This window comes from Coregonus lavaretus, assembly GCF_964263955.1.
Source record: "Coregonus lavaretus genome assembly, chromosome: 15".
Lineage (NCBI taxonomy): Eukaryota > Metazoa > Chordata > Actinopteri > Salmoniformes > Salmonidae > Coregonus > Coregonus lavaretus.
In genome coordinates, this window is record NC_140002.1 from 15021298 (window position 1) to 15093386 (window position 72089).

Below are 72089 nucleotides of genomic sequence, written 5' to 3' on the forward strand. Positions count from 1 at the left end.
CAGCAGGGGATCAAATACTTTTTTTCCCTCACTGTATATATATATATATATATATATATATATATATATATATATATATATATATATATATATTTAAAAATAAATAAAAATAATGATTTACTCAAAATTGAGCTCAGGTGCATCCTGTTTCCATTGATCATCCTCGAGATGTTTCTCCAACTTGATTGGAGTCCACCTGTTGTAAATTCAATTGATTTAACATGATTTGGAAAGGCACACATCTGTTTAAATAAGGTCCCACACTTGACATTGCATGTCAGAGCAAAGACCAAGCCATGGTCCGTAGAGCTCCGAGACAGGATTGTGTCGAGGCACAGATCTGGGGAAGGGTACCAAAGAATGTATGCAGCATTGAAGGTCCCAAAGAACACAGTGGCCTCCAACATTCTTAAATGGAAGAAGTTTGGAACCAACAAGACTCTTCCTAGAGCTGGCCGCCCAACCAAACTGAGCAATCGGGGGAGAAGGGCCTTGGTCAGCGAGGTGACCAAGAACCCGATGGTCACTCTGACAGAGCTCCAGAGTTCTTCTTTGGAGATGGGAGAACCTTCCAGAAGGACAACCATCTCTGCAGCACTCCACCAATCAGGCCTTTATGGTAGAGTGGCCAGATGGAAGCCACTCCTCAATAAAAGGCACATGACAGCCTGCTTGGAGTTTGCCAAAAGGCACCTAAAGGACTCTCAGACCATGAGAAACAAGATTCTCTGGTCTGATGAAACCAAGATGGAACTCTTTGGCCTGAATGCCAAGCGTCATGGCTGGAGGAAACCTGGCACCATCCCTACAGTGAAGCATGATGGTGGCAGCATCATGCTGTGGGGATGTTTTTCAGTGGCAGGGACTGGGAGACTAGTTAGGATCGAGGGAAAGATGAACAGAGCGAAGTACAGAGAGATCCTTGATGAAAACTGAGTAAAGGGTCTGAATACTTATGTAAATGTGACACGTTTTTTATTTTTAATACATTTGCAAACATTTCTAAAAACCTGTTTTTGCTTTGTCATTATGGGGTATTGTGTGTAGATTGATGAGGGGAAAAAACAATTTGATCCATTTTAGAATAAGGCTGTAATGTAACAATGTGGAAAAAGTCATGGGGTCTGAATACATTCCGAATGCACTGTACTTTAAGAAATTAAACTAATTTCCTAGATTAGCATCTCTTTTCTTTAGAGTTCTCTGCTGTTAATGAAGCTCGCAAGCATGTAGTCATAACTGGAACTGAGTTACCGCTGGTTCATTCAGCAATTCCTATGGGAAAATAATAGGGTTTTGGGATAAACACTGAAAATAAAATCTGAGGTTAACACAGGTTTAGGAGATCTTATACGTTTTGTTTTATGAGAATCATTATTAGCTCATTGAATTGTTGTTATCTCAATTATCTCATCAGTCAGTTAACATGTGTGATTTTTGTTATTACATAAATTCTTAAATTCACAAAAAGTGACATGAGCTGATGATTATCTCATAGAACAAAACGTATACGATCTCCTAAGCCTGTGCTAACCATAGACCTTATTCTGAGCGTTTATTCAAAAACCCTACAGAAACGCCGTTAATTTCCCCATATGCCTTGTCCAACGATCCATGCTATAGATAGTGCCTACAAAAAGACGCCATTACTATTTCTCTCTATAGGAATTGGAGGAAGTTTATATGAGGGTCTTTCGCTATATCCTCTGTGATTCTACCCCTAGTGGACTGATGCAGTCAGTGCAATGGCCTCCATAACATGCTACCCAGACCGCCATCGCGCGCAAACTGATTTTGTCCCCCCACACCAGACAGGATCCCCCACCAACTGGACTGGAGTGTGTCTTTCAATTGCCCACATGGGTAGATGCTCCTAAAAACCAATGAGGAGATGGGAGAGGCAGGACTTGCAGCACTTTGAGCGTCACAAATAGAACCAAGTTCTATTTTAGCGCATGGCCACGCAGACGCTCGTTGACGCGCGCGAGCAGTGTTGGTGCAATGATTGAATAACATGTATGTGTACATTTATTTTGCAACGCTTGCGCACGTGACGCGTGCGGTGTGGTCAGCATGTAAGTCTAAAGGGAATTCTTGGGACGCCAACTCTGATGTCACCCCATTGAGGGGACGTCCCAAGGATTCTGGATTGCACTCACCATTCCTAAAGTGACCACTGTGCTGTTCTGTTGTGAAATTTGCTTATTCATAAATAAAATAAAATAATAATATATGTGTGCATATACAGGTAACTGCCAAAATAAAGGAAACACCAATATAAAGTGTCTTAATAAGGCGTTGGGCCACCATGAGCCAGAACTGCTTCAATGCACCTTGGCATAGATTCTACAAGTGTCTGGAACTCAATTGGAGGGATGCAACACCATTCTTCCATGAGAAATCCATAATTTTGTGTTTTGTTGATGGTGATGGAAAATGCTGTCTCAGGCGCCACTGAAGAATCTCCCATAATTGGGTTGATATTTGGTAACAGAGATGGCCATGGCATATGGTTTACATAGTTTTCATCCTCATCAAACCATTCAGTGACCACTCATGCCCTGTGGATGGGGGCATTGTCATCCTATGGGGGCATAGCCAAAACGTGACCCTAAGCATGATGGGTTCTCAATTGCTTAATTAACTCAGGAACCATGCCTGTGTGGAAGCACCTGCTTTCAATATACTTTGTATCCCTCATTTAACTCAAGTGTTTCCATTATTTTGGCAGTTAGCTATAGGTTCAACTGTATACTGCTTTTGTCATAACCATAACAAAGTGAATGAAAATGGTACAGTTTTTGCCAAAGACAACTTGGGCCCTGCTCTTTACCTAGGCATACATGTATATCTGTACCAAACCTCCATGCCAACACTCCACTTACTTCTGGCAGGCCTCAGACAAGAATATAGCCGATGGTCTACTCACTGCATCTTTATTAGCTAATTTAATGGAAATTGTTCATTTGGTAAACTAAACAAAGCAGTTATTTTGTGAGAATTTGGCCTCAAATTGTTGTCAGTGGGTCATTTGATTGTTAGCCATGATCTACCACTTAGATGCGTCACCAGATTCCATCATCAAATCACTAGTAAGAGTGTGCTTAGCATAAATTTGACTTTTGATGTACACCAGTGGAGGCTGCTGAGGGGAGGACGGCTCATAATAATGGCTGGAATGGAGTGAATGGAATGGCATCAAACACATGGAAACCATGTGTTTGTATTTGATACCATTCCACTAACTCCACTCCAGCCATTACCATGAGCCCGTTCTCCCCAATTAAGGTGCCACCAACCTCCTGTGATGTACACCCTTTTATTTAGATAATTCCCCCACAAAAATGAGCAAATAACTGTCCTTCTCCATCTTTGTAAAAGGTAGGCCTACTTAATTTCCATTCATTGAATTAGGAAGGAAAAACACTCAAACTGTCTAGGCAAATAGCTAGGTTTCCATCCAATTGGTGAGAGATTTTCATGCCAATATTCTAAAATCTGCATAAAGAAAATATGCGCATTTTCCCACCAGTGGTGCGTTTCCGGATAAAAATCAGTGCGTGATGACTTAATGCACACAAAATGTACTTTTCTGCTAAAGTTTTAATATACCGAATAAGAATTTAAAGTTCAATGTGTTTCCTTCGCATTTTCAACTCTACTGATAGTTTTGTCACAAACTGTTGTGTGGAATAGCTAATGTGCCTACTCTGGTCTTGGAAGTGCGCTCTAGCCAACAGCTGGCAGATACAGTGTGGGTAGGCTGTGCTAGTAGGCTAGTCTACATTAGATTATTATGGATAAGAGTGAGAATACTTTTATTTGTCAAACGTCAGTCAAGCATCGATGATCGTCACCAGAATAAGACCCTCGATATTTATTGGAAACGAGCATCAAGATCACTGTGCACTTTCACCACCCTGTGAAGTTCATAAGTTATTTCATTTGTAGCCTCATAAACTGCATGGTTTCGAGTCGTAGTGGGAGGACCACACCCATATCATCATGTGACTCCAAGTTTACTTAGATCCTTATTAAATCAATATTTGCTCATAAAGGCATTTCCACCACCATTTCTCACATAATTAATTTTACAGACACAAAAAGATCCCACCATGTCGAACAAACAAATTATCTGTCGGCATTTATAAAATTGTACCGAAACTACCCATTTCCATCACAGCTGTCTTGATTTTTTTTGGGACGTTATGACTTTACTCCATAAAAACTGTGGATGGAAACGTTGCTAGTGACATAAATAACAATTTATTCTCCAGGACTCAAAATGTATAGACAGGCAAACTCTTCTTCCTTAAAATCCCACTGTCTTTGACAGTGTACATCTTCAAGTATTCAAAACATACATAGCAGCTTTTATCAGTTTAAATTACTCAGCCAATGACCAGCCTTGGCTTTACAGATTGGGCCTCTGGGGTTATGGGCTTTGTGTTTACAGAGTGGTGAGATGGGACATTGGGTTTAATCGACTTCCTCGATGGTGGGGCCTGAGGATCCACCACCTCCAGGAGCAGCACCACCAGCGCCTGAGAAGCCTCCAGGCATTCCACCAGGCATACCGCCTGGCATACCACCAGCACTCTGGTACAGCTTGGTGATGATGGGGTTGCAAACCTTCTCCAGCTCCTGTTGCTGATGCTCATACTCTTCCTTCTCTGCAGTCTGTGAAACAAAAATATACAGGTTAAGATTGATTGATTTATTTCCCTTCTTGACACGTTATGGGTAATAACTTGGTTTAAATTAATGGGCACATCAATATACTGTACCTGGTTCTTATCCAGCCAGGCAATGATCTCATTGCACTTGTCCAGAATCTTGGTCTTGTCCTCGTCACTGATCTTGCCCTGTAGTTTCTCATCCTCCACGGTGGATTTCATGTTGAAAGAGTAAGACTCCAGTGAGTTCTTGGAGGAAACCTTGTCACGCTGCACATCATCCTCACACTTGTACTTCTCAGCCTCCTGGACCATGCGCTCAATGTCCTCCTTGCTCAGACGACCTGGTCAGACAAAAAAAACATTGTTGAGTTAAGGATACGCTCACTATCCTAGTAGGCATATTGTAATACAATTTCACTTTGGTCACATTTTATTCTGTCTACCTTTGTCGTTGGTGATGGTGATCTTGTTCTCCTTGCCAGTGCTCTTATCAACGGCAGAGACATTGAGGATGCCGTTTGCGTCAATGTCGAAGGTGACCTCAATCTGAGGAACACCGCGAGGTGCAGGGGGGATTCCAGTCAGCTCAAACTTTCCCAACAGGTTGTTGTCCTTGGTCATAGCCCTCTCACCCTCGTACACCTGGGGGATACAGTCTATATTAGCAAAACATACATGGTCTTCAAATGAGAAGTACATTTCACTAAATAGTCACTCAGACAGCCAAGGAAGGTATAGGGACATCTTTTGTCTTTCAACCTCTGGTGGAAACTACGAATGGCAAGAGTAAACTTCATCACAGCGAGTGGCCAAAGGAATGAGGAAACACTGCCCTGAAATTGAAATGTTATGCAGGGTCTTTTTTACCTGAATGAGCACACCAGGCTGGTTGTCTGAGTAGGTGGTGAAGGTCTGGGTCTGCTTGGTTGGGATGGTGGTGTTCCGTTTGATCAGGACGGTCATGACACCTCCAGCGGTCTCAATACCCAGGGAGAGGGGGGTGACGTCCAGCAGAAGCAGGTCCTGGACATTCTCAGACTTGTCACCTGAGAGGATGGCTGCCTGGACAGCTGCAAATGAGAATGGAGAGGTTAGACTCATGTAAAAACATCACTGTAGAGCCACAGTAACATTGTTGCTCAGACATTAAAAAAGGAAGGTGTTGGGCCATCTTTGGTATTTTGACCTGCTGGAAACTACGAATGGCAGGAATAAACTTAATCACAGCTAAACTATTTGGTTAGGGCTTGTTAAAGCAGCCCAATGACCACAGAGTGAACACAAGATCAGTGACCCACCTGCGCCATAGGCCACAGCCTCGTCGGGGTTGATGCTCTTGTTGAGCTCTTTGCCGTTGAAGAAATCTTGGAGCAGTTTCTGGATCTTGGGGATACGAGTGGAGCCTCCGACCAGGACGATGTCGTGGACCTGGGCCTTGTCCATCTTGGCGTCGCGGAGGGATTTCTCCACTGGGTCCAGGGTGCCACGGAAAAGGTCTGCATTGAGTTCCTCAAAGCGAGCTCTGGTGATGGAGGTGTAGAAGTCGATTCCCTCGTACAGAGAGTCAATCTCGATGCTGGCCTGGGTGCTGGAGGACAGGGTGCGCTTTGCCCTCTCACAGGCGGTGCGGAGACGGCGAACAGCCCTCTTGTTGTCACTGATATCTTTCTTGTACTTCCTTTTGAACTCTGCAATGAAGTGGTTGACCATGCGGTTGTCAAAGTCTTCTCCACCCAGATGGGTGTCTCCAGCAGTGGACTTGACCTCAAAGATGCCATCCTCGATGGTCAGAATGGACACGTCAAAGGTGCCGCCACCCAGATCAAAGATAAGGACGTTCCGTTCAGCACCAACCTGAAACAGAAGAGAATCTTCAGTATTTGCACTTATAAAAAAAAGGAACTAGAAACCCTATGACACATGGCTATGTATTCCAGGGAAGGTTGTTGGGCATCCTTTGGTTTTTCAACCTCTGGTGGAAACTACAAATGGCAGGAGTAAACTTCATCATAGCGAATTAAATCTAGTTTGTCCAAATCAAATTATTATTTCAATAAACCATAACTAGACCTTCCTGACCTCTAAAATATATGGGTCTCACCTTCTTGTCCAAGCCATAAGCAATAGCGGCAGCGGTTGGCTCATTGATGATTCGCAGAACATTCAGACCAGAGATTGTTCCAGCGTCTTTGGTTGCTTGGCGCTGAGAGTCGTTAAAGTAAGCTGGTACTGTTACAACAGCGTTTGATACAGTCTGCAAAAATGAGGGTAAAAAAATAAACAAATTGGGAATGAATAGACTTACTGTCAATACAACTCTGAAATAGACTGCAATGCATTTCAAACTCACCTTCCCGAGGTAGGCCTCTGCAATCTCCTTCATCTTGACCAATACCATGGAGGAGATTTCCTCAGGGTAGAAGCTCTTGGTCTCGCCTTTGTATTCGACCTCCACTTTGGGGCGTCCGCTGTCGCTGATGACGTTGAAGGGCCAGTGCTTCATGTCGGACTGAACCACGGTGTCCTCAAACCTTCTGCCAATCAAACGCTTAGCATCTGGAATACGCAAGTAAAAAGTATGTTAAAACGATTGCATTATAGACATACTCCGATCATAGCAGTTGACCTTTGGTTTCTCACTCTGACATCCAAGGAAGATACTAGAACCATCTTTGGTTATAAAACTTCTGGTGGAAACTACAAATGACAGGAATAAACTGCATCACACCTTTACAAACTTTATTGACATCTACCAATAATCACCTTTGCAATACATAAACTTACCGAACACTGTGTTGCAGGGGTTCATGGCAACCTGATTCTTGGCAGCATCACCGATGAGCCTCTCAGAGTCAGTGAAGGCAACGTAGCTTGGAGTGGTCCTGTTACCCTGGTCGTTGGCTATGATTTCAACCTTGCCATGCTGGAACACACCCACGCAGGAGTAGGTGGTCCCGAGATCAATGCCGACTGCTGTTCCCTTAGACATGGTTTCTGTGAAAACAGATAAATATTTAATGATGAGCAAACTCTTTCCAATAGGTGGCAGTCATGATCACTCAAGGTAAAGTGACCCATAGAGACTTTGGACTGTAGTTTGAGTCACTGTGGCTGTGTTTATACAGGCAGCCCAATTCTGATCTTTTTTTCACTAATTGGTATTTTGACCAATCAGATCAGCTCAGATCAGCTCTGATGTGAAAATATATTTTTCAGAGCTTATCTGATTGGTCAAAAAAAACAGAGTGAAAAAAAGATCAGAATTGGGCTGCCTGGGTAAATGTAGCCAACATAGATTACATGAGCAACTTCCTTTATGGAGAAATATGCCAACTCGCTGTGTTGAAATTCAATTCCTAAGAACGGTGACTTATCCTGTTCCAGGAAACTCATAGGCCTTCAGTTTCAATTAAAGGGCGACTGCACTTCCTGATTTGGCCTTGTGTTAGATTTGGTTCATTAAGAAACGCTACTGGCCATGACTGAATTCAAACGTGAGTGTGGTTTGATGTGGGTGTCTCCTGTGTGTTCGCAGGTGGAAAGAGTTAGCCAAATTATTCAGCCAATTAGCTTCAGCCGGCTGGTGTGCCACCATGGCAAAGTTGGTTTTACTTTGGATAGCCTATCGCTGGGGATAGTTAGGGGCCGTCAATAAATTACACAATGTACATGGGACAATATTTTCATGTTGCACATCTTTTAGTTGTCTCATCGAATGCTTTCAATATTTGTAAATGAATTTCTACAATTTATAGTTGGTTTAAGGTTAAGTCATTGACATTTGGAGCTATTGACCTTTTAAAATAATTTACTGATGGTCCCTAACTAGCCCCATAGGGATATCGAATGTCAACCAAATTGACCATTGGCATTGCGATCTGTGCTCCGAATTGATGATTACTTGGGTTCTGCCAGCTGTGGGCAGGATTAAAATAAACCCAACCCATGGAAAACTGTTACGGTACTCTTCATTCCATTACATATTTTTTGGGAATGTAGGCCTACATTGAAAAACACACATTTGCAGCTACTGTAGGCTGAACGATAGAACAGCTATTTCCATGTTAAAATGTTATGGAATGCATTTTTCTCCATTGTTTTTGATGGTAGGCCACTCTGGTAGACTTACATCATGATCAAATAGCCACAGTAGCCTACTTGGCCACTGTTAAAACTGTAACTTTTTACAACCTTCAAGTTTGTGCTCAGCAGATCTGACATTTTCTCAGTGCCGGAAGAAAATAGAGGGAACATTGGATATGACATCATTGTTTTTATCACTTCCCACAGAGTTCTTAAACTATGGCGCGTGACATGGTTCAATGTGCCAGTAAATCAGCACAATCTACTTTTTCGTTTTTTCAAATTGCTGCCATCTTGGAGCTAGAATTTGGATAATGCAGATAAAATTAAAATAAATTACGGAGAGCGATGTACAATATGGCAAACAAGGCATTTGTGGTAAGTACATGGGGGCCGCCATCTTTATGCACCTTCGCCATTCATGCATGAGCTGGCATTGGATGGGCCAGGCAGCCATCTTAGGCAAGAGGCATACATGGTGCACTACCTTACTACTGTAAAGACTATGCTGCTGCAGCCCCATGGGAAATTCGCCATGTAGCAGAGGTTGACACATTGAGACAGCAGGGAATTTCCAAGGGCATAAAACCCATAGGGCTGTGGGTAATGGCACGCTCAAGCTATTAGGCCTACACACAAAATAAGTTATGCCACTTTTTTCATCTATGAACCTATAAATTATACTACAGTGAACACCATCAACACTATTTGAACTACTATTATTATTTAGTTACACAATCGAATGTCTTGCCTTGGCAATTGCATCATTGCGCTTTCACCTAGTTTGGCATGGTTCGTAAATGCGATGTATCTTTATCTGGGATGATCCCTGACCATCTGGGGAGGGGGAGGCCGGGCTTTACAAGGTTGTGACTAGATGGAATACAGCGACAGACGAGATTTACAATTGAACTACCGCGAGAGTTGGAGCCAGAGGATGAGTGAGTCGTATTTAACCGTTAGCTTTACACCAAGTAGTTGTACATTTTCAGTTAATAAAATGAACGATTGTTTATTTTCGATGAAAGCCCTGATGGGTGTACTGTTGCATGCGTGTGCTCAGGCCCAGTCCTAGTCCTGCCGCCCTATCCTAGGCTGGCCAAAGAAATTGTGCCCTCCTAGACAGGCTGGTTGTTTAGCAACAAAACCGAGGCATACGCAACTATGGGCAAAACAGACAGAGTTGGCTTAGATTATTGACAACATCTAAACTATATTTCGTCTCCAATGTTTATTGAAAACGTAAATAGATTTGCACAATGAGCACTTGTCTCTCAAATGCATTGTTACAGTTGTTAGCTAGCGAATTTTAGCCATATTAGCATTGACATGAAATCAGTCAAAACAAGACATGGAATCAATAACAAGCTGAAATTAGCCACTTATGATTCTCCCAACTTGGCAGTTTCTGGTCATTCGTGCTAGCAATCTGACCATCCAGAATCACAACAACAGGCTGACTTCTGCGCGCACATCGTTTTCCTTACTGTTGTCAGCTAACCGATCTATACCCAGCAAATCTAGAATAGTCCCAGTAAGCAAAATGACGTTGAAAAGACATCTAAAATAAGTATTTTCCAGACGTTAAAGTTAGGTTCATTTTATGTTCTGAATGAAAGGTGAAAATAGGTATTTTCCAGATGTTGAAATCCGATTCATTTTTAGTTCTGAATGAAAGTTGAAAAGGCGTCATTTATAGACGTCTACTTTTGGACCAAATCAAGGCCAGTTCAGACTTGACCAAATCGGAACCAAACATTGACGTCTATGTTTGGGCCAAATCAAGGCTGGTCCAGACCGGACCAAATCTGAACCACACGTCTAGACGTCAATAATTGGTTCAGATTTGGTCTGCAACAGACCAAAAATCTACTTCGTCTGACCGCACCAAATCTGAACCAAACATAGACGTCTATGATTGGTTCAAGGCCGGTCCGGACCGCACCAGATAAAGACATCCAAAAGAAGTCGGCCCTTTCTTACTCGGGTGTAGCCTACAGTGTCAGCCCAGAATGGAATTTTATGAATGCCCATCCATATGGTAGGCCTACAGTTTGTAAAACAGGCAGTTGCATTGTCTTTATTAGTCCTGATTCATGTGACTAATCAAATTTGGCAATTTAAGCTCTGAATATCAGAACTTCTGATAAATGTGGGTATCCTGAGCCTATAGAGCCCCACAATGGAGGTGTCATAATACCCATAAAACCTAGCGGTCAAACAGGGAAATGGTTCCAATTGTTTTTCCACCATAAAAAATATGGAATTTTAGAAACACTTAAAATAAGGACAGTGTTTCGTGTAGGCTTACCCTGGCATAATGTTTTGATAATCATGTAAATCTCTCTCGGACAAGGTGACTTTTATCAATATATTCGGCCCTATTTACTCTCAGATTCGAAAATGCTAATTAGGATCAAAGTAGACATCATGCAAGACTACAAATCCCTGCAAGCTCCTGCACGTCATCGCTAGCTGACACCTTTGCTAACAGGTATTGTGTCAATTTAAAACTTGCACAAGACAGTTAACAGAATTGTCAATTTAAAGAAATGTAAACAAATTTATTCAGTTCCGTGTAGCTCAGTTGGTAGAGCATGACGCTTGCAGCACCAGCGTTGTGGTTTCGATTCCCACGGGGGACTAGTACGAAAAAAGTATTAAAAAGGTATGCACTCACTAATGTAAGTCGCTCTAGATGAGAGCGTCTGCTAAATGACTAAAATGTAAATGTAAAAAATTACTACATTTAGCTAACATTAGTTCATCCAGAGATTCTTACCTTTGCCTCAATTCGACTGTCTCGTCCAGATCATCATGGCATTTGTAGTTCTTTATTATAGCACATTTGCATTTCATTTATTTATTTATTTATTTTTTTTTTTTATTTTTTTTTATTTTTTGGGGGGGGGTAAATACAGGCGAATATATTGATAAGTCACCTTGTCCTAGAGAGATTGACACGATTATCAAAACGTCATGCCAGGGTAAGCCTAAACAAAACACAGCCTTTATTTTAAGTGTTTCTAAAATCCCCTATTGGAAAAATGAATGGTGGAAAAATGATTGGAACCATTTCCTTGTTTGACCACTAGGTTTTATGGGTATTATGATTCATAATGTGGTACTCTATTTGCAATGTGTTTAACCTACAGTAGGAAATGCAGAAGTGTTTTCTTTTTCGCTATGATCAGCTCGTAAAAAATTGACGGATACAAACTTGAAACCACTGATCATAACAAATTTAGCACATGTGGTGAAACTCCTGGACAGCAGTTGTGAGTAGCCTGAATGTCCATTCCATTATTATTATATTATTATATTGTCCATTTTACTTTGACCTGTCTTGTTTTTATGATATGGTGTTTGTTAGCTTCGATGCAACCAAGAGTTTTTTGAGTCCAGCACAATGTAAAAACTATCTTGGTTGCATCGAAGCTAGGTGTGTTAACATGTCAGTGTATTTTTTATTTGATTAGGCGCCATTTAGGTTAGGAAATTTGATCGGAGAAACGTGCATGATGTAAAAAGTGTCCATCTCATTACATTGTCATACATATTGTTTTATACCATAGGCTATTTCTGCTATATGATTTAAGTTGGAATGTTGGTGGAGCGCTGCAGCGATGCGTCTCTCCAACAGCACTGTGTATTCCGCTCCAGCCATTACCACGAGCCTGTTCTCCCCAATTAAGTTGCCACCAACCTCCTGTGATTTTCTAGGGGGGGGGGGGACTAAAGCCCCAAATCGCTGGCTGGTTTCAAAATGTCCAGTCCAAACTCTCGCGCTATTTCAGTGATAAATGTCGTCCGTAGCTAGTCATGACCTCTTTACACCCTCCCCCAACCGGGATTCTGAAGGACAACGCTGTGAGTACTGCAGTACTGCTAGCTCCGCATCCAAGCGCATTACAATTAATTGCGGCCATTTCACCGGTAGCCTATGACATTTCTAGAGACTGCTCTGGCATCTCTTAACGGCTGTTGTCTCGGAGAATGGTTGAATAGACCTACAGTGAATACAACAATATTGACGTCAAATTATCTTAAAATCAACAAATAGGTATATACATGTGGATTATAATTATAAGGACACACTGATTCCAAAGCGAATATGGATAGCCAAGAAACAATTGTAGGAAACGTCACATTACATATGCCTATAACTGACAATGACGTAGAATATAACAGATGAACATTTTGTTGCTTTTATTACCTGGATGTGATGGACGCAATTGGTATGAAAGCTGTTCGCAGTCTCCGCAACCCGATGAATGAGAACAGACGATGCCGGCGAAAGAACCGTAGCCTCTTCCGGATATCTTGTGAACCTGCCGGTGAAAATAAATGTTGCACTTCTAGTATGTTCTAGCAGTCTGAAACTGATCTACAATCAGAATGTAACCACTATTGTTCAATGCGGAATACGTTATATGGCCACGTAAGGAATCAACCAGCACTAGGATCAGTTATATTTTTCTTTAGCTATCCCTCAACGCATTGAACTCTGATTGGTTGAAGTCTAGCTCGTGCGTTGCATAAAAAAACGGAGGTCGACAGAAGATTTATATAGCCCCGGAAACAGCAAGAGAATATTCTAGACCTTTCCTAATCAATTAGCTGGGACTGTGACAAAATAGTCTTGACCCACTGAAATTTGAGTCCCATAAATTTAGTTTGAACTGTGCTTTTATTGAACAAACCCTATACATTACATTTACATTTTAGTCATTTAGCAGACGCTCTTATCCAGAGCGACTTACAGTTAGTGAGTGCATACATTTTCTTACTGGCCCCCCGTGGGAATCGAACCCACAACCCTGGCGTTGCAAGCCGAGCTACACGGGGCTACATCTGCCAATATACAATCAAATCAAATGTTATTTGTCAAATACACATGTTTAGCAGATGTTATTGCGGGTGTAGCGAAATGCTTGTGCTTCTAGCTCCCACAGTGCAGTGCAGTTTACATCAGTTGAGGCTGCTGAGGGGAGGACGGCTCATAATAATGGCTGAAATAGAGTCAATGGAATGGCATCAAACACGTGGTTTTCATGTGGTTGATACCATTCCATCGTGGTCCTCTGTAGCTCAGCTGGTAGAGCACGGCGCTTGTAACGCTAAGGTAGTGGGTTCGATCCCCGGGACCACCCATACACAAAAAAAATGTATGCACGCGTGACTGTAAGTCGCTTTGGATAAAAGCGTCTGCTAAATGGCATATTATTATTATATTATTATTATTGTTTCCGTTCCAGCCATTATTATGAGCCATCTACCCCTCAGCAGCCTCCACTAATTTCCATCTAGGCTAAATGTTCCCAGGGAGGAAATGTAACAATGTCACATGGTACTGGTGTGTCTGTATGTCAACCTTTAACCAACCTATTTCATCAATTCAAAGGGAACAGCCAAAACGGGATTTGAACTTGTGGCCCTGAGGTCCCACTATAGAGTATATTAGGAACTACACAGAAAGATACACAATTTCCCCTCTCTCTAAAAGAGTCCCATGCACAAATGCAAACCGGGGAACTTTCTTCAAAGGCCTGTGGGACTATCCCACTGCTGTCACCAATGTAGCAATTGAAGGGGAACCGCCAGAGGGACTGAACAAGCGACCATGTGGTTTTGGGGCAAATGCGCTTCCACAGGTGTCATAATACCCATAAAACCTAGCAGTCAAACAGGGAAATGGTTCCAATCGTTTTTCCACCATTCATTTTTCCCATAGGGGATTTTAGAAACATTTAAAAATAAGGGCAGTGTTTCGTGTAGGCTTACCCTGGCGTGACGTTTTGATAACCATGTAAATATCAAGGTGACTTTTATCAATATATTCGGCTCTATTTACTCTCAGATTTAAAAAAAAAAGAAAAGCTAATTGTCATCAAATCCCTGGGCCTCCCGATGGCGCAGTGGTGTAAGGCACTGCATCGCAGTGCTAGCTGTGCCACTAGAGATCCTGGTTCGAGTCCAGGCTCTGTCGCAGCCGGCCGCGGTTAGGGGAGGGTTTGGCCGGCAGGGATGTTCTTGTCCCATGTTCTTTCCCCATGTTCTTGCCCCATTTCTTCCGGCAATGTGTTGTGTTTCAGGGGACGCAGGGCTCTCGACCTTCGCCTCTCCGGAGTCCATAAGGGAGTTGCAGCGATGGGACAAGACTGTAACTACCAATTGGATACCACGAAAAAGGGGTAAAACTACAAATCCCTGCAAGCTCCTGCACGTCATCTCTAGCGGACACCTTCGCTAAATCACCTTGTCCTAGAGAGATTTACACGGTTATCAAAACGTCACGCCAGGGTAAGCCTACACGGAACACACCCCTTATTTTAAGTGTTTCTAAAATCTCCATAAACGATTGGAACCATTTCTCTGTTTGACCGCTAAGTTTTATGGATATTATGACACATACTGTGGTACTCTATTATTGATGCAGTATCAACCACCGGATTTAATTCCATGAAGTTTCTCCACTAGATGTCATCATAGAACACTGAGCTGAAGAGATATTGGATAAGATGTGATTGTAGTCTTCTATTTGAGGCTTTAGTCTAGAAAATAAAGTGCTCTTGACTATATTCTTACAAAATTCTTAATAAACCCCCATACCCTACTTCCAAAGCAGTTATAGACCTGAAAGGATTGGACAGATATTGTAATAGCTCATCCTTGATTGCCTCAGGAATTTTCACTGAACATTTAGATCTAGCCTACACAAACACCCAAGTCTAGGGTGTGGGGCAAGGGCTCAATTTGGAATTGGGCGTTTGTGTTAAACATTCAAATGTTCTGCTATTTTTTTTATTTTTTTTTGAAATTATACTTAAATGAAATGATAAATGATTCACAGATTAATTATATTTGTATGTTCTAGAGCTATGAACCTCATCCAACAGTAGCCACTGTACAACATTGGTATAGCCTGGTGAAACCATTCTGATTGCTGCGTTCACCATTCTATTTCACTTCACAGATCAGTCTGTGTCATTCCTCATTAAAACCGTTTGAGCCTGAGGGCTCTATTTTCGGCTTGTAAAAACTGTCTCTGGACCCCTTGCGCCAGGTTCGGTAATTTACTTCTCTAACATCAGCTCGCTTGCGCTGAGGTGGAAGGGGTGGCAATATTTGAGCTGTGTGTTCTTAACGTGCACCAAAGTGCCAGTTTCATGCAATGTAAGTGGGGACCCACCAAAATCATCTCTTATCGCAAACGCAGATGGTTATGGCATGGATTTTGTCAGTGGTGGCCATGGCGCAATGCCCATGTAAATAAAAAATACACATATCTGCTCACTGTTCTGCTGCTCTCCAAACATAATATTTGGTTCCAAACATAATCCTCTGGTTCATTCAGCCATTCCTTTGGGGAAAGAATAGGGTTTTGGGATAAACACCAAAATTAAGGTCTGAGGTTAACACAGGCTTAGGAGATCTTATACGTTTTGTTCTATGAGAAATATCAGTCAGTTAACATGACCTTTATGAATTAAGAAGCATTTGTGCTTTGTGTTTGTTCGTTCTGATAACATAAATGCATCAAAATTCACAAAAGGTGATGTTAGCTGATTAAGATTATCTCATAGAACAAAACGTAAAGATCTCCTAAGCCTGTGTTTACCACAGACCTTATTTTCGGCGTTTATCCAAAATCCCTACAAAAACTCCATTCATTTTCCCACAGGCTTTTCCCTAGTGCCTACAAAAAGACACAATTTCTATTGCGCTCTATTCCAAAACGCTGCATCTAGTCTTCTTCTATGGAAATACGGCAGTCCGCAAACAAATGTTAGAGGTGCATGCCGCCACCTGCTATACTAGAGTGTGTAGTTAATCACAGTTTACAGACTAAATGAATGAAGAAACCAACATTAAGAAAAACTAAACCCTCCTACCCAATCCTGTACTACTAAGAACATTTAAAAAAGAGCCCTACTAACTTCTAACAAACCCATCCCCCAAATCACTTACAACCCCCCTTCCAACCTCAATAACCCTACACATCAGTATTTCCCTCTCTTCCACATACTGGTACTAACAATACATCAACACATGCTTCACTGTTTCATCAACCATACACTCTGTACACAAACCTTTCACATGCTTGCCAACCAGATGTAATGAGTTCAATGTCCTAGGCGCAACCGAGCAAACACCACCTCATCCTTCCTAATCTGACCTTTGAATTTTGGTCCACCAACCTTTCTTTGGAGGGCATATAAATGCCAGATCTTGGGCTCGTTGTCCCACCTCTTCTGCCACACATCTATAATAATGGCTCTAATCTTACATCTGGCCTCACCTCTACCGAGTGGAGCACGAATGTCAATTAAATCTAGTTTTAAAGCCCTTTTGGCTACCTGGTCTACTATTTCCAGAGTGGGCTGGGATCCAGCAGACTCACACTACTACACCCAGTCTCTCGATGATTCTCCATAATAACATTAATGCCTCCAACCCTGCATCTATTGGACAAAGCCCAGACTGATACAGTATTATAAGTGAAATAGAATGGTGAACGCAGCGATCAGGCTGGTTCTACCAGGCTACAACATTGGTGCATTGTGATGACTTTCAAGAGATGTCATAAAGACAAGAAAATAGACATTCTTAACATTTGTCAATTCGTAATCCAATCAACATTGTATTATTTTTCATTCCATGTGATCAACAACCTCTAAATGTATCACCCAAAATGCCTTTGAAAGTAAATGTATTCAGTGTTGTGTGGAAACCCCATGAATTTTGCTGTGATGTCATGGAAGGCCCCTTACTGTAGCGTATAAAGGCACAGCAGAGAGGAAGTGGCTCTGAGAGTCCACATCTGAATCTGACAGTCAAGATGTCACTAAAGCTGCAGCTTTGCTTCCTATTGTTGTTTGTAAGGGGTGAGTAGGCTACTTCACTGAAAGTAATTGTGTCAGAGACAATGAAGTACAAAGTACCCAGGCAGGGTACATGTAGGCCTATACAATAGAGATTGACTGAGTTATATTTTGTTGTTGTAAGATATCACAAACCAATATGTTTGCTGTATTCATATTTTGATATTTTTTATGTTGTATATGTTTCCTCAATCTTTATGGCAGCGTGTCAGATCAATTAGAATGGAACTGCTTTTTTCTTGACACTGGTGCTGTGACGCATTTAGTTGTTTTCATGAGAATTGTGGAGGTGAATTGCTCTACTGTAAGTACATCTGAATGATGTGACCCATAGATTGAGATATATCAATGCTGATATTAAAATGTACTCAGGTTGGAGAGAAATGTTGTATATCGATATACAGCCTAGCATATATTGTATACAGGTGAATACTTAGAGAAACACAGAAAGCCACTGTTGACCACAGTGCCCTACTTTAGATTACACAGTAATATCTTCAAAAAATTCTCAATAATCTGCCACTGCCATCAGTTTTTTTGTTTTTGGGTCACATAGCGTATATACTATATTACTTTATAAACTGGGTGGTTCGAGCACTGAATGCTGATTGGCTGAAAGCCATGGTATATCAGTCCGTATACCATGGTTATGACAAACAAATACTTTTTACTGTTCTAATTATGTTGGTAACCAGTTTATAATAGCAATAAGGCAACTTGGGGGTTTGTGGTATATGGCCAATATACCACAGCTAAGTGCTGTATCCAGGCACTCCACATTGCGTCGCGCATAAGAACAGCCCTTAGCCGTGGTATTTTGGCCATATACAGTGGGGGGAAAAAAGTATTTAGTCAGCCACCAATTGTGCAAGTTCTCCCACTTAAAAAGATGAGAGAGGCCTGTAATTTTCATCATAGGTACACGTCAACTATGACAGACAAATTGAGAGAAAAAAAATCCAGAAAATCACATTGTAGGATTTTTAATGAATTTATTTGCAAATTATGGTGGAAAATAAGTATTTGGTCACCTACAAACAAGCAAGATTTCTGGCTCTCACATACCTGTAACTTCTTCTTTAAGAGGCTCCTCTGTCCTCCACTCGTTACCTGTATTAATGGCACCTGTTTGAACTTGTTATCAGTATAAAAGACACCTGTCCACAACCTCAAACAGTCACACTCCAAACTCCACTATGGCCAAGACCAAAGAGCTGTCAAAGGACACCAGAAACAAAATTGTAGACCTGCACCAGGCTGGGAAGACTGAATCTGCAATAGGTAAGCAGCTTGGTTTCAAGAAATCAACTGTGGGAGCAATTATTAGGAAATGGAAGACATACAAGACCACTGATAATCTCCCTCGATCTGGGGCTCCACGCAAGATCTCACCCCGTGGGGTCAAAATGATCACAAGAACGGTGAGCAAAAATCCCAGAACCACACGGGGGGACCTAGTGAATGACCTGCAGAGAGCTGGGACCAAAGTAACAAAGCCTACCATCAGTAACACACTACGCCGCCAGGGACTCAAATACTGCAGTGCCAGACGTGTCCCCCTGCTTAAGCCAGTACATGTCCAGGCCCGTCTGAAGTTAGCTAGAGTGCATTTGGATGATCCAGAAGAGGATTGGGAGAATGTCATATGGTCAGATGAAACCAAAATATAACTTTTTGGTAAAAACTCAACTCGTCGTGTTTGGAGGACAAAGAATGCTGAGTTGCATCCAAAGAACACCATACCTACTGTGAGAACTTGCACAATTGGTGGCTGACTAAATACTTTTTTCCCCACTGTACCACACCCCTTCATGCCTTATTGCTTAAGTATAGTATGATAACCATCTTGTGGTTTCTCTGACAAGTTGTGACAACACAAAAAGAATAGACATGATCAAATGCTCTGAGGATTGTATCACAGAGAATATGTGTACTTGTTTAATTGTTGCCTTATTTAAATATGTTTGGCAAATCATTGTCTTTGCATCTCTGAATGTCATTTGGTGACTTTTTAATCATACAGCATGGTTTTCAAATTGATAACAAAATGAGTCTAGTTATACAGTATATTAGGAATTGGCTAAAAGACTCTGCACTGCAATACACCATCTGTGTTTATTATCACAACGTTTCAACCAATATAGGTTGTCATCAGCTCTCATTGGGGTTCATATACTTTACCTCATTAAATAATGAATCTTCAATTCAAAATCACAATGGTTATTTCTAAATTACAGTAATTCCATGGATCCCTATAGACCATCCCCATGGAATTTATTTGGTTTCAGTAGGTGCTACAGTGAGGGAAAAAAGTATTTGATCCCCTGCTGATTTTGTACGTTTGCCCACTGACAAAGACATGATCAGTCTATAATTTTAATGGTAGGTTTATTTGAACAGTAAGAGACAGAATAACAATACAAAAAATCCAGAAAAACGCATGTCAGAAATGTTATAAATTGATTTGCATTTTAATGAGGGAAATAAGTATTTGACCCCTCTGCAAAACATGACTTAGTACTTGGTGGCAAAACCCTTGTTGGCAATCACAGAGGTCAGACGTTTCTTGTAGTTGGCCACCAGGTTTGCACACATCTCAGGAGGGATTTTGTTCCACTCCACTTTGCAGATCTTCTATTAAGTCTTAAGTCATTGAGGTTTCAAGGCTGACATTTGGCAACTCGAACATTCAGCTCCCTCCACAGATTTTCTATGGGATTAAGGTCTGGAGACTGGCTAGGCCACTCCAGGACCTTAATGTGCTTCTTCTTGAGCCACTCCTTTGTTGCCTTGGCCGTGTGTTTTGGGTCATTGTCATGCTGGAATACCCATCCACGACCCATTTTCAATGCCCTGGCTGAGGGAAGGAGGTTCTCACCCAAGATTTGATGGTACATGGCCCCGTCCATCGTCCCTTTGATGCGGTGAAGTTGTCCTGTCCCCTTAGCAGAAAAACACCCCCAAAGCATAATGTTTCCACCTCCATGTTTGACGGTGGGGATGGTGTTCTTGGGGTCATAGGCAGCATTCCTCCTCCTCCAAACACGGCGAGTTGAGTTGATGCCAAAGAGCTCAATTTTGGTCTCATCTGACCACAACACTTTCACCCAGTTCTCCTCTGAATCATTCAGATGTTCATTGGCAAACTTCAGACGGGCCTGTATATGTGCTTTCTTGAGCAGGGGGACCTTGCGTGCGCTGCAGGATTTCAGTCCTTCACGGCGTGGTGTGTTACCAATTGTTTTCTTGGTGACTAGGGTCCCAGCTGCCTTGAGATCATTGACAAGATCCTCCTGTGTAGTTCTGGGCTGATTCCTCACTGTTCTCATGATCATTACAACTCCACGAGGTGAGATCTTGCATGGAGCCCCAGGCCGAGGGAGATTGACAGTTATTTTGTGTTTCTTCCATTTGCGAATAATCGCACCAACTGTTGTCACCTTCTCACCAAGCTGCTTGGCGATGGTCTTGTAGCCCATTCCAGCCTTGTGTAGGTCTACAATCTTGTCCCTGACATCCTTGGAGAACTCTTTGGTCTTGGCCATGGTGGAGAGTTTGGAATCTGATTGATTGATTGCTTCTGTGGACAGGTGTCTTTTATACAGGTAACAAACTGAGATTATGAGCACTCCCTTTAAGAGTGTGCTCCTAATCTCAGCTCGTTACCTGTATAAAAGACACCTGGGAGCCAGAAATCTTTCTGATTGAGAGGGGGTCAAATACTTATTTCCCTCATTAAAATGCAAATCAATTTATAACATTTTTGACATGCGTTTTTCTGGATATTTTTGTTGTTATTCTGTCTCTCACTGTTCAAATAAACCTACCATTAAAATTATAGACTGATCATGTCTTTGTCAGTGGGCAAACGTACAAAATCAGCAGGGGATCAAATACTTTTTCCCCTCACTGTATATAGCATGACCCTATTATAAGGTTAGATTATTCCAGCCCACACAATGTATGAAAACAGTTACCCTTCAAAACATTTCAAGCCCACCAACACCAACTGTGTAAATTTGCCCCCACAGTTAATTTTTCCATGTACAGTAGGCCTACCACTAGTCATCGTCGCAGTAGAATAGGAAAAAGGAACACATGATGGTCACGTAGACAGTGTGAAGAAAACCACATGCCCCTTGCATTCGCTTTCACACCCATCATGTGAATGGTGACTGATCACGGCATATTTGATTTCCTGTCAGTCGTGGTGCAGAAGGATGTGTGAAAGTTGTCTGTAGCCCTACGTGCAGTGCAGGGGCAAATGCACACCCCGCATGTTGTTGTTTGTCACACCTCCCATAACCTCAAGCCTAACAATAGCAGCTCGACCTCCTTCAGTTTCCTCTGTAGCCCCCAGATGCGGAGTCTGAGACCAGGGGTAGGCAGAGTAGTAGAATAGTGCTATGAGTCAGAGCTGTGAGAAATGAGGGGTCAGTGTAAGGGTCTGACTCAGGTCTTATCCAGGTAATTTACACTGCCCACTTATTCATCAATCTACGACCCCTAAATCTTCTCTTTTATGATTGCTTTTCAGTACAGTCCATCCATGATCATACTATGTTAATGGAATACTGTAAGAAAGAGGAAAGTGCTGTTGAAAAGTAGGGTGAACTTGTTTTATTATGTTCATGTTTCAATCATGTTGGAACCTTACAGTTGAAGTCGGAAGTTTACATATACCTTAGCCAAATACATTTAAACTCAGTTTTTCACAATTCCTGACATCTAATCCTAGTAAAAATGCTCTGTCTTAGGTCAGTTAGGATCACCACTTTATTTAAAGAATGTGAAATGTCAGAATAGTAGTAGAGAGAATTATTTATTTCAGCTTTTATTTATTTCATCACATTCCCAGTGGGTCAGAAGTTTACATACGCTCAATTAGTATTTGGTAGCATTGCCTTTAAATTGTTTAACTTGGGTCAAACAATAAGTTTCCCACAATAAGTTGGGTGAATTTTGGCCTATTCCTCCTGACAGAGCTGGTGTAACTGAGTCAGGTTTGTAGGCCTCCTTGCTCGCACACGCTTTTTCAGTTCTGCCCACACATTTTCTATAGGATTGAGGTCAGAGCTTTGTGATGGCCACTCCAATACCTTGACTTTGTTGTCCTTAAGCCATTTTGCCACAACTTTGGAAGTATGCTTGGGGTCATTGTCCATTTGGAAGACCCATTTGCGACCAAGCTTTAACTTCCTGACTGATGTGTTGAGATGTTGCTTCAATATATCCACATAATTTTCCTTCCTCATGATGCCATCTATTTTGTGAAGTGCACCAGTACCTCCTGCATGCAAGCACCCCCACAGCATGATGCTGCCACCCCCGTGCTTCACGGTTGGGATGGTGTTCTTCGGCTTGCAAATTACCCCCTTGGTCATTATAGCCAAATAGTTCTAGTTTTGTTTCATCAGACCAGAGGACATTTCTCCAAAAAAGTACGATATTTGTCCCATGTGCAGTTGCAAACCGTAGTCTGGCTTTTTTATGGCGGTTTTGGAGCAGTGGCTTCTTCCTTGCTGAGCGGCCTTTCAGGTTATGTCGATATAGGACTCGTTTTACTGTGGATATAGATACTTTTGGACCTGTTTCCTCCAGCATCTTGACAAGGTCCTTTGCTGTTGTTCTGGGATTGATTTGCACTTTTCGCACCAAAGTACGTTCATTTCTAGGAGACAGAACACGTCTCCTTCCTGAGCGGTATGACGGCTGCATGGTCCCATGGTGTTTATACTTGCGTACTATTGTTTGTACAGATGAACGTGGTACCTTCATGCGTTTGGAAATTGCTCCCAAGGATGAACTAGACTTGTGGAGGTCTACAATTTTTTTTCTGAGGTCTTGGCTGATTTTTTGATTTTCCCATAATATCAAGCAAAGAGGCACTGAGTTTGAAGGTAGGCCTTGAAATACATCCACAGGTACACCTCCAATTGACTCAAATGATGTCAATTAGCCTATCAGAAGTTTCTAAAGCCATGACATCATTTTCTGGAATTTTCCAAGCTGTTTAAAGGCACAGTCAACTTAGTGTATGTAAACTTCTGACCCACTGGAATTGTTATACAGTGAATTATAAGTGAAATAATCTGTCTGTAAACAATTGTTGGAAAAATTACTTGTGTCATGCACAAAGTAGATGTCCTAACCGACTTGCCAAAACTATAGTTTGTTAACAAGAAATTTGTGGTGGTTGAAAAACGAGTTTTAATGACTCCAACCTAAGTGTATGTAAACTTCCGACTTCAACTGTATGTCATGTCAATCAAAGTATGTCCTATACTAACTCATTGGTATTTGCCATTGCAGGATCCGTTGCGGTGCAACATATGACCGTGATGGAGGGTGAGACTCTAACCATTAAGTGTCGCATTCGAAATGCCCACAGGAGCCACGTGGAATGGAAGAATCCTAATGGGCATGTGATGTTTTTCAATGACCATAAGGGTGAGGATATTATAATACCACCCTATAGACATTCATTATGATGTATTTTATATACTGAAACAAAGCAGTATCTCCATTTGAAAGTAGACTGGAAGCCCACTAAAAGAGCAATACAGGACTTATAGGTAGTTTAGGGAAATGTGATTTTATTCATATTGACAGCTGTATGGCTAGAATAGTTGTACGTGATACAAGTAAAAATGTTTGTTCCTACTCATATAGTAATATCTTTGTTATGAACTAAAGTAGTTGAGTCATCTTGTGACATGCATTCTCTCTCCCCTATCTTCACTAACAGCCCTGAGGGACAAGCGCTACAAGATAATCAACTTGTCCGAGTCCGATTTTTCAGTCAGTGTGTCTGATGTCACCTTCAAAGATGGAGGCCTCTACACATGTTTACATCACACAAAAGTGCCTGTTGTGAAGTTTATTACCGTGACAGTTTTGGGTAAGTATGACATATTGTCACTGCATTGTTGTCTATAGTGATTAAGAAAGCACACAGCCTTCGTCTTTACTGAGTAGAATTGTCAACGCGCATGCCCAGCCCACTTGATTATCTGTCTTTTTCAGCCATCTATTTATTGTGTTTGAGGCAAAATGATTGCTTTCCACCCCTTTATTTTAATGTCTTCATAAATGCAAATACACCCAGTAGATATATGCAAATGAGGCACATATAATTTTCTTTATTTTAACACAATATAAAATAAATACCTGATACCATTAGAAAATGTATATATGAGTGCATTCTAAGAAGAAGAAAAAAAGGGACATTTTACTTCGCCGTGCCAGTAAACATTTTTATGTGCTATACTTCATTCAATACCTGATGGATTAAAATAAATCCAAAAGTTTGGAGTATCTTCATCCATGGTCCAACTTCTGCATTCATTATCATTGTTTTCAAAACCTTTTAACAATTTTTACGACCGTTGCTAGTAGAATATTCGGTAACACTTTATGTGGGTAGTCCCAAGTAAATGGTTTGTACATGTTCAATAACTGTCAACAACAGTTCAACTAACTATCCACTAACCCTTATCCTAACCATAACACTAACTCTAATCCTAACCTTTATCAAGCAGTTGCTTATCAACATAGTTTGTTGATAGTATGACCATCTTTAGATCATCAATCTGAAACTATCCAAATAAAGTGTGACCGGATATTCATATTGGATCAGGAGGTAGTGCTTGCCCCATTCCCACTTACAACTAATGAAGTTGAATCCCAAAATCATAACCTCACTCTTTTTGTCATTCTCAAGGTATGCCAAAATTGGAGATGACAGAACACAATGGAAAGTCTGCCATCAAATGTTCAGCAGTGGGAAATAGACATCCTCCCAAAATCTCATGGCTTTTGGGGAGTGGGTTAGAAATTGATGGTAAGTGTCCTTTATTCTAGATTTATTTAGTAGATTTCATGGCAAAGGATTATGTTACGATCTAAACCTATGATCGAAACCTACTGATTTTTCTACACTTGCTATTTCTAGGGCTCCTAGGCCTAGCTAAAGGGTCTGTAACCTTATTTAACGTGTGCATGAATGTGAGAAGGTGTTGAATGCATGTGCCCCAGGAGACAGCAAGCTTACCCGAGTTCAGGGCCAGCTCTGTCTTGACTCCTTGGTTGGCCAGCCCAAGTGAGTTATGTTAAAAAATGGTGCATGACCAACAAATAATAGTATATACAAAAATGACAACAAAACATTGCATGCCAAAAACTAAAGATTCAAACCAAACCAAAGGGCCACCAAACTCCAGCAGCCTCACGGCTCTGCCAGCTGCCACACCCTGGTTTCCACACCTGTGCACAACTAACACTTAACAAGACTTCCTGGCAGAGCATAGCCTCTGACACTACATTGGTGTCAGAAGTGCAATGGTGGCCGTGAGGCCATCGGAACGCACGGTCAGACGTGTGAGGGGTTAGCGGTAGGTTGAAGCTCGGAGACTTGCCTTCCCGTTCGGAAGGGGCAGTGTAGCAATCCTCGCAATATGAGGCACGTTACAATTTCACACCAAGTGGGTTAACCCTATTGGCGCGGTGCATAGGGTGTTTGCCTTTCACAGCAGTGACCTGGGTTTGCTTCCCTGCCCCGCCCTGCCGTTCACTTACATTATTCAATATATTTAACCAATGATAACAACCATTGTCATGGACTGTGGAAAATAAAAACACAAGATAAGTCTAAATAGAGTAGTAGGAGACTGAGGATGTTGTGATGAGATATAACCAAGGGAAAGGCCTTAAAACAGTTTAGACTTCCCCCTCAAAAACAAATCCCCCACACATTCCACTTTATCTCATCCAAAATAAAGGGAAGTGAAATGTCTGTATTCTCCCTGTAAAGGGCAGTGCAGGTCAGTATTATAAGAAGAAGAATGATGGTTGTTGTTGATGTTCTGTTACATATGACATTTTGACAAAAGTGAATTGAACCTTTCTCTTGTTATTTAGCTCAGCCTCAGTATCTTTTGGAAAAAAACACATATTCGTCCCTGGATATCTTGCATGTTCAGTCCCACAAGAGGAGAGTCACAGTGAAATGCATCGTTCGCCATCCAGCCTTACACAATTCATCTCTGATGAATTCCATCAAAATTGGACAGAATCGTAAGTCCCAAGTTTATTGTTCACAATTTTGACCTTTCACTTGATTAGTTGTCGAGGTGGTATCCAAGATATGGGAGGTTGAATTTAGAAGGGTATGATAAATGACAATACTATGACATAAAACTCAGATTACCTCCTTGATAGTAATGTGGAAATATCCAACAAAGAATTTAAAATAACAGGTCTGCCTTTATTTGAAATGTAGTTCTGCTTGCAGTGGTCTATTTGAGGAACATTGTAAAGTGGAAAGTGTGCACATTTGTGGTTTCAATGCACAGTCACACTGTGGGTACTTTCTCACTGGTTTAAAATATGCCATGAGAACGGTAGGGTCATGGCACACTAGGGTATGTCTACCACACAAACATCAATAACTGGAATTCCCTTTTATCTTATAGCCCCTGAGGAATCACACTCCACTGCGAGAACCTCTCATTGGCCCAGTACAGAAGGTCCAACAGAGGTACCAACAACAACAGTCTCCCGTTGGCCTAGTACACAGGTGTCAACAGAAACACCAACAGCTACAGCCTTAGATTGGCCCAATACAAAGGGATCACCAGCATCAACCCCTGACTCACAACTCAGCACTCACAGTAAGTAAAAATTATTAACAGCCATGGTGCCCTGAGGTTACATCTACAAATGTTTTGCGAGTTGGTTTTCAACATGTTTTGTGAAAACTGCTTAGGCGCAAAACAAAAGCACTTGGTTCTCATACCACCAAGTCTGTTTCCTGAAATGGAAGCGAATAGCAATATTAGCCATATATGTCCTCAATTGTAAACCTCAGTCAAAGTTTCAGGCATTTTATTCTTTTTTGTTTTGTTAATTTAAGGTACCCAGAGTTTGTCATTTTATTGTTATATATACAGTATATTGACTTAAATTAGAACATTTTCATCTGTGGTACAATCAGTGAATGAAAATGACATACACTGTACTGTAATATCAATGCAATAAAACCACACATCAACAACTAGAAGTCTATTTAGTTTGTAATGAATCAACAAATGCATTTCCTCATTGGATTTATCAATGTCTGTCGAATATATTTTCCTCCAGGTCAGCCAGCCCACTCAGTGTTCGAAGCTACAGGGTACACACTTGCTAATGACAGCAGCAGCAACTCAACCAGTACTGCCGGTAAGAACAAGACTAACCATAGCGAGTATTGTATGGGAAGAAATTCACAGTATCATTGCCATCTAGTCTTACAAGTTATTCAGTGGGCTGCTTCTCCACCTAGTGGTGACTTTCCATCACTACAGATTAGGGTTGAATGGCGGGGACACCGTTACCGAGATTTACCCGGATTTACCGACCAAAAACCACTCCCTTTTCCCGGGATAAATAACTGCGAAAAAAAAGAAATTATTTATATGAACAGCATGGCGTGAAATGGAACTGTTAAATTACATGTGATGTCTAAATCTGGCTTCTCTACACCCTCTGCATGATGAATCAAGGCTCAGGGTGGGGACAGACAGCCCATCTCAGTATGGAGAGCAGTTCACAATGCATGTAGTAGACCTATCATCTCATCATGCTAACTTTTTTTCTTGTGACCGGGAGGCCTACAGTGGCTTGCGAAAGTATTCACCCCCCTTGGCATTTTTCCTATTTTGTTGCCTTACAACTTGGAATTAAAATTGATTTTTGGGGGGTTTGTATCATTTGATTTACACAACATGCCTACCACTCTGAAGATGCAAAATATTTTGTATTGTGAAAAAAAAAACAAGAAATAAGACTAAAAAACACAACTTGAGCGTGCGTAACTATTCACCCCCCCAAAGTCAATACTTTGTAGAGCCACCTTTTGCAGCAATTACAGCTGCAAGTCTCTTGGGGTATGTCTCTATAAGCTTTGCACATCTAGCCACTGGGATTTTTGCCCATTCTTCAAGGCAAAACTGCTCCAGCTCCTTCAAGTTGGATGTTTTCCGCTGGTGTACAGCAATCTTTAAGTCATACCACAGATTCTCAATTGGATTGAGGTCTGGGCTTTGACTAGGCCATTCCAAGACATTTAAATGTTTCCCCTTAAACCACTAAAGTGTTGCTTTAGCAGTATGCTTAGGGTTATTGTCCTGCTGGAAGGTGAACCTCCGTCCCAGTCTCAAATCTCTGGAAGACTGAAACAGGTTTCCCTCAAGAATATCCCTGTATTTAGCGCAATCCATCATTCATTCAATTTTGACCAGTTTCCCAGTCCCTGCTGATTAAAAACATCCCACAGCATGATGCTGCCACCACCATGCTTCACAGTGGGGATGGTGTTCTCGGGGTGATGAGAGGTGTTGGGTTTGTGCCAGACATAGTGTTTTCCTTGATGGCCAAAAAGCTCAATTTTAGTCTCATCTGACCAGAGTACCTTCTTCCATATGTTTGGGGAGTCTCCCACATGCCTTTAGGCGAAAACCAAACATGTTTGCTTATTTTTTTCTTTAAGCAATGGCTTTTTTCTGGCCACTCTTCCATAAAGCCCAGCTCTGTGGAGTGTATGGCTTAAAGTGGTCCTATGGACAGATACTCCAATCTCCGCTGTGGAGCTTTGCAGCTCCTTCAGGGTTATCTTTGGTCTCTTTGTTGCCTCTCTGAATAATGCCCTCCTTGCCTGGTCTGGGAGTTTTGGTGGGCGGCCCTCTCTTGGCAGGTTTGTTGTGGTGCCATATTCTTTCCATTTTTTAATAATGGATTTAATGGTGCTCCGTGGGATGTTCAAGGTTTCGGATATTTTTTTAGAACCCAACCCTGATCTGTACTTCTTCACAGCTTTGTCCCTGACCTGTTTGGAGAGCTCCTTGGTCTTCATGGTGCCGCTTGCTTGGTGGTGCCCCTTGCTTAGTGGTGTTGCAGACTCTGGGGCCTTTCAGAACAGGTGTATATATACTGAGATCATGTGACACTTAGAATGCACACAGGTGGACTTTATTTAACTAATTATGTGACTTCTGAAGGTAATTGGTTGCACCAGATCTTATTTAGGGGCTTCATAGCAAAGTGGGTGAATACATACAGTGAGGGAAAAAGGTATTTGATCCCATGCTGATTTTGTACGTTTGCCCACTGACAAAGAAATGATCAGTCTATAATTTTAATGGTAGGTTTATTTTAACAGTGAGAGACAGAATAACAACAAAAAAATCCAGAAAAACTCATGTCAAAAATGTTATAAATTGATTTTCATTTTAATGAGGGAAATAAGTATTTGACCCCCTCTCAATCAGAAAGATTTCTGGCTCCCAGGTGTCTTTTATACATGTAACAGGCTGATATTAGGAGCACACTCTTAAAGGGAGTGCTCCTAATCTCAGCTTGTTACCTGTATAAAAGACACCTGTCCACAGAAGCAATCAATCAATCAGATTCCAAACTCTCCACCATGGCCAAGACCAAAGAGCTCTCCAAGGATGTCAGGGACAAGATTGTAGACCTACGCAAGGCTGGAATGGGCTACAAGACCATCGCCAAGCAGCTTGGTGAGAAGGTGACAACAGTTGGTGCGATAATTCGCAAATGGAAGAAACACAAAATAACTGTCAATCTCCCTCGGCCTGGGGCTCCATGCAAGATCTCACCTCGTGGAGTTGCAATGATCATGAGAACAGTGAGGAATTAGCCCAGAACTACACAGGAGGATCTTGTCAATGATCTCAAGGCAGCTGGGACCATAGTCACCAAGAAAACAATTGGTAACACACTACGCTGTGAAGGACTGAAATCGTGCAGCGCCCGCAAGGTCCCCCTGCTCAAGAAAGCACATATACAGGGCCGTCTGAAGTTTGCCAATGAACATCTGAATGATTCAGAGGAGAACTGGGTGAAAGTGTTGTGGTCAGATGAGACCAAAATGGAGCTCTTTGGCATCAACTCAACTCGCCGTGTTTGGAGTAGGAGGAATGCTGCCTATGACCCCAAGAACACCATCCCCACCGTCAAACATGGAGGTGGAAACATTATGCTTTGGGGGTGTTTTTCTGCTAAGGGGACAGGACAACTTCACCACATCAAAGGGACGATGGACGGCGCCATGTACCGTCAAATCTTGGGTGAGAACCTCCTTCCCTCAGCCAGGGCATTGAAAATGGGTCGTGGATGGGTATTCCAGCATGACAATGACCCAAAACACACGGCCAAGGCAACAAAGGAGTGGCTCAAGAAGAAGCACATTAAGGTCCTGGAGTGGCCTAGCCAGTCTCCAGACCTTAATCCCATAGAAAATCTGTGAAGGGAGCTGAAGGTTCGAGTTGCCAAACGTCAGGCTCGAAACCTTAATGACTTGGAGAAGATCTGCAAAGAGGAGTGGGACAAAATCCCTCCTGAGATGTGTGCAAAGCTGGTGGCCAACTACAAGAAACGTCTGACCTCTGTGAATGCCAACAAGGGTTTTGCCACCAACTACTAAGTCATGTTTTGCAGAGGGGTCAAATACTTATTTCCCTCATTAAAATGCAAATCAATTTATAACATTTTTTACATGCGTTTTTCTGGATTTTGTTGTTGTTATTCTGTCTCTCACTGTTCAAATAAACCTACCATTAACATAATAGACTGATCATGTCTTTGTCAGTGGGCAAACGTACAAAATCAGCAGGGGGATCAAATACTTTTTTCCCTCACTGTATGCACAAAACACTTTTCCATTATTTTTTCATTTCACTTCACCAATTTGGACTATTTTGTATGTCCATTACATGAAATCCAAATAAAAATCAATTTAAATTACAGGTTGTAATGCAACAAAATAGGAAAAACGCCAAGGGGGAAGAATACTTTTGCAAGGCACTGAATATTTGTTGCAGCATAGCCTATGCTACAGTAATATAAACACCGAATGTGCGTCTATTTTAAGACCTCCATCTGGTTTTCGGGTTCACCTTGTTTTTTAATTGTAAATATTTTTTAATTGCAGCTGTAGAGTTTTAAAAAAGCCTATCACTCAAATATCATAGCTTTAAATCAGTGCACGCGCGAGCACTCTCTCACAGTCTTTCTCTCTTTCCATCAACTCCATTCAAATTGCATCCAAAATAGATGATCCTGTTCTAGTTTGATATATAGCCCTATATATAGATCTCCTAGCCTACCTCTTTCAGGTAATACATTCAATGCAGTATTAGCCTTTATATTTAGCTAATTAATGCTGGGTTATGCATAATAAGCTTCTAACTTATAGCCTCTGTCTCTTGCACAATACGCACACACCTGTGTTCCACTGGCCTCCTTAAAAAAACACTCCTTAGCTCTTGGAGTCCCATGCAGGAAAATCTAGAAAAGCTTGCTGGACATTTTTATTTTTGTTGCATTTCTTATACCAATAAACTATTCGAAGAGGGACGCAAGCTCTATTTTGCTGAATGTTAAGCAGCCAATAGAACTCATGAGTAACGTAGTTTGAAAGAAGAGTGAACGTGTGATGGCGGTAGATGGTAGCAGTCATTTATTCAGACCCATAACTATTCAATCTTCGTGAAGAGAAGTGAAAGCCTTCTGCATCTAATTCTAGTCCTATATTATTCAGGGATGTCATTTGAATGATGACGATAAGGACAACAAAACGTATTTAATTTAACTGTTGAAAGCGAGGAAGGAATGACGCAACAATAGAGAGAGAAAGAGGTAGGCTAATAACATTAGGGAAAATATAATGAAAGGTAGCCCTATATACATTCATGCATTCGGAAAGTATTCAGACCCCTTGATTTTTTTTCCACATTTTGTTATGTTACAGCCGTATTCTAAAATTGATTAAATAAATGTTTCTCCTCATCAATCTACACACAATAACCCATAATGACAAAGTGAAAACAAGTTTTTAGAAAAACAGAAATACGTTATTTACATAAGTATTCAGACCCTTTGCTATGAGACTCGAAATTGTGCATCCTGTTTCCATTGATCATCCTTGAGATGTATCTACAACTTGATTGGAGTCCACGTGTGGTAAATTCAATTGATTGGACATGATTTGGAAAGGCACACACCTGTCTATATAAGGTCCCACAGTTGACAGTGCATGTCAGAGCAAAAAGCAAGTCATGAGGTCGAAGGAATTGTCTGTAGAGCTCCAAGACAGGATTGTGTCGAGGCACAGATCTGGGGAAGGGTACCAAAAACATTCTGCACCATTGAAGGTCCCCAAGAACACAGTGGCCTCCATCATTCTTAAATGGAATAAGTTTGGAACCACCAAGACTCTTCCTATAGCTGGCCCCCGGCCAAACTGAGCAATCGGGGGAGAAGGCCCTTGGTCAGGGAGGTGACCAAGAACCCGATGGTCACTCTGACAGAGCTCCAGAGTTCCTCTGTGGAGATGAGAGAACCTTCCAGAAGGACAACCATCTCTGCAGCACTCCACCAATCAGGACTTTATGATAGAGTGGCCAGACGGAATCCACTCCTCAGTAAAAGGAACATGACAGCCCGCTTGGAGTTTGCCAAAAGGTTCTCTGGTCTGATGAAATCAAGATTGAACTCTTTGGCCTGAATGCCAAGCATCCTGTCTGGAGGAAACCTGGTACCATCCCTACGGTGAAGCATGGTGGTGGAAGCATCATTATGTAGGGATGTTTTTCAGCAGGGACTGGGAGACTAGTCAGGATAGAGGGAAAGATGAACGGAGTAAAGTACAGAGAGATCCTTGATGAAAACCTCCTCCAGAGCGCTCAGAACCTCAGACTGGGGCAAAGGTTTACCTTCCAACAGGGCAACCACCCTAAGCACACAGCCAAGACAACGCAGGAGTGGCTTTGGGACAAGTCTCTGAATGTCCTTGAGTGGCCCAGCCAGAGCCCGGACTTGAACCCGATCAAACATCTCTGGAGAGACCTGAAAATAGCTGTGCAGCGACCCTCCCCATCCAACCTGACAGAGCTTGAGAGGATTCACAGAGAATAATGGGAGAAACTCCCCAAATACAGGTGTGCCAAGTCATACCCAAGAAGACTCGAGGCTGTAATCGCTGCCAAAGGTGCTTCAACAAAGTACTGAGTAAAGGGTCTGAATACTTACGTAAATGTGATATTTCAGTTTTTTATTTGTAATAAATTAGCAAAATTTTCAAAAAACCTGTTTTTGCTTTGTCATTATGGGGTATTGTGTGTAGATTGATGAAGGAAAAAACTATTTAATCAGTTTTAGAATAAGGCTGTAACGTAACAAAATATGTAAAAAGTGAAGGGGTCTGAATACTTTCCGAATGCACTGCATGCGTCAGCCAACTAATTATACAAATAGGCACTATTATATTTCAAAATTAAAATCAAATTCGCTAGCCTATACTTGTAACTTTTTAGGCTGCATGTGCTGCACCAGAATCGCATGTTCTCTTCTGCTTTATCATGGTTGGAACGATGTGCGTAATTCCAGTCCGTACAATACAGTAATAGAGTTCACACTCTATTAGTCTCTTGGAGCTAGATTAATTAATTTAACCAAGAGAGCATATACAGTGGGGGAAAAAAGTATTTAGTCAGCCACCAATTGTGCAAGTTCTCCCACTTAAAAAGATGAGAGAGGCCTGTAATTTTCATCATAGGTACAATTGGTGGCTGACTAAATACTTTTTTCCCCCACTGTATGTATTGGATAATGGCATAATCATTTGGGCTTTTTTGGGCTTGGGCTCATTAAATGTCGTTAATGTAAGGCTCATAAGATGTATTTAATATATGGCTCATCAGGCTCAGGTAGCATCAGGTTTGAATTTTCATGCTGATCAAAGCTCTAATCAAATCCATACATTTTTATATGCTTTAGAATGCTTTTGAATGACACTTCCTGTTTTGGTGGGAAATACCGGGTGACCCGGGAGAAAAGTGGTTTGTTCTCAGGATGGAACATTTGTAAAATACCGGGAAAATATTCAACCCTTCTACAGATGTCCATCATAGCAGCATCCAATATTATTTTATTATAGTATCAATTGAATTGAATCACTATTGTTTTATCCACAAATACACTCCATATCCTCCTGAACAAGGTGACTGTAGGTACTGTCTAGAATAGCTGTATGATGCATTCATTCATTCATTACCCTGTAATTCCCTGTAGATTGGTCGTCAGTGTCCCAGACAACAGAGAACACACCTCATAATGGCACAGGAACCAACTCCACTAATGCTAGAGGTAAGTCAGTCTTACTATTTTTCCGAAGTGCATAGAGATCTGGTTAAGTGAGTCATGTTTAGGGTCTGTGTAAGCCAGACATGGATATAAGGCTACAGTAGAAGAGGCTAAAGTTGCACTGATGGTCTCATTCACAGGAAGCTTCTTCGATGAGACGGAGAGACAGAAAGGAAATGGAGGAAGTGCGCCATTGCTCATCTTCCTCGTGACATGCCTCATCCTTGGTCTGCTGGTGGTCGTTACGTTCTTTGTAATCAAGCTGAGGAGGGCTCACATACTCTGGAAGAAAGGTAACCAGAGACCAGCACACCTCTCGGCTCTCACTGTTTAGGATCTTCTCATGACTTTGCATGTTTGGTCATCTTTGGTTTATGGCAGGTGTGCACAACTCAAGTCCTCAACTGGAATTTCGCTCTGTTGGTTTTCCTTTCTCCCTGGCACTTGGATCAGTTGGTATTAACCAAACGTGGTTTTTCAGGTCTAGATCAGAAAAAACAAAAACCAGTAAATAACCTGCAGCCCTCAAGGACTTGAGTTGTGCACCCCTGTTTATGTATGTCTGCCACTAAATCTTAAACTTTTCACAAGTAATTATTCAGAAATTATCATAGTTTTGATCATTGGGCGGCAGGTAGCTTAGTGGGTAAGAGCGTTGTGCCAGTAACCGAAAGGTCGCTGGTTCTAATCCCCGAGCCGACTAGGTGAAAAATCTGTCGATGTGCCCTTAAGCAAGGCACTTAACCCTAATTGCTCCTGTAAGTCGCTCTGGATAAGAGCGTCTGCTAAATGACTAAAATGTAAAATGTAAAAAATTACAGAAAATGAAGACTCTGATCAATCTGTGGAGAGCAGCAGATCAAAATCAAGCAATGAAGAAAAACAATCCAGAAGAAGAAGGGGAAATGGTAATATTTTATATCCTACATAGTGTGATTTCTGTGACATGCCTATAAAAAAGACTTCAGCCAATGAAAGAGCACAATGACAAAAAAGCACAATTATAAGGCCTATCCCACAATTCAATGTCTATTCCACGTTGGTTCAACTTAATTTCATTGAAATGACGTGGAAACAACGTTGATTCAACCAGTGTGTGCCCAGTGGGATGTCTAATATATTCTCAAATTGTAGGAAATGTTATATGTTCCACATGGTAAAAAATGCCTGTTTTTCTAGGACTTTTTAACATTGGATTCACAAAGTATGTCGTTGAGGAACCCATGGCAACAGAGACGACGACGACAACAACAAACACTAAAACAGAAGGGGCTCCTGAAATTCAAGTCATCCCACAAACAAATGGAGCAACCCAAAGCCCTCAGATCAAGGAGATGGAACTGTAAAAAATGTGTGTTTTAATATAGAGAATTCTAAATCATAAGTACCTTAGATTTTTTTAAAAATGTAATATTGTTTTAAAACGTGCTGTGATATGGTGGATAATTCTGTGCATACACAGGCTCATAAGCTTTACTTTTGTACTGAAAAACTTGAAAACAATTAAGAATATACAACATAATTATATGGATTATTCTGTGGAAGTACCCCCCCACACACACACACACAGCTCATACACAGACCCACTCACACACTACACAAACACAACCACACACAAAATCACCATATTCACTTATGCGACTATTTATTATATTTATCCTGCTGCTCAGTGACTTTAACCCTGCCACCAGTATCCCTTTCATTGATTGGTACTGATATTGACCTTGTTTATAGTGTATATTCTCGTGTGCATTAATTTTATTATTTTGTGTACTTTTATTATTTTTGTATTTCTTTTATATTACTTAGTACAACTGCATTGTTAAGGAAGAGCTTGTAAGCAAGCATTTCACTGCAATGTTTACACATGTTGTATCCTGTGCACATAACAAATAAACTCTGATTAGATTTTCAGTATTGCATAATTGTATTATATTTACACTATCTTTGTTTGGGTGATTTCTCTATTGGGCTACATACCTTTGAATAACAAATACCATGAACTGTTCTCCTGCTAGTTGAATGCTGGGCTAGAACAAAGCGTGCACCCTCCTGGGGGTCTCCTAAGATAATTAGTGTGATGCCCTGTTTACATTGTGACGTATTTCATTATGCTGTACATTATCTTCATGCAAACTCATTCCGCTACTGGACAGAGAGCATAGGGAGGGTTTCACAATGCAAGACAAGATGGAGTAGAGTCTCTCCTACTGTTTTTAAAAACAATAGGAAAATACGTGCCTTATTTCAATATGATGTTTCAGTCCCATATGTCATATCTTTCTGGAATGGCCTTTTTAAGAAATATTCATGGGAAATATTTGGTCTCTTTCTCAGAAGTTTTTAAGATTAAAGACGTTTCATATAAATTAATCCACAAGTGCTTCCCCTACTAAACATGATCTTAAAACGTTTTTAAAAGACATTGTTTCTTGTACCTTGTGTAATTAACAACCGGAGACTGTTTTACATGTGTTTTGGTGTTGTTCTTATACCCGGAAGCTGTGGCAAGATATCTGTAGACTTGTTTTACACAGAGTGTATAAAACATTATGAACACCTGCTCTTTCCATGACATCGACTGAATAGGTGAATCCAGGTGAAAGCTATGATCCCTTATTGATGTCCCTTGTTAAATCCACTTCAATCAGTGTAGATGAAGGGTAGGATACAGGTTAAAGAAGGATTTTTAAGCCATGATACAATTGAGACATGGATTGTGTATGTGTGCCATTCAGGATGTGAATGGGCAAGACAAAATATTTAAGTGCCTTTGAACGGGTAGTAGGTGCCAGGTGCACCGGTTTGTGTCAAGAACTGCAACGCTGATGGGTTTTTCACGCTAAACAGTTTCCCATGTGTTTCAAGAATGGTCCACCACCCAAAGGACATCCAGCCAACATGACACAACTGTGGGAGGAAGCATTGGAGTAACCATCGGCCAGCATCCCTGTGGTTTGTGCGTGTTTTTATTTCTGATGTATCAAATACTTATGTCATGCAATAAAATGCAAATTAATTACTTAAAAATCATACAATGTGATTTTCTGGATTTTTGTTTTAGATTCCGTCTCTCACAGTTGAAGTGTACCTATGATAAAAAATTACAGACTTCTACATGCTTTGTAAGTAGGAAAACCTGCAAAATCGGCAGTGTATCAAATACTTGTTCTCCCCACTGTATATATCAAAGGGATGTAACCCAAACAAAGACTGAGGTGTAACTTCTACACAATACACGGGACGAGACCCGTAAACGACAAGAGCACAATACACGGTACTCACGAGACCAAGGGACATGGGACAATTATCGACAAGGACAATGGGGAACAGAGGGCACATATATACACATACTAATCAGGGGGAATGGGAACCAGGTGTGCGTAATGAGACAAGACAGTCCGGGGTTGGTGGTAATGGTCTAGTTCAGTGACACCTAGAAGGCCGGTGACGTAGACCTCCGGAGCTGGTGAATGCAATGAGCAGCAGTACCGGGGGGAACCGTGACAGACCGATGCGCTGCACCAAAAGCGGGACGACACTGGCCTCGGGGACGACCACAGGGACGCGGTGCGGGTCGGTCAGTGCGCCGACGGGGAAAATCCCTGGTCAGCAAAGCGTCCAGGATGTCCACCGCAGGAACCCAGCTCCACTCCTCTGGGCGTACCCCTCCCAGTCAATCAGGTACTGGAGACGCACCGTCCGATGCCTCGAATCCAGGACTTCACGGACCAAGTACGCCGGACCTCCCTCGATGTCCAGAGGAGGAGGTGGGGCATCACTGGGTCCAGCCTCAGCGAGGGGACCAGGCACCACTGGCCTGAGGAGAGACACATGAAAAGTCGGGTTAATGCGGTAATCAGCAGGAAGTTGCAAACGGTACGTTACCTCATTAACCCTCCTTATGACTTTAAACGGCCCCACAAACCGCAGGCTCAGCTTCCGGTGGGGCAGGCGGAGGGGCAGGCGGAGGGTGGAGAGGCAGACCTGGTCGCCTGGAGAGAAAACAGGCGCCTCACTGCGGTGGCGGTCGGCCTGTTCCTTGTGCCGACGCACGGCCCGCTGGAGACGAGTGTGCGCAGCGTTCCAGATCTCCTCAGCGCGCCGAAACCACTCATCCACCGGTTTCAGCCGGCCCTCAGGGGCCTCGGTCTGGCTCGGATGCCAAGGTGCCAGGGCCGGCTGATACCCCAACACGCACTGGAAAGGAGTGAGGTTAGTGGAGGAGTGACGGAGGGAATTCTGCGCGTACTCAGCCCAAGGGAGAAAATCCGCCCACTCCCCCGGCCGGTCCTGACAGTAACACCTCAGGAACCTGCCCACCTCCTGATTGACCCTCTCCACCTTCCCATTAGCTTGAGGACGGTACCCAGAGGTGAGACTGACCGTGACCCCCAGGCGTTCCATGAACGCTTTCCAAATGCATGAGGTGAAGAGCCTCCACGGTTTGCATGGCCGACGGGAGCCCAGGCAGAGGAAGGAGGCGACAAGCTTTTGAAAACCGGTCCACAACGACGAGACCAGGGTCGTTGTGGAACCGGCAGGGGAAGGAGCTTTCCATAAGGGAGGTGTCTGGATGTTTTTGACTGGGCACAGATGGAGCAGGAAGTGACGTAATCCCGGACGTCCCTAGCCAAGGTGGGCCACCAGTACTTCTCAGTCAGGCAGGTGATGGTACGGCCTATCCCAGGATGACCCGACACAGGCGCCGTGTGCGTCCAGTTAAGGAGGCGGTCCCGCACACCTGTGGGCACGTAGGCGCAGTTCTCCGGGCACTGTGCAGGTGTGAGTTCCGTACGCAGGGCCTGCCATATTCAGCGTCCATGTCCCACACCACTGGCGCGATGATGGGGGGGGGTCTTAGAAAGCCTGGGTCTTAGAAAAAACCTGATGCAGATCCTGTTATTCATCCGGTCAATCCACTTGAGGGGCATGGTCCGGACTTTCCACCATAGTGGTGTTGACAGACACCGCGAGACACCTCCCGTGACACTCCTGCGACCAACCCAGCAGTCTCCTCTTGGACCAGGAAATAACAGGGTTATGCCAACTCAACCAGGGGAGACCTAAAACAACGGGATGCGTGGGGGGTGTTTATAATCAAAAAGGTGATCTGTTCTAAATGAGTGTCATGGGTCAGCAGAGAAACGGGAACAGTGATATGATGTACGAGCCATGTCCCTATTGGACGATTATCCAGGGCTCGAACCGGAATGGGTGACTGTAGGGGAACCAAAGGAATGAGTAATGCAGTGGCCATCTAAAAGATTCCCGGCAGCTCCGGAATCAATCAGAGCTAATGGGAGTGAGGGGCTAAGGTATTCAGGGAATTTAATGGGAAAACACACTTGTTGAGCTGACAGAAAAGGAGAGGAGATCTTGCATCCTACCGGGGTTGGAGCAGGGGAATTCCCTGGCTTGTCACCTCCTCGCCTATTAGTGGATAGAGGGCAGGTCGGGGAGAAATGACCCCTTTCTCCACAATAGGAGCAGAGGCCCAGATTCCTCCTTCTCCTACACTCTGCCTCGGGCAAACTTGCAGAGCCCACCTCCATCGGCTCTGGCCGCAGGAGGTTGTCCAACCGGATCGCCATGCTGATGAGCTGGTCGAGTGACAGGTTGTCATCACGGCAGGCTAACTCCTTCTCAAATCAAATCAAATCACATTTTATTTGCTACATGCGCCGAATACAACAGGTGTAGACATTACAGTGAAATGCTTACTTACAAGCCCTTAACCAACAATGCAGTTTTTTAAAGAAAAATGTAAAATAAAAAAGTGTTAATTAAGAAAAATAAAAGCAAATAGCTAAAGAGCAGCAGTAAAATAAAATAGCAGTAGGGAGGCTATATACAGTGGGGTACCGGTACAGATTCAATGTGCGGGGGCACCGGCTAGTCGAGGTAATTGAGGTCATATGTACATGTGGGTAGAGTTAAAGTGACTATGCATAAATAGTAAACAGAGTAGCAGCAGCGTAAAAGAGGGGGATGGGGTGGGGTGGGGGGGGCAGTGCAAATAGTCCGGGTAGCCATGATTAGCTGTTCAGAAGTCTTATGGCTTGGGGGTAGAAGCTGTTGAGAAGCCTTTTGGACCTAGACTTGGCGCTCCGGTACTGCTTGCCGTGCGGTAGCAGAGAGAACAGTCTATGACTAGGGTGGCTTGAGTCTTTGACAATTTGTAGGGCCTTCCTCTGACACCGCCTGGTATAGAGGTTCTGGATTGCAGGAAGCTTGACCCCAGTGATGTACTGGGTTGTACGCACTACCCTCTGTAGTGCCTTGCGGTCGGAGGCCGAGCAGTTGCCATACCAGGCGGTGATGCAACCAGTCAGGATGCTCTCAATGGTGCAGCTGTAGAACCTTTTGAGGATCTGAGGGGGAATAGGTTTTGTCGTGCCCTCTTCACAACTGTCTTGGTGTGTTTGGACACCAAGAAACTTGAAGCTCTTAACCTGTTCCACTACAGCCCCATCGATGAGAATGGGGGCGTGCTCAGTCCTCTTTTTTTTCCTGTAGTCCACAATCATCTCCTTTGTCTTGATCACGTTGAGGGAGAGGTTGTTATCCTGGCACCACACGGCCAGGTCTCTGACCTCCTCCCTATAGGCTGTCTCATCGTTGTCTGTGATCAGGACTACCACTGTTTTGTCGTTGGCAAACTTAATGATGGTGTTGGAGTCGTGCCTGGCCATGCAGTCATGGGTGAACAGGGAGCTTTGAGGGCACTATGGTGTTGAACGCTGAGCTGTAGACAATGAATAGCATTCTCACGTAGGTGTTCCTCTTGTCCAGGTGGGAAAGGGCAGTGTGGAGTGCAATAGAGAGTGCATCATCTGTGGATCTGTTGGAGTGGTATGCAAATTGGAGTGGGTCTAGGGTTTCTGGGATAATGGTGTTGATGTGAGCCATGACCAGTCTTTCAAAGCACTTCATTGCTACAGACGTGAGTGCTACGGGTCGGTAGTCATTTAGGCTGGTTATCTTAGTGTCCTTGGGCACAGGGACTATGGTGGTCTGCTTGAAACATGTTGTTATTACAGACTCAGTCAGGGACATGTTGAAAATGTCAGTGAACACACTTGCCAGTTGGTCAGCACATGCTCGGAGTACACGTCCTGGTAATCCGTCTGGCCCTGCGGCCTTGTGAATGTTGACCTGCTTAAAAGTCTTACTCACATCGGCTATGGAGAGCGTGATCACATAGTCATCCGGAACAGCTGATGCTCTCTTGCATGCTTGTACCTCCTTCTGCAGTCCGCTGCGGAAAACGGTGACCACAGCCAACTCGTTCCATCCGGTGGAGGCCGCTACTCTTCCTGGGGTCCAAAAACATTAAAGCACATACATTACATATAAAACAAAAGATAAAACAGTACATCATTCAAAATGATTACACCAAAACATATCTATAATACAAAATATACAATACAAAATGTATAATACGACCATACAACAATATTACAATATATGCGTATGCGTGTGTCTGTACCTTTGTGTGTGTCTCTTCACAGTCCCCGCTGTTCCATAAGGTGTATTTTTACCTGTTTTTTAAATCCGATTCTACTGCTTGCATCAGTTACCTGATGTGGAATAGAGTTCCATGTAGTCATGGCTCTATGTAGTACTGTGGGCCTCCCATAGTCTGTTCTGGACTTGGGGATTGTGAAGAGACCTCTGGTGGCATGTCTTGTGGGATATGCATGGGTGTCCGAGCTGTGTGCTAGTAGTTTACACAGACAGCTCGGTACATTCAACTTGTCAACACTTCTTACAAAAATAAGTAGTGATGAAGTCAATCTCTCTTCCACTTTGAGCCATGAGAGATTGACATGCATATCATTAATGTTAGCTCTCCGTGTAGTTTTAAGGGCCATCTGTGCTGCCCTGTTCTGAGCCTATTATAATTTTCCTAAGTCCCTCTTTGTGGCACCTGACCACACTACTGAACAGTAGTCTAGGTGCGACAAAACTAGGGCCTGTAGGACCTGCCTTGTTGATAGTGTTATTGGACAGACTTCACACCATCTTAGCTACTGTGTTGTATCAATATGTTTTTGACCATGACAGTTTATAATCAGGGTTACTCCAAGCAGTTTAGTCACCTCAACATGCTCAATTTACCAGTTGCATGTCGTTAGTAAATATTGAAAAAAGTAAGGGGCCTAAACAGCTACCCTGGGGAATTCCTGATTCAACCTGGATTATGTTGGAGAGGCTTCCATTAAAGAACACCCTCTGTGTTCTGTTAGACAACTAACTCTTTATCCACAATATAGCAGGGGGTGTAAAGCCATGACACATACTTTTTTTTCAGCAGCAGACTATGATTGATAATGTCAAAAGCCGCACTGAAGTCTAATTTCTCTCAGCCAATCATGTCATTTGTGTAAGTGCTGTGCTTCTTGAATGTCCTTCCCTATAAGCGTGCTGAAAGTCTGTTATCAATTTGTTTACTGTAAAATAGCATTGTATCTGGTCAAACACCATTTTTTCCAGAAGTTTACTAAGGGTTGGTAACAGGCTGATTGGTCGGCTATTTGAGCCAGTAAAGGGGGCTTTACTGTTCTTGGGTAGCGGAATGACTTGGCCGGCAGGGATGTTCTTGTCCCATCGTGCACTAGCGACTCCTGTGGCGGGCCGGGCGCAGTGCACACTGACTCGGTCGCCAGGTGTACGGTGTTTCATCCAGCACATTGGTGCGGCTGGCTTCCGGGTAAAGCGGGCACTGTGTCAAGAAGCAGTGCGGCTCGGTTGGGTTGTGTTTCAGAGGACTCTCGACCTTCGCCTCTCCCGTGTCCGTACGGGAGTTGCAGCGATGGGACAAGACTGTAACTACCAATTGGATACCACGAAAAAGGGGGTAAAATACCAACAAAAAAAAGAAATGTAGCCGTATTACTTCAACAGTATTTAACATGAGATCTTTCCAGGAATGTGGTTCTGAATATAGACCGCAACACCGCCCCTGTTGGCATTTCTGTATTTTCGGTTGATGTTATAACCATGTATTGCTACTACTGTATCATTAAAGGTATTATCTAAGTGAGTTTCAGAGATAGTCAGAATATGAATGTCATCTAATACAAGCAAGTTATTGACTTCATGAACCTTGTTTCTTTGGCTACATATGTTAATATGGGCTATTTTTAGCACTTTTCTGGGTTGTTGATTGTTTTTAATGCTTTACTGGGAAGCTTATCAGAAGTAGACTTCCTCATGTTATTTATATTGGAGCTGATAGTGCACGGTGAGCTGCACACAGTGGACTTTCTACTAGGGCACACCGCCTCAGTGCTAACAGTGTAACTCTGGTTCATAGGCATATGATTACTGCATACAATAGCTGTAGGGTCAACAGAGGTATTCAGGGCAGTTAGGGGGACATAAATTAAGTTACTTACATCCCCAAGTCATTCAGGAGCATCCTACTAGCTCCGTTCTCCAGGGAAGGGGGAGACCCCTTCAGGGGAAGGATCCCTGCAGAGTGCCGGCAGAGTGCCGTCTGTGGAGAGTCTACACGGCGGTGACACTTCCACCAGACCAGAGCGGCGTCCGGCTACTGGGGTAGAAGAAAAATAAAAGTAGGCTGGCGTGGATTCTCCAGTAGCTTGTGTAGGTTCTCTACTTGTTTGCTAAGAGAAGCCACTTCGCCCCTGTAGTCCTCTGCAAGCAAACAGTTGCTACATTGAAAGTCCTGGCGGTCCACATTGTCACGGAATAAAGCAAAGTAAAGACAGCTCCTGCAGCGTTGAAAACGTTCAATAGCGACCTCCATTTGAGACTGCCGAGCCAGCTAGGCTACAGGCTTGCTAGGCTAGTTGGGCTTCCGTGTTTCTGTACTTGACAGGGAATTCTCAACTTGAGAATTACACGGCTATCAAAACTGTCTGGCCAAGGTAAGCCAACACCAAACACACAATTAATTAAAATGTTTGTAAAATTCACGATGTGAAAAATGAATGTTGATGTAGAACACGTTTTCGTACGCCGTCTTCTCAAACTGTCTTGCTCGTCTGAAACATCTCAAGGATGATCGATGGAAACAGGAGGCACCTGAGCTCAATTTTGAGTCTCATAGCAAAGGGTCTGAATACTTATGTAAATAAGGTGTTTCTGTTTTTTATTTGTAATACATTTGCAAACATTTCTAAAAACCTGTTTTTGCTTTGTCATTATGGGGTATTGTGTGTAGATTGATGAGGAAAACATTTAATTTAATCAATTTTAGAATAAGGCTGTAACGTAACAACATTTGGAAAAAGTCAAGGGGTCTGAACACTTTTCGAATGCACTGTATATTTTGAATTGCTTTACAATAAAAAATACCAAATATATAAAATAAATATGTAAATGACGTTGAGAATTCTTTAAAATAAAATTTAGAAAAAGATGGAGGAGTGCCTAGTCTTTCATCAGGGATTGCATTTATTTTGGGAGATTGTAAAATATGACCTTTTCATTCAAGACAGGAGAAACATATTGTTTCAGTTGATAATAAAACATGTTTTGTTTAGTTTTTCCTCAAATTGTTTCTATAACTTTCTAGCAAGTCAAGCTAGCTTACAGAGCAGCTAGCTAGCTAAAAGCTAGGCTATACTGTAGCTAGCGACCTCCACCTAATAATGATAATCAAAACAAACGTCATTACCATCACAGCTCCAGAGCCTGTATAAGGATCTGAGTACATTTGACTAAGTGAAGGAGTACATTGCCTTTTGTATTGTTTTTGAGAATAATATGAGTGTGTTTTATTTTATTTATTTATTTATTTTGTTAAAGTATGTCAGTTTTTACCCCACCCAGTAGGTGGCGGCAATACACCTTTCTGGATGTAGTCCACCAATAAAACCTTAGAAGAAGAAGAATGTTTTCTCTTGACCAGTCACCGGTAGTGGAAGTGGATGGAACTAGGTGAAACTGGGCCGACATTCTGCAATATTTCTTATCAATGAAACATCTGATCTCAATACATTTTTCCGTTCCCAAAACTAGAATCTGTTATGAACACGGTGCACTATGTTTTATAGACTTGACGCTTTGCCAAAGTTTTAAAAAATTGTGTTGTTTAGAAGGAGTGCAAGGTTTAATTGTTTGTGTACAAGCGCACTTCACAGAGGAGGCATTCCCTAACGGAAATATGCAAATACATGATACAACGCGCCAATAGGATCTCACTAGCTCGTGCTTGGCTTTGCCCAACTCCTTGCTTGTTCTGCTCACTATGCTTCATTTGCTCCCACTGTAAACGACACAGATGAACTATCTTGGGTTAGTCATAAATATATTTGCTTATGGTTAATGTTGCTGTGATCATGTGCTAGTCGGAACTATGAAATTGTCGACTTGCTAACTGCAAGAACGTGGTAGGTGTATGTCTACAACCTGTAGCATGCCAGACATTTCAGAGTTCCGACTAGCACCCGAACACAGCATGTGAATGGGGCATGAGAGAAATATGGTTGTGAGGTCTGGGGTCCGCTCACCAACAAAGAATTCACAAAATGGGACAAACACCAAATAGAGACTCTGCATGCAGAATTCTGCAAAAACATCCTCCGTGTACAACGTAAAACACCAAATAATGCATGCCGAGCAGAATTAGGCCGATACCCACTAAATATCAAAATCCAGAAAAGAGCTGTTACATTCTACAACCACCTAAAAGGAAGTGATTCCCGAACCTTCCATAACAAAGCCATCACCTACAGAGAGATTAACTTAGAGAAGAGTCCCCTAAGCAAGCTGGTCCTGGGGCTCTGTTCACCAACACAAACAGACCCCACAGAGCCCCAGGACAGCAACACAATTAGACCCAAACAAATCATGAGAAAACTAAAATATAATTACTTGACACATTGGAAAGAATTTACCAAGAAACAGAGTAAACTGGAATGCTATTTGACCCTAAACAGAGAGTACACAGTGGCAGAATATCTGACCACTGTGACTGACCCAAAATTAAGGAAAGCTTTGACTATCTACAGACTCAGTGAGCATAGCCTTGCTATTGAGAGAGGCTGCCGTAGGCAGACCTGGCTCTCAAGAGAAGACAGGCTATGTGCACACTGCCCACAAAATGAGGTGGAAACTGAGCTGCACTTCCTAATCTCCTGCCAAATGTATGACCATATTAGAGACACATATTTCCTTGAGATTACACAGACACACAAAGAATTCGAAAACAAATCCAATTGTTTTATGAACTCCCATATCTGTTGGGTGTAATAACACAGTGTGCCATCACAGCAGCAATATTTGTGACCTGTTGCCACAAGAAAAGGGCAACCAGTGAAGAACAAACCCTATTGTAAATGCAACCAATAGTTATGTTTATTTATTTTCCCTTTTGTACTTTAACTATTTGCACATTGTTATAACACTGTACATTTACATTTTACATTTTAGTCATTTAGCAGACACTCTTATCCAGAGTGACTTACAGTTAGTGAGTGCATACATTTTCATACTGGCCCCCCGTGGGAAACGAACCCACAACCCTGGCATTACAAGCGCCATGCTCTACCAACTGAGCTACAGGGGACTACGGTCAACTGTGGGACCTTATATAGACAGGTGTGTTCCTTTCCAAATCATGTCCAATCAATTGAATTTACCATAGGTGGACTCCAATCAAGTTGTAGAAACATCTCAAGGATGATCAATGAAAACAGGATGCACCTGAGCTCAATTTTGAGTCTCATAGCAAAGGGTCTGAATACTTATGTAAATAAGGTATTTCTGTTTTTAATTTGCAAAACTTTCTAAAACAAATGTTGACAGTGCATGTCAGAGCAAAAACCAAGCCATGAGGTCGAAGGAATTGTCCGTAGAGATACGAGACAGGATTGGGTCGAGGCACAGATCTGGTGAAGGGTACCAAAACAAATTCTGCAGCATTGAAGGTCCCCAAGAACACAGTGGCCTCCATCATTCTTAAGTGGAAGAAGTTTGGAACCACCAAGACTCTTCCTAGAGCTGGCCAAACTGAGCAATCGGGGGAGAAGGGCCTTGGTCAGAGAGGTGACCAAGAACCCGATGGTATTTTTTTATAGAATATTTGGAATTTTATTTCATCACTCAAAATCTTGCCAAAGCATATTCTGTAGGAGGGGTTAATATGAATTTTAAATAATTTGACATGATTTATATGAATAAGGTCATGAACATGGTTAAACGTAAACTAAGTCTGGCATAAGCTTATTCCCACACTTTACAATAACTCTGTTGCAGTGGTCTTAGGTAGTCTTCGTATAGGCTATTCCCTCCATCGCGACACTGCTGCCCAGTTGAAGAGCTTGTGATCTCTTTGCAGCACCACAGCACCATGCGCCTTCGGAAAAGCACCCCTCAGCCTCAGAAGATGCCCTTCTGGAGGCATGCAGCCATAGAGTCACTATACCCTAATGTAGGCCTATTTGCCTACTAGCCAAATAAAGTGCAGAGCCTGCATGATGCGTGCAACTCATCATTCCAACATATTTGAATATTTAATTAATCCTTAATTCAGTTCAGTCAGTCAGTATGTCATCCATTCTGTGATTTGTCTGAGTTGCAATAGGAACTATTGAGTGTCCAAGATGGCGTAGTAGTGCAGTTCTGTTTTTGTCGTGTGTCTGTAAATAGCCTGTAAATACCCTGTTTTTTTGTATTTTTCGTACATATTTCCCTATCAGACTTTTCATCCTTCTACAAAATATACTTTCCTGCAACCCGCCTCACTCAATGTGGAACGGATTCTATTATTGACTTACCTTTTATCTAGAATCTCCAGTTGAAACTAGCTAGCCAGCTAACTAGCTACTTGCTATTAGCCACAGTTAGCGGTATTTCACCCAGAACATTGGATTTTTTTTCTGCGGGATTAATCTAATCACTGGACATTAATCACCGGATCGCAACTAGCTAGCCGCAACCGAATGGATGTTGCTGTCTGGCTAATCACCACTGCCCCCGATGCAAGCACCAGTTAGCCTCGAGCTAGCCTAGATCCAGGCTCATATCTACCTCTAGGTGTACCGGACGGGAGTAGCCAGCTAACTAGCTACTTGCTATCAGCTACCGTTAGCGGTTTTTCACCATTGTCCGTGGCCTGCACCACTCACCAGCCAGCTCAAGTCTGGACTATTATTCGGCCAGTCTGCACAGCGCGTTATCGACCCAGAACATATCAGTTTTTCTGCCGGAATCACTGAATCACTGGACCTTTAACTCCGGATTCATCGCTACCAGCTAGCTGCAACAAAATGGACGCTGTGGTCTGGCTAATCATCCTGAGCTAGGCCCATCTCCCGGCTATCTACATCTCTGTCAACCGGACGGGACCACCTAGTGTTGACACGGAGCCCCGCCGATCCTACACGACTGGTCTGCCGACGAAATCGTCTGATGTGGTTACGACGTCGACCACGAAGATTCCATCTGCTAGCCCCGGCCCGCTAGCACACGCTAGCCGTGGCCTCTTACTCGCTAGTGCTTTAGCAGCCTCCGAACTATCCTATTGCTGTTCACCGGACCTTATGATAACTCAGCTATACAGCTGATGTCTGCTGGACTGTTCCTTTTTACGGTACTACATCCTGTTTATGTTTAGCCTCAGCCCAAACATGGTTAGCTTATTGTTGTTTCGGTTATTTCTAATTGTACTATTTCACTGTAGATCCCCCAGCCCAGCTATACCTGCCTTAGATAGCTCCTTTGTCCCACCCCCCATACACGCGGAGACCGACTCAATTGGTGCCTCCAGCGATGCTATCTCTTTCATTGTTACCCAACGCTTAGGTTTACCTCCACTTTACTCATATCCTTCCATATCCTTGTCTGTACATAATGCCCTGAATCTTTTCTACAACACCCGGAAATCTGCCCCCTTTATTCTATGTACCCAACGCACTAGAAGACCAGTTCTTAAAGCCTTTAGCCGTATCCTTATTCTAGTCCTCCTCTGTTCCTCTGGTGATGTAGAGGCTAACCCAGGCCCTGCAGCCCTCAGTATCACTCCTACTCCCCAGGCGCTATCATTTGCTGACTTCTGTAATCGCAAAAGTCTTGGTTTCTTGCACGTAAAAATCAGAAGTCTACTTCCTAAGTTTGAGTTATTCACTGCGTTAGCACACTCCGCCAACCCTGATGTTCTAGCAGCGTCTGAATCCTGGCTCAGGAAGGCCACCAAAAATTCTGAAATTTCCATCCCCAACTATAACATTTTCCGTCTAGATAGAACTGCCAAAGGGGGTGGAGTTGCAATCTACTGCAGAGCTCTATCATACTATCCAGGTCTGTGCCCAAACAGTTTGAGCTTCTACTTCTAAAAATCCACCTTTCCAGAAATAAGTCTCTCACTGTTGCCGCTTGCTACAGACCCCCCTCAGCCCCCAGCTGTGCCCTGGACACCATATGTGAATTGATTGCCCCCCATTTATCCTCAGAGTTCGTACTGCTTGGTGACCTAAATTGGGATATGCTTAATACCAAGGCCATCCTACAATCCAAACTAGATGCCCTCAATCTCACGCAAATTATCAACGAACCTACCAGGTACAACCCTAAATCCGTAAACATGGGTACCCTCATAGATATCATCCTGACTAACATACCCTCTAAATACACCTCAGCTGTCTTCAACCAGGATCTCAGCGATCACTGCCTTATTGCCTGCGTCCGTAACGGGTCCGCGGTCAAACGACCACCCCTCATCACTGTCAAACACTCCCTAAAACACTTTAGCGAGCAGGCCTTCCTAATTGACCTGGCCCAGGTATCCTGGATGGATATAGATCTCATTCCGTCAGTAGAGGATGCCTGGTTGCAGTGGCGGCTCCTGAAAAAATTCTCAGGGGGGGCAATTTTTCTGATGATTTAGGTGACCTACACACATTTTAAAAAAGATATGTCCAGCAACAACATGAAGACAGGGGCAGCATATAAGTCAATACCAGAAGCATTTATTGACTGATCTCAAAAGTGTTGGCTTACCAGGGTTGGTGGAGCCCTCAGTTTCATCTTTGCCTCGCAAAGCTAACTCAAACACTCCGCAAAACTTCACACACTGGATTAGCCGGCTGAGGATGTGGCGGTTCTTGCTAATGTCGTAGTAAATATATTTGTTATAGTGAATATGGAATATGATATGTTGAGTAAAATGTTGTGCTAAGATCTATTTAGGTCAGGAGCTGGTTATAAGTTCTGTTCCTATCCAATAACAATGGACAAAAGGGTCCTATCTTGTCAGCCTTGTCAGCAGGTGGCCAAGGACAACACCCACGCCATAGGCCTCTCAGTTCTTCCAACTCACGAGTTCTTGCTCTGAGGACACACACACACACACACACACAAACACACACACACACACACACATCATCACTGTTAAACACACACACACACACACACACACACACACATCATCACTGTTAAACACACACACACACACACACACACACAAAAATCCCCTCTCTTAGGCTGAACATTTGAAGACAGAGAACCCGACTCAGAGCCAATGCAACAGTGACAGTAGCCTGGAGGGGACCTCGCCCAACTCATCAGGACCAATCAGAAGATCAGAACTACTAGATTCAACCTACTTCATTTATTGCATAAAATGTCTGCACACAATGTTTCGGGGCTCTCTTCAGATAATAATAATAATAATATGCCATTTAGCAGACGCTTTTATCCAAAGCGACTTACAGTCATGCGTGCATACATTTTTGTGTATGGGTGGTCCCGGGGATCGAACCCACTACCTTGGCGTTACAAGCGCCATGCTCTACCAGCTGAGCTACAGAAAGTGGATACTCATGGATGCGCATCGCAATTGTAAAATGTCAACACAATTGGAGACACCACGTCATTTTTGGAGACATGTTATTGACAGTAAACTATTGTAGATGCGACTGCTAACTAAATAAAACATTTTAGCTGGCTAGCTAATCATCTTAGCTAAATGTGGGGCAAACAATTCAGTTATTTACCGTTAATTTGAGGGATTGGGGTGAAAGAAATCGAGTTACATAGTGATACTTTACGATATACTGTATTGACAATATCGCAATATTTTAGCGCTAGTTGGCTGTACCTGCACCAAAACACCATTATTGTTCCTTCATAGCTTGTTCTCAATCTTTTCACATTGGGAGCCAATTTGTTTTCAGCACTTTTATTTCCATGACTGATCAAAACTCGTTCTCATGGCTTTCTGATCCCTCTGCAACAGACATATGGTGCGCAATAAAATCACAGTATCGAATCGCAATACGTATAGAATCATGAGACTCGCAATGCTGATGCATATATCTTATCGTGAGGTTCCTGGCAATTCCCAGCCCAAGTTCATTTGCCACAACAAATCTCTTCGCTAGCAAACGCGATGTCTTCTCCAAAACGGCAATGTGTCTCCAGCAATGTTTACTTTTTTGACGTTCTATGGCATCTCCACTTTCCAAGCATATATGACCACATGTAATATTTTGGTAAGTGATGCAAATAGTGAACTATGTAGGGCCAGGATGTAAAATATATGTAGCTGCAGCAATTTCTCTTATCTGATATGGTAAGTAATGGGGCTTAATTTATAGCTCCCTAAGAGTTTGACGAACGGGTCCGTGCACGCGATTCCAGATATCTTTACCTCTGAATAAACTGCCTTTATTATACCATATCCACCCTGTCCAAAGTCTCTACTTGGTCTCAGTTCTCCAGTAAACTTGTGATTATCAACACTAACCTCATCGTTGTGGCGGCGGACAGCTAGCCTGTATCCCTCATCAAGTTGAGTGGCAATGTTATTTTTCCGTTCGTACCAATTTTTGGAAAATCCTCGGGTGTAGGACTTTCCGCCTTTAGTAGAAACCTGTTGAATTATTAAATTTGGTCTGGGAGGTCCTAATTGTTTCGTTGCCAATTTATCTTCATTTGTTCGCCGACAAAAAGGAACTTATTTCAAAGACACAATCCGCTCTTTTCTCAGTTACGTTCATGGTTACGTTACGTTACGTATGACGAAAGCGCGTAAGTGCAAGCCCTGAGACACCCATAGAGATTGTATTGAAGGCTCTGAAATTTGAAAAAAATAGATTTTACATTAGAGGCTATGAGAGACTTCTGGGCGATTTTCAACCTGACTGAAATCGCCCCAAAAGGGGGGGGAGCCATTTGAAGCACGACTTTAGCCTGATTCGACATTTAGTGGCAGTGTGGCACTGTGGCAGATCAGACGTATAGATTACAACACTGATAACTACTGTTGCCGTGATATAATTGATTAGAAAAAAAATCCCTTCCTTTTCCCGTTTGGCAGTGCGTCGCCCATATCGCCCTATTGAACAGGCCGCCCCTGCCTGGTTGTTCCTTAAAAGTAATTTCCTCTCAATCTTAAATAAACATGCCCCATTCAAAAAATACAGAACTAAGAACCGATATAGCCCCTGGTTCTCCTCAGACTTGACTGCCCTTGACCAGCACAAAAACATCCTTTGGCGTACTGCATTAGCATCAAATAGCCCCCGCGATATGCAACTTTTCAGGGAAGTTAGGAACCAATATACACAAGCAGTCAGGAAAGCAAAGGCTAACTTTTTCAAACAAAAATTTGCATCCTGTAGCACTAACTCCAAAAAGTTTTGGGACACTGTAAAGTCCATGGAGAATAAGAGCACTTCCTCCCAGTTGCCCACTGCACTGAGGCTAGGAAACACTATCACCACCGATAAATCTACAATAATCGAGAATTTCAACAAGCATTTTGCTACAGCTGGCCATGCTTTCCATCTGGCTACCACTACCCCGGCCACCAACTCTGCACCCTCCGCTGCAACTTGCCCATGCGCCCCCCGCTTCTCCTTCACACAAATTCAGACAGCTGATGTTCTGAAAGAGCTGCAAAATCTGGACCCCTACAAATCAGCTGGGCTAGACAATCTGGACCCTTTCTTTCTAAAACTAGCCGCCGAAATTGTCGCAACCCCTATTACTAGTCTGTTCAACCTCTCTTTCATAACGTCTGAGATCCCCAGAGATTGGAAAGCTGCCGCGGTCATCCCCCTCTTCAAAGGGGGTGACACTCTAGATCCAAACTGCTACAGACCTATATCCGTCCTGCCCTGCCTTTCGAAAGTATTTGAAAGCCAAGTTAACAAACAGATCACTGACCATTTCGAATACCACCGTACCTTCTCCGCTATGCAATCCGGTTTCCGAGCTGGTCATGGGTGCACTTCAGCCACGCTCAAGGTCCTAAATGATATTATAACCGCGATTGATAATAGACAGTACTGTGCAGCCGTCTTCATCGACCTGGCCAAGGCCTTCGACTCTGTCAACCACCGCATTCTTATTGGCAGACTAAATAGCCTTGGTTTCTCAAATGACTGCCTCGCCTGGTTCACCAACTACTTCTCAGATAGAGTTCAGTGTGTCAAATCGGAGGGCCTGTTGTCTGGACCTATGGCAGTCTCTATGGGGGTGCCACAGGGTTCAATTCTTGGGCCGACACTTTTCTCCGTGTATATCAATGATGTCGCTCTTGCTGCTGGTGACTCTCAGATCCACCTCTACGCAGACGACACCATTTTGTATACATCTGGCCCTTCATTGGACACTGTGTTAACAAACCTCCAAACGAGCTTCAATGCCATACAACACTCCTTCAGTAGCCTCCAACTGCTCTTAAACACCAGTAAAACTAAATGCATGCTTTTCAATCGAACGCTGCTGGCACCCGCCCACCCGACTAGAATCACCACTCTCGACGGGTCTGACCTAGAGTATGTGGACAACTACAAATACCTAGGTGTCTGGTTAGACTGTAAACTCTCCTTCCAGACTCACATAAAGAATCTCCAATCCAAAGTTAAATCTAGAATCGGCTTCCTATTTCGCAACAAAGCCTCCTTCACTCATGCTGCCAAACATGCCCTCGTAAAACTGACTATCCTACCGATCCTTGACTTCGGCGATGTCATTTACAAAATAGCCTCCAACACTCTACTCAGCAAACTGGATGTAGTCTATCACAGTGCCATCCGTTTTGTCTCCAAAGCCCCATACACTACCCACCACTGTGACCTGTACGCTCTTGTTGGCTGGTCCTCACTACATGTTCGTCGTCAAACCCACTGGCTCCAGGCCATCTATAAATCACTCCTAGGCAAATCCCCGCCTTATCTTAGCTCATTGGTCACCATAGCAGCACCCACCCGTAGTCTGCGCTCCAGCAGGTATATCTCACTGGTCATTCCCAAAGCCAACACCTCCTTTGGCCGCCATTCCTTCCAGTTCTCTGCTGCCAATGACTGGAACGAATTGCAAAAATCTCTGAAGCTGGAGACTCTTATCTCCCTCACTAACTTTAAGCATCAGTTGTCAGAGCACCTTACCGATCACTGCACCTGTACACAGCCCATCTGAAATTAGCCCACCCAACTACCTCATCCCTATATTGTTATTTATTTTGCTCTTTTGCACCCCAGTATCTCTATTTGCACATAATCTCTTGCACATCTAGCATTCCAGTGTTAATAATATTGTAATTATTTTGCACTATAGCCTATTTATTGCCTTACCTACATAACTTGCTACATTTGCACACACTGTATATATATTTTCTGTTGTATTTTTGACTTAATGTTTTTTTACCCCATATGTAACTCTGTGTTGTTTTTATCGCACTGCTTTTGTCACGATCGTTAGACGGAGTAGACCAATGCGCAGCGTTAGTTGCAAACATACTTAAACTTTATTATCTTTAGTGATAATATAAACAACAAAACAACAAACGAAACGTGCAGTCCTACGGTTTACACAACCAACACGGAAACAAACCAAACGGAAACAAGATCCCACAAACACTAAGGGAAAACAGACTGTTTAAATGTGGTTCCCAATCAGAGACAACCAGCCACAGCTGAAACTCGTTGCCTCTGATTGAGAACCACACTGGCCAACATAGAAATATAACACATAGACCTACAACACAGAACTAGAACACATAGAATCTACACACCCTGGCTCAACATATAGAGTCCCCAGAGCCAGGGTGTGACAGTACCCCCCCCCCCCCAAAGGCGCGGACTGCGACCGCGCCTCAACATAGACAAACCAGGGGAGGGCTGGGTGGGCATTCCTCCTCGGAGGCGGTTCCGGCTCCGGGCTTGACCACCACCCTCCAATAATCCCCCCGTAGCGCCCCTGGTCCGGTCTGGCCCCGCTGGCTGGAGCTGGACTGGACATCGTAGGAGCGGATTGCTTCAGCTCCGGTGTGGAGCAGCTGACCAGTACCTGACCAGGCACCGGTGACCCACGCACGGGTTGTGCAGGACTGACGACGCACACCCCTGGCTTGGTGCGTGGAGCAGGAACGGGCTGGACCGGGCTGACGACTCGCACCCCTGGCTTGGTGCGAGTGGCAGGAACAGGCCGGGCCGGGCTGGCGACGCGCACCGTATGCTTGGTGCGAGTGGCAGGAACAGGCCGGGCCGGGCTGGCGACGCGCACCGTAGGCTTGGTGCGAGTGGCAGGAACAGACCGGGCCGGGCTGGCGACGCGCACCGTAGACTTGGTGCGAGTGGCAGGAACAGGCCGGGCCGGGCTGGCGACGCGCACCGTAGACTTGGTGCGGGGAGCAGGAACAGGCCGGGCTGGGCTGGCGACGCGCACCGTAGGCTTGGTGCGAGGGGCAGGAACAGGCCGGGCCGGGCTGGCGACGCACACCGTAGACTTGGTGCGAGTGGCAGGAACAGGCCGGGCCGGGCTGGCGACGCGCACCGTAGCTTTAGTGCGAGTGGCAGGAACAGGCCGGGCCGGGGACGCGCACCGTATCCTTGGTGCGAGTGGCAGGAACAGGCCGGGCCGGGCTGGCGACGCACACCGTAGGCTTGGTGCGAGGGGCAGGAACAGGCCGGGCCGGGCTGGCGACGCACACCATAGGCTTGGTGCGGGGAGCAGGAACAGGCCGGGCCGGGCTGGCGACGCGCACCGTAGGCTTGGTGCGAGGGGCAGGAACAGGCCGGGCTGGCGACGCATACCGTAGGCTTGGTGCGAGGAGCAGGAACAGGCCGGGCCGGGCTGGCGACGCGCACCGTAGGCTTGGTGCGAGGGACAGGAACAGGCCGGGCCGGGCTGGCGACGCGCACCCTAGTCTTGGTGCGAGGGGCAGGAACAGGTCGGGCCGGACTGGCGACGCGCACCATTAACTTAGTGCGGGGAGCAGGAACGGGCCGGACCGGACTGGTGACGCACACCACTTGCTTGGTGTGAGGAGCGGGACTGGGTTTCGTCATAACCCTCCGCTCCCTCAGCTGCCTACCTAGTTCCTCTCGCCGTGCCTCTATTCTCACCTTCTCCCTTATCGCCTCCAGTAACTCTACCCTCTGCACCACTAACTCCTGCTCCCTCTGCACCAATAGCCCCCTTAACCTGGTGGCCTCCTCACCTAACCTCCTAATACGCCCTGTGGCTGCCTCCTGCTGCCCCGTCGCCCATGCCGTATGCCCCCCCCTAAAAATGTTTTGGGGTTGCCTCTCGTCCGTCCGACGACGACACTGTTGACGCCGTTGCTCCTCTCTCCGTCGCGCCTCTACCGTCTCCCTCCATGGACGGCGACCCATCCCGGCCTGGATTTCCTCCCAGGTCCAGGACCCCTGCCCGTCCAATATTTGCTCCCACGTCCAGGCTGCCTGCTCCTGGACACGCTGCTTGGTCCTGGTATGGTGGGATCTTCTGTCACGATCGTTAGACGGAGTAGACCAATGCACAGCGTTAGTTGCAAACATACTTAAACTTTATTATCTTTAGTGATAATATAAACAACAAAACAACAAACGAAACGTGCAGTCCTACGGTTTACACAACCAACACGGAAACAAACCAAACGGAAACAAGATCCCACAAACACTAAGGGAAAACAGACTGTTTAAATGTGGTTCCCAATCAGAGACAACCAGCCACAGCTGAAACTCGTTGCCTCTGATTGAGAACCACACTGGCCAACATAGAAATATAACACATAGACCTACAACACAGAACTAGAACACATAGAATCTACACACCCTGGCTCAACATATAGAGTCCCCAGAGCCAGGGTGTGACAGCTTTGCTTTATCTTGGCCAGGTCACAGTTGTAAATGAGAACTTGTTCTCAACTGGCTTACCTGGTTAAATAAAGGTGAAATAAAAAAAATAAAAATAAAAAAAAATAAAAGAGAATAGAATAGTCTTATCCATTTGTTTATTGAAATCGATGTGTGTATTCAAAATGTGTCTTTTCTTACGATCCTAACAATTTGCATATGGATTTTCTTAAGATCCTATCAATACGTACGTTCAACCTTTTGGCAGCTATCTGGCTCCATATATCTGGCTCCATAAATGTATCTCACAGGAGAAAGCATCCAAGCAAGCGAAACAGCGCCCCTCTGTCTCTCTACGTGTAGGCCATCTATCTGATGCTGTCTGGTCCAAACGACCATGACAATGAAGGCAAGGGAAGCCAGTGAGCATCTGGCCTCCCTTGACAAAAAAAAGTATACAAAATTAGCCAATCAGCGTTGAGCTAAACTGAGCGAGCTCAACTGTGAATGGTCCTGGCGCACCAAAAAAAGGTGACAAGGGAAGCCAGCTTGGATTTGGTCTCACTCTTATCAAATCCCATTGAGAGCATACGTCATTGACAGAAAAACTTGAATTGTTGCATCTCGTTGTGTTGTTGTCCTCCGGTGGCTAGCTAGCAAGCTAGCTAAAATTGTCCCTTTCCTAAATTAGCCATGGATGGAGATAGGGATTTGGACTTGTGGTTTTACTTAATTCTCTTTACTGGCCAATGATTATAACGGCGATTCTGATCCAACCATTAATTCATACATTGTTGTGACCCTGGCATGAGAGGATGGAAATGCAATATGTAGCTAGATGTAGAAGGCTAATTCGATTTTTCTTTTTTTATTGAAAAAAGGTTGTTGCAAAACTGGCCAGAACCAAAGCAGTACAGTATGACGTTAGACTAAAACTGCTTATCCAATAGAAATCCTCGATCACACTTGTAGGCGATGTCATGCAACGTTGGCTAGCTAAACTCATGTGTAGAAACAAGTAATCTTGCGCCAAACTGCCCATGTGCAGGCCGTCAAATCAAAGGCACTCCTTCGATATAAAGGTTTTTTTGACGAAAATGTAAACGTGTCAGTTTGTCACTTTCACGAGGTTGGAGTAATAACATGTTCAACTACTTAAGACATTGGCTCGAATCTACGTCGTGCCTTTAGATTTCGAGAGATTACAAGAAAATTAAGAACTAAGGAATAATTTTTCACTTCTCTCATTGACTTCTCAAACCCCGGTCTGGTCTGTTTCGCAAGCGTTCCCGGAAGTCTCACGATTGTGCGCCTCTGGGTTTAAACACTGGCATAACCATGTAAAACCTTGAATAGTTTGTTAATGCTTCTGTATTTCGGGTATTTCCTTCAAACTCTTTGCTTTGAATATACTTTTGGTGCTTTCAAGACAACTGGGAACTCGGGGGGGGGGGGGGGGATTAGGTGGGGGGGGGTACATTTTTTATTTTTTACTTGAAAATAAGTTGTTGCAAAACTGGGCAGAACCAAAGCAGTACAGTATGACGATAGACTAAAACTGCTTATCCAATAGAAATCCCCGATCACACTTGTAGGCGATGTCATGCAACGTTGGCTAGCTAAACTCATGTGTAGAAACACGTAATCTTGCGCCAAATTGCCCATGTGCAGGCCGTCAAATCAAAGGCACTCCTTCGATATAAAGTTATTTTTGACGAAAATGTAAACGTGTCAGTTTGTCACTTTCACAAGGTTGGAGTAATAACATGTTCAACTACTTAAGACATTGGCTCGAATCTACGTCGTGCCTTTAGATTTAGAGAGATTACAAGAAAATTAAGAACTAAGGAATAATCTTTCACTGATTTCTCAAACCCCAAACCCCGGCCTGGTCTGTTTCGCAAGCGTTCCCGGAAATCTCGCGACTAGAAAGATGCCCGAGTATCCCGACTTGGATTACCGTTCCAAAAAACAATTTTTCCAGGTCGGAGTTAGTTTTTCCCGAGTTCCCAGTATTTTTCAGAGTTCCCAGTTGTCTTGAACGCACTGAAGTCTGAGATTTCAGAGTTCCGAGAAGACCATACCAAATATATTTATTTATAACTAACCCCTGTCTGTGACCATACTATGGAAGAGGCTAGCTAGCTAGCTAGCTAGCTAGCTAGCTAGCATCAGCTTTGTAGTGGTTATACTATGTTGAAACACTCGTTCTGGATTTTTTTTTTATTATCCCACAAGCGCATTGCTGTAGCTTTTAAATTCTGTGGATGTCATTTAGTAATTTTAACGAATTTGATCCATATTTAACGAGATCCCCTCCTTGTTAGCAATGCCTGACAACCCACCGGAAACAGCTCCCCTGATATGAAGAGGGATTGGAACATTCGAGCGTGGAATGTTGCTGCGTTCAAAACTCTGAAAAATACAAGGTCAAATCATGACATCAGTGATCTTCAGGTCGGAAAGATGGAGCTCTAGAAATAGGCTTCGAGTTCCCGGGTTGGAATTCCCGAGTTCCCAGTTGATATGAACGCTCGGAAGATGGAGATTTCCGAGTTCCCAGTTGTTTTGGCACCCCATACAGAACCAATCAGTCGATATAATCGAGAACAATCATCAGAAATCACGCGATATGGATCAGACAGTGGGGCACCGCCTGACCCACTAGTTGGTCAGAAGGTTCAAATCAACGTTTCATATCGTGGTGTACATGTACTGTATTGACAATGACATAATAACGCAAGATCACATTTCCAGCATGGCCGACAACCATGCTAAATAATAAATGAGCATTGCATTTTCAGCACCATAATTAATATAAACATTTCAAACGTAAAACGTCAACTCTGAACGAGCTCCGGCAACTCGTGGCTCACTCGTGGCTCACCCGATTGGACAACAATCACCACATTGCTAGACCGCGGGCGCGTTGCAGGTCGACACCGGTGCATTCATTGCTAGGCTGCAGTTGCAGGTCGACACGGGTGCGTTCCAGATGGACTTCATTGCTTCTTAAATGATGGGTGTATTACAACATTTACATTTTAGTCATTTAGCAGACGCTCTTATCCAGAGCAACTTACAGTTAGTGAGTGCATACATTTTTCATACTGCCCCTCCGTGGGAAACGAACCCACAACCCTGGCGTTGCAAGCGCCATGCTCTACCAACTGAGCTACAGGAGGGCTAGTTAACATAACAGATTAGCATAATTAGTTCCGATTATTTGATGATTTATTGGCCTCTATTTTTATTTATTTTTGTACAAATCCCAAATCACTATTGGAGGGCTTACCACCTCTGTTCCTGTAGAGCTACTTCTCTCCAAACCCAGTAGTAACTACCGTGATTCAGCTTATCAACCAGTTAGTTAGGTGCGCTAGATAAGGGTTTGAAGAAAAACCTACACTCCCATTCATACCCAGAATCCTATACTGGATTTCTCAAGATTTCAAACGCGATTCAACGAGACAAGATTAGGAAGGATGGCCACACGAGGCTAGTGTTGGACATATCAACTAACCACATATTGGTGATGTTCCTGCCTGATTATGTTGAAGACAGTGCATTGCATCAACCAATGATTGTGCACCATGTCATCGACTGTCGGGCATTACACTGCTATATCATATGATATGGTTAGCTGATATGTTAAACACCTATCCATGCTTTGCGAGATCTGGCAGCTGTCTGCAATGTAGTCAAGCAGGACTGCGACCCATATGATATAGAGGTATAGCAATCTAATGCCTGACTGTGCAGTCGATGACGTGGCATGCAAATGACGTGCTATGCAACTATTGGTTGATGCAATGGATTATCTGCAATTTGGTCAGGGCTTGGAACATGACCCTCAACTAGCTGAATCAGGTATGTTAGGTTTGAGTTGGACTGAATACCCACAGGAGGGTAGATCTCCAGGAAGAGGGTTAGGTAGCTCAGTTGTAACCTAGGTAAGTACTAGGTCGTATTTATTGGTGCGGACCGTAGCAAAACTCCCTTGCAATGAAAAACTAAAAACAAGCGTTTCTTATAGGACAAGTTCAGGTAGTCCCTTGCAGTTTCAGTCCGTTTTCATTCTGTTTGGTGCCTATTGAATACGACCCTATACTGCCTCCAACCAAGTCCCAGGCTTTTGTGGGCACACTGCCCCACGACGGCTCATTTGCAGTTCTATAGTTTCTGTTTTGTTTTTGTGTAGAGAGCAGTCACGCGTATTGTTCGTTGACCGATGGCTGACCCAGATTGTACTTTACGAATTCAGAAAGACTGCCACTGCTCACAGGAAAGATCAAAAGGAATGATGTGACGGACTGGTCGTGGTCTCCCATCTAGTGTAGTGTCTTTAGATTGTTCTGTTACACTGGTCGCAGCAAGTCTCTTTATTGCCACACAATCAGAGTTGGTGGTCATTGCTTTTGGTACAGCATGATAGGCAAAAACTCTCACACGGTTTTAGTTTGAATTTATTAGTAGACATGTAGAAGATGTTAAGGCACAGTGTGAATTGCATTGACTCTTGAATTGCATACCGCCTGGTATGGCAACTGCACCGCCCGCAACCGCAGGCTCTCCAGAAGGTGGTGCGGTCTGCCCAACGCATCACCGGGGGCACACTGCCTGCCGTCCAGGACACCTACAGCACCCGATGTCACAGGAAGGCCAAAGAGATCATCAAGGACATCAACCACCCGAGCCACGGCCTGTTCACCCCGCTAGGCGATGTCAGTACAGGTGCGTCAAATCTGAGACCGAGAGACTGAAAAAGGCCCTCAGACTGTTAAATAGCCATCACTAGCCGGCCTCCACCCAGTACCCTGCCCTGAACATAGTCACTGTCACTAGCCGAATATCACCCGGTTACTAAACCCTGCACCTTAGAGGTTGCTGCCCTATGTACATAGACATGGAATCACTGGTCACTTTAATAATGTTTAAATACTGTTTTACTAATTTCATATGTATATACTGTATTCTACTGTATTCTAGTCAATGCCAGTCCGACATTGCTCGTCCTAATATTTATGTATTTCTTAATTCCATTCTTTTACTTTTAGAGTTGTGTGTATTGTTGTGAATTGTTAGATACTACTGCACTGTTGGAGCTAGGAACACAAATATGTGTATGCTACCAATAAAATTGTATTTGATTTGAATCATAGAATCATGTAGACGTTACTGTATGTCTACCAGTATAGGGTCCGATAACAGAATGTAGGAAATAGTTGGAATGGCTTTGTCCTAGCAGGTGGAACTGAGAAGCCGTGAACTGTCAGTGCTCTCTGAGTGGAGGGAGGTCGTGAAGAGGGTGCGATGGATCTCTGATGTCTTTGAGGGGTAAAATTGTGGCTTCCTATCTACATTCCGTCACCAACCATGGCCAAAAACGTGAGGGTAGCGCTGGGGAGCAGGGGAGCAAAATATAGCCATCTGCATTGTACTCACTCAAGCTCCTTCTCTAGCTCTTTGGTGCAACTGACAAGCTGAACATTCTCATACTCCAGCACAACATACTTGAATACATGAGCCCTTGTAATATTGTTATAATATTCTTATAATCCATATACTGTATATCAACACCATGTCACCAGGTCAAATTCCTGGTACATGTAAATATTCTTGGTGAATAAAGTTTGTTCTGATTTTACAGCCTGTTGTTACAAAGTTAGTTAGAAACAGAAGCAAAATCACCATGTCAATAGCAACACAACACAGTAACATAACAACAGTGTACCGCATCAGCCAACATACCATGGAAACAATCTCACTAGTAAATCCTAGCAATAATCAGTGAAGTAGGTTTTTAGTATGTTAATGGCTAAGGGCACAAAGCTTATACTGAAACATGCCTTATTGCATCATACTGTACCTATGGCTGGATGTGAATAATGTGAAGTCAGTATAATCTGCTATGGGGCTTGCCTTGCTTGTAATCTTGTATTATGCCTTAGTAATTTCTTAGCTGATTATGGCCCAATTCTCATATGAAGTCTGTGATATGTATACTGATCCATATATAACACTGGATTAGGATATGTCTTAACAAGTGTCATTCTGTTCTTAGGACAAAGAAGATCGTAAATTCTTTCTGATCAAAGAGAGGTTTTGAAAGCCTTATTTGACCAGGGAATGACCAGGAGAGGGTCGCCTCTGCTGGCTGAGGCAGCCACCAGAACTGAACTGTTGGAGAGTGTGGTGGAGGTGAGGATCCTTAATGTTCTGTTATGTATCCAGTTCTACATGTATACCTTGCTTCTCTCTGACCCTGGCTGCGTAGTAGAGGAGGGCATCGGTGAGGGTGTCAACACGATGAGATGGTGTCATCTCTTTTGTGATCTTCCCAAATGTTGTAAGGTAGGACCACAACCTCTCCATCTGTTCTCCGTCAGCCCACTACCAGTCACATACCTGGTACCATCAGTGACCTGAAATGTAAAGTACAATCAGAAACCATAATGAGCATTACAATGTGTGATGATGATTAATTAAGGGACTAGAACAAATTACAACTAGCTGTTTCTTAATATTGGTAGGGCAAATAATTGGTGTTTAACAGAATAAATTATAAATAAATAAATGTATTCATTACCTGACAGTCAGCATCATGAGCATAGGCATGAAAGGCCTGCACTGCAAATGTGGTGTCCACTATCAGATCGGGACTGTTTTTCTAAATGTCAAAATAATTTAGTGTAGGAGCAGTTATTTTGTGCATTTTTGTGTAAAATATGACTTATGATTACAAAGCAGGTATGGAGCAAATTGTTTCAAGCCATTCATAAAACCGTATCAAGCCATTCATGAATATCTTACTACAGGGTGGTGGTTAAATATTAAATACAGTATCTAATGTATTATAATAGCTAACATAGATGAATCTATCAATTTTACCTGTAAATGAGGCTTCAGCTGGCATTCAATGTCATAGTGAAGAAACGTTGTGATGTTTGGTCCCTGCATTGCTTTCAGGTCCCCCAGCAGGAACACAGCATTTGCAAGCCTGAAATGACAGTTCAACATCAGTCATCGTAGCCAACTGAGAAAAGTTCTACAGCTGCACCATCGAGAGCATCCTGACTGGTTGCATCAACTGCTCGGCCTCTGATCGCAAGGCACTACAGAGGACCTCTATACCAGGCGATGTCAGAGGAAGGCCCTAAAAATTATCAAAGAATCCAGCCACCCTAGTCATTGACTGTTCTCTCTGCTATCGCACGGCAAGCGGTACCGGAGCGCCTAGTCTAGTTCCAAAAGGCTTCTTAACAGCTTCTACCCCCAAGCCATAAGACTCCTGAACAGCTAATCATGGCTACCTGGACTACTTGCATTGCCTGCCCCCCCACCCCAACACCCTATTTTACGCTGCTGCTACTCTGTTTATTATTATTTCTGCATTGTCACTTTAACGCTACCCACATGTACATATTACCTCAATTACCTCGACTAACCGGTGCCCCCGCACATTGACTCTGTACCGGTACCCCTTGTATATAACCTCCCTACTGTTATTTTACTGCTGCTCTTTAATTATTTGCTATTTTAATTTTTTTCTTAAACTGCGTTGTTGGTTAAGGGCTTGTAAGTAAGCATTTCACTGTAATGTCTACACCTGTTGTATTCGGCGCATGTGGCAAATAACATTTTATTTGATATAACTAAAATACATTAGCTACACATCTGAAGCATCCATCCATCCACATGCATCCATCGACATACTTCTCTCCTTTCTTCAGGTTCAGGAACTTCAGCGGATGCTCGTGCCTGCACGCCATTCCAAACACACCAGTTATGTCCAGTTTCTGGGTTTTGGGTTTGGAGTGCTGTGTGTTCTCACAGCACAGGTGGCACAGAAATATTTATCTGAGCCACAATCCCCACAGCGCCATAGCTCAGCCTCCTCTAAAACTCTACACACAATGCAGATGGCGTTGGGTGGAGGACATTCCAGCTCCACTGCAGGCATGTGGAGTAGCTCCCTCAACCCCTTCCAGGCCTCAACATCCACTGCCTTCCTTTTTTTGATGCTGGTGGAGGAGGTGCATCACTGCAGCTGGGCACAACTTCTACTGCAGATGGAACCGGCTCTCACAATTGTTACTGAGTGGACTATCCTGGTTAAATTAAGTTCAACAGAACGGAACAGAGCAACTTTCTCACCGATCCAAGTTGATGGCAGGGGTGTACATGCTATCACGCCTCTAGTCAGGTCTCTGTAAACCAGCGTGGCTCTTTTCCTTCCAAAAGATGGCATCTGTAAAGAAAAGCAAGACAATGACAACTAAGTTTGATTTATTCTAAATGAAGATATAATATTAATTACATTTAAATGATCTGATACATAGGACACATCATTATCTACTGTATCATAATGCATGACTAGTGATTCTACACATGCATTGCTTGCTGTTTGGGGTTTTAGGCTGGGTTTTCTGTATAGCACTGTGACATCTGCTGATGTAAAAAGGGCTTTATAAATACATTTGATTGATTGATTGATAGTGGAGTTACTTTGCTTTCACTTAATTATTTTCTTATAGGGAATCTAAAGACAGTTATGGGTAGGAAGTTGTGCTTCGCATGGACATTAAGTAGTCTGAAATGCCTCCAGACAGGTGATGACATCTTTGGGCTTCAACAAGCATGGGACAGGAATATTTTGGCCATCTTGGCTAATGGATGACTATTGTTGGAATTGTTATAATGTACCATCTAATACTTGCCTAGTCCAGTGGTCCTCAACCTTTTTTGGTCATTGTAGGCCCAATCACATCTTGCTCTGCCCATAGTGCCTCCAAAGTACACCCTCATATGCATTTTAAATGTAGGCACATATGAAATTAGTCTTTCTAAGTACCCACTTCGGATATTGGTTCCTGGTTATATGAATGGTGTAAGCATTGGCTAGAGAGTGTTTAAATCCATGCGATAAAGTGTACTATTGCACACTTCGGTATAAATATGGATATTTAAGACAGAGGCAGGACACACAGCCTAGCACCGAAAACAGGAAATGACACCATGCCATGGTTCCCGGGAAATTTAAGCCGAAAAGACTGCTAATGCAAAATTGCAAATCCTTTTAAATTGATTATATATTCAAATCGAATTGCACTCAAGGCATGTTTTTCCCTACTATGGGTCATATTAGCGGGCTATCCCGGGGTAAAAACACTTTTTAAAATCCATTACATTAGCTTTTTAAATCACAGTTTAAAAAAATTATACGATTAATGAATTACCTTTGACGAAGGGAAAGGACGTCAGAAGATCTTCTTCTAGATTTCGTTAAAGCACAATAAAAATGGTCATTACCGCCACCAACGTATACCGGGTGTAATAACAGCCGTGGTTGATGGTTTTTGCATTCTCGGAAATTACTATATGAAACGTTGATTTGAACGTTCTGACCAACTAGTGGTTCAGGCGGCGCCACACTGTCTGATTCATATCGCGTGATTTCTGATGATTGTTCTCGATTATATCGACTGATTGGTTCTGTATCGGGTGGTTTTGAAGGCGGCAAGAGCGCTGAGTCTTTTTCTCATAAGTGGGAGGGAACGCTTGGGCTGTCCTGTGTTTTTATTGGTGTTTTGGAGTGGCAAGTGGAATCCAGAGCTATGATTGGTTGCGTTGCCGACGATATAAACGTTACAGAATGTTCTTACCTTCTTTCTCTATTCTCTCACAAGGCGAAGAAAACGAGTTGCCGTTGTTCGACCCCCGACCAACATCTGCATCACCCTCGGTCACGAAATTGGTTAGTACAAAATTGTTTAATTTCATCGTAATGTAATCAAAGCAGTTATTTTAGTTCGCAGCAGTTATTTAGTTCGCCATAAGCAGATGCATTTTATATCCACAATTGGCCGGCTAGATGCTAGCTAACGTCGGTATCCGGTCTGAAGAAGACTGGCTAACTAACGTTAGTAGACAGCTTGTTTTAATAAACTCACCTACCTGAACTAACTAGCTTGAGTCACTGCAATGTCTTAACATTATCATCCCAATTTACTTCGCCTGTTTATCTAACCTAGCTAAGTAGGCTAGCTAACTAAGTGTATCGAACAGTGTTAACGTTAATTAGCTAGCCGGTCAACCTTTGTGTTGTATATGTCGGTCGCGTTTGGTCATTTGCAATGCAGGCTGTTTGAAAGACATTCGACTGACTGTTTCCAACGGTTTTTATGTTACAACACTAACTGAACGTTTGTACACAGTATGATAACTACAGGAAAAGGCGCGCGGCAGTCCTCGTGGTTATCGGCCTAGCTAGTTGTAGCTAGTTGCCGCGTTCACGTCTGAAACTTCCGACTTGATTACTCGTAAAGACTACCAGATTTCGCACTTGGAAGTTTCCGACATGACGTGAACGCGGCATGGAAACTGCACCCCACGTGGTGTGACGCACATTTGAAGGGCGATATTTATTTACAGAAGTAATTTTGTTGCGCAACTTCACGATACATCACATTGTTATTTATATAATATATACTTTAATTAATAGAACTTAATTTGTTTTTGGACGACTTGAACTGACACCCTGTAACTGTGTTTAGGCAACATGTCTAAAGGTCCTGCAGTCGGCATTGATCTCGGGACCACCTACTCCTGCGTGGGTGTGTTCCAGCATGGCAAGGTTGAAATCATTGCCAACGACCAGGGTAACAGGACCACTCCAAGCTACGTTGCCTTCACAGACTCAGAGAGGCTCATTGGTGATGCCGCCAAGAATCAGGTTGCCATGAACCCCTGCAACACAGTATTTGGTATGTTTTTAAAGTTCGGATATTTTGTCATTAAATTGGTGAACTTTAATTTAAAATAGTTTTGTTAGTTGTATAGTGGGCCAAAGGGCAGACGCTCTTATCCAGAGCGACTTACAGGAGCAATTAGGGTTAAGTGCCTTGCTCAAGGGCACATCGACAGATTTTTTCACCTAGTCGGCCCGGGGATTAGAACCAGCGACCTTTCGGTTACTGGCACAATGCTCTTAACCACTAAGCCCCTTTTCATTGAAGTTTATTTCTGACAGTTGTCGTTTCCACCAGAGGTTAAGGCAAAGTGTCCCAAACCCTTCCTTGGATGGCTTTAAGTGTAATCTAACTGGTTAGTCTTTTATTAGATGCCAAGAGACTGATTGGCCGCAGGTTTGATGATGGAGTTGTTCAATCGGATATGAAGCATTGGCCGTTCGAAGTGATCAATGATTCTACTCGACCAAAGCTCCAAGTTGAATACAAAGGAGAGACTAAGTCATTCTACCCAGAAGAAATTTCCTCCATGGTTCTGGTCAAGATGAAGGAGATTGCAGAAGCCTACCTTGGAAAAGTAAGAATTTAAAATGTGCAAACTGTCAAATTGACTTATACATGTTTATTTCCTTTAACTCGGAACAGGATGGTGTAGTTTTTAGTTTGCCATGATTCGTCAGTTTCTGATAACATCACTCCCTATTATTGAAATGTATTGACATTTTCTTTCCCTAGACTGTCAACAATGCAGTTGTTACCGTGCCTGCTTACTTCAACGACTCCCAGCGCCAGGCAACCAAAGATGCTGGCACCATCTCAGGCCTGAATGTACTGCGTATCATCAATGAGCCAACTGCTGCTGCCATTGCCTACGGCTTGGATAAGAAGGTAAATGGCTTGCTATGATCGTTATACTGTTGAAAAGGACTGCAATGCAGTGATTATTCGCTGTGATGAAGTATACTCCTGCCATTCGTAGTTTCCACCAGAGGTTGAAAGACCAAAGATGGCCCAACACCTTCCTTGGATGTCTGAGCGACGATCTAGCTGTGTCAGATTGGTTCTTGATTGTACATCCTCATTGCAAATACTGAATATCCTCTCCTGTCTCAGGTTGGTGCTGAAAGGAATGTCCTGATCTTTGATCTTGGTGGCGGCACTTTTGATGTGTCCATCCTGACCATCGAGGATGGCATCTTTGAGGTCAAGTCCACTGCTGGAGACACCCATCTGGGTGGAGAAGACTTTGACAACCGCATGGTCAACCACTTCATTGCAGAGTTCAAAAGGAAGTACAAGAAAGATATCAGTGACAACAAGAGAGCTGTTCGCCGTCTCCGCACCGCCTGTGAGAGGGCAAAGCGCACCCTGTCCTCCAGCACCCAGGCCAGCATCGAGATTGACTCTCTGTACGAGGGAATCGACTTCTACACCTCCATCACCAGAGCTCGCTTTGAGGAACTCAATGCAGACCTTTTCCGTGGCACCCTGGACCCAGTGGAGAAATCCCTCCGCGACGCCAAGATGGACAAGGCCCAGGTCCACGACATCGTCCTGGTCGGAGGCTCCACTCGTATCCCCAAGATCCAGAAACTGCTCCAAGATTTCTTCAACGGCAAAGAGCTCAACAAGAGCATCAACCCCGACGAGGCTGTGGCCTATGGCGCAGGTGGGTCACTGATCATCTTGTGTTCACTCTGGCCGACGGGCTGCTAGAACTAGTTACGCTGCGACATATATTTTTTTCTTCTCTGCCATTTGTAGTGTCCACCAGAGGTCGAAAGACCAAATATGGCCTAACCCCTTTCTTGGATGTCTGAGAAACAATGTTACTGTGGCTCTACAGTGATGTTTTTACATGAGTCTAACCTCTCCATTCTCATTTGCAGCTGTCCAGGCAGCCATCCTCTCAGGTGACAAGTCTGAGAATGTCCAGGACCTGCTTCTGCTGGACGTCACCCCACTGTCCCTAGGTATTGAGACCGCTGGAGGTGTCATGACCGTCCTGATCAAACGGAACACCACCATCCCAACCAAGCAGACCCAGACCTTCACCACCTACTCAGACAACCAGCCCGGTGTGCTCATTCAGGTGAGAAAGGGCATGCATGGCATTTCAAAACAATGTTTCCTGACTTCTTTGGCCACTCGCTGTGATGAAGTTTACTCCTGTCATTCGTAGTTTCCACCAGAGGTTGAAAGACCAAAGATGGCCCAATACCTTCCTTGGATGTCTGAGCGACTATTAATTAAATGTACTTCTCGTTTGAAGACCATGTATGTTTTGCTAATATAGACTGTATCCCCCAGGTGTACGAGGGTGAGAGGGCTATGACCAAAGACAACAACCTGTTGGGCAAGTTTGAGCTGACTGGAATCCCCCCTGCACCTCGCGGTGTTCCTCAGATTGAGGTCACCTTCGACATTGATGCTAATGGCATCATGAACGTGTCTGCAGCTGACAAGAGCACTGGCAAGGAGAACAAGATCACCATCACCAACGACAAGGGTAAGTTTGTGAGACCAGTAAATGGGCTACAATTACTAGCCCTAACCCAATAGGTTCGCTGTGATGAAGTTTATTCCTGCCATTCGTAGTTTCCACCAGAGGTTGAAAGACCAAAGATGGCCCAATACCTTCCTTGGATGTCTGAGCGACAACGATAGTAGTTTTGAATCTACAACGATGTACAGTTGGGTCATTTTTTAAACTTTGGTTGATTTGATTGTATTTTGCCATCAGGTCGTCTGAGCAAGGAGGACATTGAGCGCATGGTCCAGGAGGCTGAGAAGTACAAGTGTGAGGATGATGTGCAGCGTGACAAGGTTTCCTCCAAGAACTCACTGGAGTCCTATGCTTTCAACATGAAGTCTACTGTGGAGGATGAGAAACTGCAGGGCAAGATCAGTGATGAGGATAAGACCAAGATTCTGGAGAAGTGCAACGAGGTCATCGGTTGGCTTGACAAGAACCAGGTAAGAATTGATTTGGTGTGCCTTGTACAGTCTTGGCCCACTCGCTGTGATGAAGTTTACGCCTGCCATTCGTAGTTTCCACCAGAGGTTGAAAGACCAAAGATGGCCCAATACCTTCCTTGGATGTCTGAGCGACCTAAGTGAAATATCTCATTTGCAGGCAATTTAATATTTTGCTAATGTTGCCAATCTGTTTAATTTTCTTTAGACTGCTGAGAAGGAAGAGTATGAACACCACCAGAAGGAGCTGGAGAAGGTTTGCAACCAATAATCACCAAGTTGTACCAGGGTGCTGGTGGTATGCCCGAAGGCATGGCTGGTGGATTCCCCGGAGCTGGTGGCGCTGCTCCTGGAGGCAGTGGATCATCTGGACCAACTATTGAGGAAGTCGACTAAAACATTCCAACGTTTCTGCAACTACCTCCCCCTAACGAGCAACGTTTGAAA

General features: G+C 43.4%; 3 protein-coding genes across 4 annotated transcripts in view; 2 read left to right on the top strand and 1 right to left on the bottom strand.

The window, feature by feature from the left end:
• Window positions 1-3834: 3834 nt before the first annotated feature.
• On the bottom strand, window positions 3835-13083 carry LOC311143210 (heat shock cognate 70 kDa protein-like). Its single transcript, XM_084179008.1, has 9 exons — window positions 12979-13083; window positions 7464-7673; window positions 7030-7235; window positions 6781-6933; window positions 5978-6533; window positions 5547-5749; window positions 5123-5321; window positions 4788-5020; window positions 3835-4680 (listed from the first exon to the last, which is right to left on the bottom strand). The coding sequence occupies exons 2-9, from the start codon at window positions 7666-7668 to the stop codon at window positions 4480-4482; spliced, it is 1956 nt and encodes a 651-aa protein (XP_084035134.1). The 5' UTR covers window positions 7669-7673; window positions 12979-13083; the 3' UTR covers window positions 3835-4479.
• A 1602-nt stretch (window positions 13084-14685) lies between these two features.
• On the top strand, window positions 14686-36766 carry LOC311143211 (cytotoxic and regulatory T-cell molecule-like). 2 transcript variants are annotated; one of them, XM_084179010.1, is made up of 11 exons: window positions 14686-15065; window positions 23960-24097; window positions 24396-24548; window positions 25371-25490; window positions 26567-26722; window positions 27121-27318; window positions 27788-27868; window positions 34781-34855; window positions 34993-35145; window positions 35674-35760; window positions 36032-36766. In XM_084179010.1, the coding sequence occupies exons 2-11, from the start codon at window positions 23980-23982 to the stop codon at window positions 36196-36198; spliced, it is 1308 nt and encodes a 435-aa protein (XP_084035136.1). In that variant the 5' UTR covers window positions 14686-15065; window positions 23960-23979; the 3' UTR covers window positions 36199-36766. The 2 variants fall into 2 exon arrangements, with proteins under 2 accessions (XP_084035136.1, XP_084035135.1); XM_084179009.1 differs by lacking the exon at window positions 14686-15065 and adding an exon at window positions 17581-17650.
• Window positions 36767-67542: 30776 nt separating this feature from the next.
• LOC311142736 (heat shock cognate 70 kDa protein-like) overlaps window positions 67543-72089 on the top strand; it is a 4770-nt gene continuing 223 nt past the window's right edge. The window contains exons 1-9 of the mRNA XM_084178396.1: window positions 67543-67672; window positions 68472-68681; window positions 69038-69243; window positions 69402-69554; window positions 69780-70335; window positions 70556-70758; window positions 70977-71175; window positions 71410-71642; window positions 71851-72089. The exon at window positions 71851-72089 is cut by the window's right edge and continues 223 nt beyond it. Coding sequence (XP_084034522.1) covers window positions 68477-68681; window positions 69038-69243; window positions 69402-69554; window positions 69780-70335; window positions 70556-70758; window positions 70977-71175; window positions 71410-71642; window positions 71851-71913 — 1818 coding nt within the window. The 5' untranslated portion in view covers window positions 67543-67672; window positions 68472-68476 and the 3' untranslated portion in view covers window positions 71914-72089. The remainder of the gene's footprint in view (window positions 67673-68471; window positions 68682-69037; window positions 69244-69401; window positions 69555-69779; window positions 70336-70555; window positions 70759-70976; window positions 71176-71409; window positions 71643-71850) is intronic.

What these genes read in the sequence shown, in the direction of transcription:
- LOC311143210 (XM_084179008.1), bottom strand. Translation starts at nt 7,668, where the DNA reads ATGTCTAAGGGAACAGCAGTCGGCATTGATCTCGGGACCACCTACTCC. An exon ending in CAGAGGCCTACCTCGGGAAG is followed by an intron (nt 6,934 to 7,029) that starts GTGAGTTTGAAA and finishes TCATTTTTGCAG; the next exon opens with ACTGTATCAAACGCTGTTGT. An exon ending in CCTGGCTGGATAAGAACCAG is followed by an intron (nt 4,681 to 4,787) that starts GTACAGTATATT and finishes TTTGTTTCACAG; the next exon opens with ACTGCAGAGAAGGAAGAGTA.
- LOC311143211 (XM_084179009.1), top strand. Translation starts at nt 17,605, where the DNA reads ATGTCACTAAAGCTGCAGCTTTGCTTCCTATTGTTGTTTGTAAGGG. An exon ending in GTTTTTCAATGACCATAAGG is followed by an intron (nt 24,098 to 24,395) that starts GTGAGGATATTA and finishes CTTCACTAACAG; the next exon opens with CCCTGAGGGACAAGCGCTAC. An exon ending in CAGAAGAAGAAGGGGAAATG is followed by an intron (nt 35,761 to 36,031) that starts GTAATATTTTAT and finishes CTGTTTTTCTAG; the next exon opens with GACTTTTTAACATTGGATTC.